This window comes from Temnothorax americanus, unplaced genomic scaffold (assembly GCF_048541705.1).
Source record: "Temnothorax americanus isolate GAGA-0224 unplaced genomic scaffold, ASM4854170v1 Scaffold133, whole genome shotgun sequence".
In the NCBI taxonomy this organism is placed as follows: Eukaryota; Metazoa; Arthropoda; class Insecta; order Hymenoptera; family Formicidae; genus Temnothorax; species Temnothorax americanus.
Window position 1 is genome coordinate 164338 of NW_027509268.1, and position 72089 is coordinate 236426.

Consider the following 72089-nt stretch of genomic DNA (forward strand, 5'->3'; position numbering starts at 1 on the left):
ATATGATGAGAACGAATTCTTTGCTGATGACATTAATGTAGATAATGCCGCGGACGACAATTACGAAATTAATAATTTACATGTTAATAGAAATAGGAACGAAATGATAGATCGAAGAATGCAGATGTTTCGCGAGCTGTTTCCAGAATAGTTAAAAGTTTTGCATATATTATAATTTTTCTGTTTATTTAACTTGAAATAAGACTAAGAAAAAATACAAATTTGTATACTTTGATAAACATGGTATTTTTATTTATTCCTACCACAGCCTTTACAAACATCTCTACATAAAATTAAATATTTTGATATCTGAAAGAACTTTAGATTATGTCTAATGACTTACACTTCTGCAACATTAATTTATTACCTTTATTGTAATAATTGATATGGTAAACTTTCAATATTTATATTAATCAAATTATATAATGTTAATCTATATTAGAATATATTTGGATTGTATCACTTATAAGGTACAATAAAATACAATAAAAGAAAATAAAAAATACACGCGACTATCACTCTTCAGTCTTCATATGAATTCAGTCTTCATCTGTGTCAGTCTTCAATCTCTTATTACGAGTTTTTAATAGCTCTTTAAGCAACCGACATTTCTCTTTTTCAATCTTTAATTTGTCTCGGTGCCATTCTGCTGCTTCCTCCTGCTTACGTTCAGCACTGTTTTGTTTTATATCTAACTGTCTTTCTTTTAATGCTATCAATTTCTTTTTTATCTGTACTTCTTCTGCTTTTCTTTTCTCGTAAGCTTCCTGTTTTTCTTTTTTTATTTTATCTCTATCTGCTACATTGTTTAAATGCTGTAACCACTGTTTTTCCAGTTCCATTTTACTTGCCGCTGTTCTGCTCCCTGAGCCAGAGGGCGTTTGCTCTTTTGTGTGTTGCTTACGGACGTGGGACATACAGTTGTTTCTGTGTTTGACGATGCTACTTTGTTGAGAGCTTGCTTATTTTTATTCAATCCACGTGAATTTGCAGGATCTTCAAAAATTCGTTTCTTAGCACTGTTGGTATTTCCAGTGCTTGATGTGGGACATATAGTTGTTTCTGTGTTTGACGATGCTACTTTTCCGAGAGCTTGCTTATTTTTATTCAATCCACGTGATTTTGATAGATCTTCATAAATTCGTTTTTTAGCACTGTTGATATTTCCAGTGCTTGATGTGTTCGGTGATGAAGAAATTGATGTATCATCTTGCGCCACAAATGTTGATTTCGATTTCGGATTCTTCTTAGCGAAGGTTGATGATATCGTACTTTGACCTTGTACTGTCCTCCGATCACCAAGAATATTTTCCATATGGTCGAAAAATTTAAATGTCATGGCACCAATACCAGTTCTTTTACTGTTATCAACATAGTCTTTATATTTTCGTGTAAGCGTATTAAATTTCCATCTCACTTGTTCTCCGGAAAACTACAATTTCAAAATATAAAATTAACAAAGATACGTATGTATTTAAGATATCCTGTCATTTGCCCAGGGTACATCTTTCATTGCACATGCATATCTGTTTTCTATTTCATATCTCGGTGTATAATATATATTGCCCTGTCTAGACCAGAGAATGATCCTACTTGTGGCCCGGCTCATCTTAGGATGCATTCCGTTTCACGCATAATGCATCATTTATCCATGTTTAACATTCGGTGAACAACAAGGATAAAATGATGCATTATGCACATCGTGCGTGAAACGAAATGTACTCCTAGTGAGTAGTGTACACTACTCACTAGACTAAGCCACGAGTAGGATCATCTTCTGGTCTAGACAGGGCTTAAGCATGCACTTTCAAATGTGAGGCATGAAATAAATAAAACAGATATCGAAAAATATGTGTAATTTAGAGCAATTTACCCTTGGCAAGTGACAAAATCAATGCTTAGAGGTGCATAAGGTAAAATTTATAATATTACATTTCCATACAAATTAAATGCCCAAAGCCATCACATTCATGTGAAGACGACTGGAAAGACATTTTTGCAGCAATGTATATTATATACAATATAGAGGCCGAGGATCTCTAATATTAGTTTTTAATAGTACCTTATAACCGAGCTCTGAAAGTTCATCAGCTATTGATACCCATACTTTTCCTCTCTTAACAGGATGATCAAGATCTTCCTTCTTTGCTTCATAACAGGTAAGTAATGCTAGCGTGCTGCTGTCTGTCCACATAGCAACTGCGCAATGGCAAAACAGTTTATATATATATATATAATAAAAAAGAAAAAAGTTATTACAACTAATTTATTGAGACAAATTCTCGACCTGACATAGGAAATAATTTACTCTTCACAGATTTGCACATATAATCTGATCACTTATATATATATATATATATATATATATATATATATATATATATTCCTTTACAATATGTCACATTATTTGCGCAAAACAACCTTTATTAAGCAAATCTCTGAAGCAGCCAGGAAACGAATCTCATAAATATAATAAATAAAGTGGAAATAATTTACCATTCTTGTTAGGTTTTTTAGGTGGAGTATGTTTCAATTGAGAGGTATACGGTTCTTGTCCCACATTAATATTATCTACGTTCATGTTATAATCAATTTCATTGGAAGTTTCTTCATTATCATCATCATCACTTAAACAATAAATCATCCTGCTGCTGTCTGTCCACATAGCAACTGCAATGGCAAAACAGTTTATATATTGTATAAATATAATAATAAATAGGTTCACAAGATTAAAAATCAAATCGAAGAAACATAGAGCATCGAGCCATAACAAGGTGTTGGTGATCATATATTCTATACTTAAGTACAGAAGTAACGAATTATAATGTACATACTGTACATATACATATATTCCAACTTAATAGACTGCTCGCCGCAAATTTGTCGGACTTAAAACACCGCTATCTTGGAACATTAATACCCTTTCCTCCCCGAAATGAAATCGACACGATTTAATTGTTTAAAAAACTGAAAAGTAAAATATGGGCATGAATTGAGGTAATATTTTTCGCAATAAATTCTTTAGTTTTTTAAACAATTAAATCATGTCGATTTAATTCCGGGGAGGAAAGGGTATTAATGTTCCAAGATAGTTGTGTTTTAAATCCGACAAATATGCGGCGCGCAGTCTATATTATGTCAGAATATATGTATATGAACAGTATGTACATACATTATAATTCGTTACTTTTTTACTTAAGTATAGAATATATGAACATCAACACCTTGTTATGGCTCGATGCTCTATGTTTCTTCGATTGGAGTTTATATATTTTTATATATATATATAATTATATTAACAGATTTTCAAATATTATCTGATCACAGATATATATATATATATATATATATATATATATATATATATATCTGTGATCAGATTATACTTGCAAATCTCTGAAGCAGACAGAAAACGAATCTCATGAGTATAATAAATAAAATAGAAATAATTTACCATTCTTGTTAGGCTTTTTAGGTGGAGACAGTGGAGTATGTTTTAATTGAGAGGTAGACGGGTTTTGTTCCACATTAATATCATTTACGTTCATGCTATAATCATTTTCGTTAGAAGTTTCTTCATTATTATCATCACTTAAACAATAAATCATCCCTTCATTCGAATAAATAGTTTTTCCATCAAAGCATTCATGTTGATACATTTCTTCTCCATTCGGCAAAAGTGAAAAACATGCTGCACACACAAAACTCGTGCAATTAGTCTGTAAACAATTGAAAACAAAATTATTATTAATACACACACACACACACACACACACGCACGCACGCACGCACGCATGTACATACACACGCACGCACGCTAGAACGCACGCACACTCATGCACATATATATGCATTTTAATATTTATTATCAATCAGCAATTATATATATCAGCAATTATATATCAATATATCATTGTAGTATTATATAAATAAAAGTTGAACCAGCAATAATATATCTAACCTGCAAATATTAAAAAAAAAACAGAATATTGAATTTATTTTATAGAATATAATAAAAAAATTTGCAACAAACATTTATTATTGTGAAGTGTCTAGGGATATTGCAATTGGAAAAGTGTCTCGCGCCAAGTACACGCGGAGCGAGACCGACCGTGACTATTTTACGCGACGCGACGGGTTGCGAGTAGTCGAGATGTTGAGATCTCGATAACGAGTGAACGAATCAAGTTCTAAGTAGGCTTGATCGATAGCTTGGGGTCCAATTAGGGGGGGGGGGGTTTCTCTCATAATATTCCGCTACGTGCCCTACGAGCGGAGATATTGCGACGCAAAGTCCAAATGTGAAAATTTATTTCGACGTCTGATATGATGACGTCATAATCAGAAACGTTACTTTCACTTTTTCGACGCTGGCGGCGCAGGTATCGCCAGTTTCGATATCGCGCGCGTATTTCGAAATTAGGTCGATAGACTTATCGGTCAGGAGGAAGATTTCTATTTAGGTAAATTAGGTATATATATAAATAATATATATTGAGTCAACGCGGAAAAGAAGATTCTCTACGCTTGGCAGAAAATGCCGCAAGGGAATTTTTAAGTCGATTCTTATGAATTAAGCTTGAATTCGATGTCTAGGTATCCCAGGTTGCCGATGACGAGGTCCAGATAGTGCGCTTCATAGTTTTCGGTGTCCAGGTGTAATAACACGTTGAATTCGATGTCTACGTGTCCCAGGTTGCCGATGACGAGGTCCTCATAGTGCGCTCCGTAGTTTTCGGTGTCTACGTGTATTAATACCTTGAATTCGATGTCCACGTGTCCCAAGTTGCCGATGACGGGATCCAGATAGTGCGCTTCATAGTTTTTGGTGTCCAGGTGTAATCGTACGTTGAATTCGATGTTTAGGTGTCCTAAGTTGCCGATGACGAAGTCCACATAGTGCGCTCCGTAGTTTTCGGTGTCTACGTGTATTAATACCTAGAAATTTATGTCTAAGTGTCCCAGGTTGCTGATGACGAGGTCCAAATAGCGCGCTCTGTAGTTTTCGGTGTCTAGGTGTAATAATACCTCGAATTTAATGTCTACGTGTTCCAGGTTGCCGATGACAAGGTCCACATAGTGCGCTTCATAGTTTTTGGTGTCTAGGTGTATTAATAACTTTAAATCTAAATGGGTGCGTTCAGCCGATACTCCGCTAGCCTAGCAATCGTGAGCAGTCGCTCGTTTTCGCTCGTTTCCTCTCTTTTGACCTAATGGATTAAAAGGAGAGGAATGTGGGAGTGAATGATATGTGCGTGACGACGCGGACGGCGGATAATGCGGCTTATAATTAAGTATAGAATAAGTTTATTTATTTATTTAAAATTTCGAGGTCTAACAGCGCCAAGTTTTTTTACAAGAAAAATTTATGTATTTTAATAAAATATTTTTATTTTGTACTGTTACCTCTGTAATTCTTTGTGATTAAATCTTTTATTCTATTGAAAAATACATATATAAACTTTATATTTAAATACAAATTGTATTCCCTCGTTGGATTAAATATTTTAATAAAATATTTGTATTTTCTACTGTTACCTCTGTAATTCTTTGTGACCATTAAAAAATACACATGTAAACTTTGTATTTAAATGTCTTGTATTCCCTTGTTAAATTTAAATAAAATTTTTTAATCTTATAAAATTGTTATCATACATTCTTTGCTAATTGACACAATGTAAAAATTTTTTAAAGTAGTGCAACAATTATTTTTTGAAGCAATATACATGTTCTCTCTGTAATTGGCGCTCTAATTTAAAGAGATATCATTTCTTTTTTGTAATTGTAATAAATCACTTGAAGCGCGACTCTTCTTTTTGATAAGGTAACATAATTTTGTGACGTGTATCACTTGGGTTATAATTTTTCGGAAATAAAGTTACTACTGCTTAGATTTTTTCGAGATTTTTCGAGATATAAAGATCTACCACTTGTTACTTAGGTTTTTTCGAGGTATAATACTACCACTTTCTTTTTTTTTAGGTAAAGATCTACCACTTGTTACTTAGGTTTTTTCAAGGTATAATACTACCACTTTCTTTTTTTTTAGGTACGATTAACATCAGGATATTATAACAACAAATATTAATATGTATATTTTAAACGTATATCTTTTTTGAAAATAAAATAATATTTAAGTAAGAAAAACAACACTTTTCTGCAATTATTATCAGAATGTCCTATTAAACGCTGAGTTTAAGTAGACAGAAGAAGAATATTTAACATAATGTACAAATAAAAAAATTAATTTTCATTACTTGTATTTTTTGTAAAGATATTTATATCATAATATTAATAAACAATTTATATCATAAATTACTAACTTTTTTTCGGTAATTATTCAGTTTACACCCCTCACCTCCGATTTTGATGAACTTAGGCTCACGGTCTTACATACAGGTCTGGACACTCGCTCAATTTTCAGTAGTGGGGGTAGGTCGCAGATAGTCGCCAAAAATTGTTTGTCTCTTGGCCGCGAGAGTCGCTGCGGTAAGGTAGTAAACAGAGATAGAAATATAGTCGCTCTCTGTCTCTCTTACATAATGGTACATAACCACATAACGTAGCTTGCCTAACAGTTCATTAGTAAAGTATTTTTTGTAGGTGATATAAGACCGTGGGTGATATGCAAGGATATTGAAGAAAGAAAAATAAGTCCATTTAATTAAAATTTTCGTTGCAAATACTTTATTGATTCGTCAGTTTCGACAATTTTTTTTGTACGACAAATTGCTTTCTCATTTTTAAATTCCCTTGGTGAGCGTTCTGTCGCATCCTTAATCGGATATAATAAATTATCGCGTACGAAAGCACCTCAGAAGCATGATATTTACAAGGGAAGGTAAAGCTGTAGGTCTCGAGGACTTCTTCAAGCGTTTGATCGAACACGTCAATCGAAGATGAATATTTTGCAAATATTTCTTCTACATAGCGGATGAGATGAAAAAAAATGTAAATTCGCGTGAATTAAACCGCCTTGGGATTTCAGTTGAACTAGTTGACTGACAGAAGAGGTGCAACTGGAGTTCAATCTGACCGCTCCTACACAAGTCGCGCACGATTGATATCGCTTAAGTATCTGTTTACACAAATAACCTGAAAGTGTAATGTTATGCAGTTAGTGCGATAATGTTAGTTATGCGATAATCCGACTATTCGAGTCTCGTTTGATCCATTCACGAATTATATCTTCCTCTTTAAAATGTTTGTCGCAAACTACGTGTGTCGGCTTTAGGGTGCCATTACATGGAGCGCGGAAACGCGGAAACGCGGAAGCGCGGAACAGAATAGTAACTAGATTCCGCGTTTCCGCGAGTTGAGTCCCGCACGTTTGAACGGAAAAGCGGAATCCGCTATTATCGTGTATATGGCTGCGTTTCGATATTCACTGCCAGTACTTAACGCAGCCTATGTATGTACCCTGGCTTGCATATAAGATATACTTCATAATAACCATCAACATGATGTTTGGATCTATAATATTATACTGCCACTTTTATTAAATAATAAAGTAATCGAAGAGTATGTGTAAAAGCTTTTTTTTCAATGTGATTAAACAGCTCCGAAATTTGATGGAGTATACTGTATCCGCGTTGACAACGGATTTTGACGCGTTCGTTCCGCGAGTTTGTTTCTCCTTATATTACATGGAACACAATTTGCTCGGAAAAGCGGAACAGTATAGTGACAAATAGACATTTGTATTTATTTCTTAAAATTGTGTTCACTTAATTCATTGCAATTTTTATTAATATGCTTATCTTTTCAGCTTATCTATTGAATACAAGCATTTTAATCAATAAATACCGTTAAAAATTAATATTTTATAATTCTCCGTTCCGCTTTTCCGCTCAAAATATGCTCCATGTAATATTAAGGCATTCAAAACAGACGGAACGGATCGACGGAAATCTAGTAAATTTTGTCTTCCGCGCTTCCGCGTTTCCGCGTTTCCGCGCTCCATGTAATGGCACCCTTAGCTGTTCTACGCTGGCTTTACAGTGAGGTGGAGTGGGGATAAACGCTGGCTTTTCTTCGCTCGCATGAAATTTCAGCTTTAGTGTAACAATGCCCGGAATAGCTGTTACCCATTGTTTGTACCGATTGGCGTCTTTTGGTACGCGAAACACTGAGCGTTTTGAAGTCTCACAGTACATACACAAACTTACAATTCGGCACGACGCACGACTTAGGCATTTTCACATACAACTTTAATATACTGTAGGATATGTTCTCAAAAATGTTTCTGGACGAAACACGTCCGAACACGTTCATGTTTCGATGAGACTTGGTCACTCTTTCAACTCTTTCTATATCTTCGATAGCAAGATACGCTACGTTATGTGGTTATGTACAATTATGTAAGAGAGACAGAGAGCGACTATATTTCTATCTCTGTTTACTACCCTACCGCAGCGACTCTCGCGGCCACGAGACAAACAATTTTTGGCGACTATCTGCGACCTACCCCCACCATAGGAGTGTCCAGACCTGTATGTAAGACCGTGCTTAGGCTCAATCGACGCGTTTTTGCACGAAACGAAAGAATCTGGCAGAAAAAAGTGTCGCTCTGCCCCGCGACGCAAGATATTAATCGTTAAAGTTTACAGGAATCAGGTTATGATTCCTGTCATACCGACGACATGTAGCAACACTGAACTAGAGACCCTATAAAGAGAGACTCGCGACTCGCCAACTCATTCTGGACTCTGATTGGCTGGGGTATTAATCGTATAAAAGTTCAGATGGTGCACTCCATGTTACACCATTTGTACACTGTGTGCACTATGAAGACATATAATATACCTGTCAATCCTGTCATACGATAACCTGCTGTTTTGTATGTTACATTAAAATAATTTCATACGAATAATATATATATATATATTTATGAACATCTATTGTTGGTAAGTTAATTATCATGTCTAAGTAACTTATAAAAAGATTTTGAATTAATAAAATGTAAAGACGATCTATAATTGAATAAATAGGTTAAGTTAGAGAGATACTTATTTTTTCATCAATAATATTCTTATCGTATACTTGCATTTTATAATTTGCAATGCCGCACACTTGCTGCGCACCAAGGTGCTTCAATAAATCCGACGAAGGATATGCATTGGTGCGATTTCCTAAAGAAGAGCAGCATCAAAAAATGTGGTCAGATGCTATTTTCGGCAAAAACGCGTCATAACGTTCTTTGGAAAATCTTAGATTGTGTGAAGTGAGTGTACATCATAAGAATGTTATACAGGATTATTCAAATAAAATTAGTTTTAAAAATGTTTCTTTATTTTCAGGTACACTTTGACCAATCTGATTTATTGGTAATGGGTCGCCGGAAAGAAATAAAAAAAGGTGCAATACCAGCACGGTTTTGTCAATGTTCCTCTGTCGATTTTTGTAACAAATCGCAAACTAGTAAGCGAAAGAAAAAAGGAACTCATGTGCGCAATGTTAAAACAAAATTGGATTCAGAGAATTCAAATCAACAGTATATAGAGCATTCTTATAGTTTTTTGCAATCTAAGACACAGAAGAGAGAAAATACTCCTGTGCATTACGTTAAAACAAGACTTGATAATCACATTTGTCAAGCAGGTAATACATCCGAACATCCCTGTACCTCTATAAGAAATGTAGCTTGTCTAATAATCAATCATACAATAAAAAATACTGCACAGTTATCCAAGAAGCTAGTGCGTATGATAAATCATTACTATAATTGCCCATTTACTACACTTCCGTTATCAATTAATAAAATTAAAAAAAGATGTTCTATAGAGAAAAATGACATGTCAAATTCTGAAAACACACACATTTATTTGTCTTCAGATGTTTCTTCTATTAAAAAAGCTGTGCAAAAATTTAAAAAAGAAAATGAAATGTTAAGGAATGTTAGAAAATGTTATGGAACTAATTCTGCAGAACAAGTTTAAATTTTATTGAATTAAAATCATATTTTTTATAATAAACAGAATAATAAATTTCTTTTGCCAGTATATAGAATAACAATTAAAGTAATTTAAATTGACCGTGACTGGCAATATATAACGTCTTTTCGATATGAACATTGAAAAACCAAGTTGGCTCACAGTTTTTCAATGTTTATATCAAAAAGACGTTATATATTGCCAGTCACGGTCGATTTATATTACTTTAATTGTTTTTTTTTATAATAGTTGTAAAATATTTGTAAGCTATTATTAATCGTTTAATGTATGTTAAGATACTATATCAATAAAGGATAATAAAAAGAAACTTTATCAGAATATATTTATACTTATTACTACTATACCATATAAATAATATACATATAAATAATATAAAACTATACTAATGTATGTTAAGATAAAGGATAATAAAAATAAACTTTGTCACAATATATTTCTTTTTATTTTATTACTATATCACATACTATGTTACATACTATATTATCATATAAATATTATATTATATATGTAACATACTATATCACAAACAAATTATTACATATTCATATTATATCACAAAAAATAACATAATTAAAGATGCCCATTTATTATTACAATACGTAAACAATAAGACTTAAAAAAAAACTTTAAAAGAATATAAACAAACGATGTGTTAACTCTTTGGCATTCATATTTAGCACAATATTTCATTACAATATATATGTAAGTATATATATATATTATATATATATGTATCAGAGAGTATCAAAAATCTATGAAACCTCTAATCAAAACAAAAGATAAAAGTAATATGTAAAAAGTAATTATGAAAAAACAAATATTAAGAAATTTAATCCAATCATTAAAAGTAAAAGTATGAGAAAAATAACTTTTCTTATTAATTTTTTTTGCTAATACTTGGATTAAAATTGTCTGCCAATAATCTGGATCCCATGCTTTTACTTCCAAAAGCAGATGACTTACTTTGATCTGAGCGAATAAGACTTAAATTTGCAGATAATTGGTTTAATCTCATTCCTATAAGTTTTTTTTTAACAGCTGTGGCCGAATATCATGACAAGTAGAAAGACTGAGATGTGATAAAACTGTGTGTATATGATTCTGGATTTGCAATTTAATGGATGATTTTATATTTTTTAACTGAGGTTTTATAGCTTGTAAAATAACTTCAACATTTCTAAACAATTGAAATACTTCATCTGATACTTTTACCAAAGCATCATTTACTAATTCTGACGCTAAAGTGAAGCCCGCTCTTGGATGCGGAACATCTTCTGAATGAAGAAGTTTTAAGAAGCAATCGGCACATTTTATATGCGGCTTCGATTTGTAGACCACGTGTCCACATATCTTATACAAAATTTCTTCTTCTTCTATATTTATTTCTTTACAATTATTTAAATGTGGAAATATTATATTTGACTCAATTAAAGACGGATTTGTACTTTCTTCTTTTTTTATAAATGAACGTATAAGATTCAAAGAGTCATCAAAATTATAACTGGCACTATCTATTTTCTGATGACATTCTGCTACGCACAGCTGCTTTAATCTAAATTTAAAGTCTCGTGCAGATGGCTTTGGTCTTTGAATGCGAATATTTGAAAATTCATTTTCGATACTGTCTTGTAAAAATCTACCCATGCATACAAATTCGAAACCTTCATTTATCAATAAATAAATATGCAATTCTAAAGCAACTTTGCAACACATAACTGCATGAGTTTGAACAACTTTCCAATCTTTTCCAAAATTAGCATGCTTCATAATATAACTAACAAGACGAATAACAGACACAGCCTTATTATAGGATTCTATATTATAAAAACTAAGAGCATAAGTAATATTTCGTGATGTCATAACTTTAAACCATTGCCTCAAGAGAAGTACAAACCATGCTGTAGTTTGCATCGAAGAATCATTTTTCTTTTGACTAAAATGTAATAAAGCTCCAGCAGTATGAGGATTGATAACATTTGTAGCAGAAGAAACTTTCATTTTAGAAAAATGAGATGGTTTCAAAGTTGTTTTTTTTTTAAATGAGGGACAAATTTCAGATTTCAGATCTATATTGAGTTGACGATCTTCCAGCCATTCTAAAATTTATAATATTAGATTCAAATTTTTCGTTATGTACCACATCGTCAGGAAGAAAAATTATCTTATTCTTCATGAACATTCTTTTAAGCTTTTGAAAACATGAATAAAATCAGGCATAGCATACAGCAGCCTATTTGCATTAAAGGGATATGTTCGTGAGTAAATCATAAAGTTTTTCTTGTGAGAAAATCCAAGGCGCGCCAATAATCCTCTATTTCCCATATCGCAAACTAAAGCGAGAACTTTAAATCCAATTTGCTCGCATCTCTCTAATATTTTCATAATAACTTCCACAATGGCCTCATGATATGCTTTACCTGTTGTGAAATGATAGGCAACAACTTGTTTATATCGTTTTCGAATGCCTGCGAAAAAAAAAACTAAAGCTTTTGATGCTAGCTGCTTTGGTACTCCAGGAAGTGATACGTAACCAATATAAGCGCCAGTACTAGGATCAAGATCTATCCTTTGCTCAATACTCATTTCGTCGAAAATAAGAACACAATTTCTGTCATTTTCATTCATATTATGTATCATTTCTTGTAGACGTAAAAAGACGCTATCCAAAAGTCCTGGATTAAATTTAATATGTTCTATACTCCTTTGTAACGTTCGCACAGAGGGAAGCGGCGCCATTATTTGTCGAAGATAATTGTATCCTCTGGTTCCACAAGTAAATCGCAGGCTCAAACCTTTAAGAATGGTATCTTCTGACCATTTCATGCCTCTAGAAGTGCCTGTTCTTAGAACTCGTAATTGATCATTGCCAAAATAAATTTGAGTTTTATGTAAGCAATTATTCAGGATCTTAATTTCTTCTTTTAAATTAAAATTTTCTTTACAGATTTTTCTAAAATTTTGCATCCAGTAATTTGATTGTTTGCCTTCTTTTTGCTCACGTTTATTATTTTCTTTGTATTTTCCTTGTATTTCGTTTTCATCAATTTCAGATTTCTTTTGAGATTTTGACTGATCAATTTTCTCAGTTAAAGATTCCATTATGTTCATGTTTATGTCATGCAGAGAGTTAGCTTTAGAACTTTCCATGTCTATTGTCTTTTTAATTTCATAAATTTGCACTGGAGATACAGTAAATGGACAATTAGTTTCATGTTTTATATTGCACATTTGTTTCTTGGAAAATCTTGTACCAATTTTCGTACAATTTTTATCATATATTCCACAAGCAGTTGAAAGGTTGCTGACTTGTTTGCATGTGTTAATTTAAAGATCTGAAAAAACAAAAAATGATTAAATTGTAATTTTAACATTTTGCATGTAAGTCTGCATATAATATATATATGTTATGATCCTTACCAGAATTTTTATTATAAATATGTTTTTGCTTCAAAATTGGATTATTATAAGAATGTTCTACAATATTTGGCGAAATTTGTTTTAAAGGAACACGATTTTCTGTGAGTACAGAAGAAATAAAGCTGTAAGAATGCTCTATATACTGTTGATTTGAATTCTCTGAATCCAATTTTGTTTTAACATTGCGCACATGAGTTCCTTTTTTCTTTCGCTTACTAGTTTGCGATTTGTTACAAAAATCGACAGAGGAACATTGACAAAACCGTGCTGGTATTGCACCTTTTTTTATTTCTTTCCGGCGACCCATTACCAATAAATCAGATTGGTCAAAGTGTACCTGAAAATAAAGAAACATTTTTAAAACTAATTTTATTTGAATAATCCTGTATAACATTCTTATGATGTACACTCACTTCACACAATCTAAGATTTTCCAAAGAACGTTATGACGCGTTTTTGCCGAAAATAGCATCTGACCACATTTTTTGATGCTGCTCTTCTTTAGGAAATCGCACCAATGCATATCCTTCATCGGATTTATTGAAGCACCTTGGTGCGCAGCAAGTGTGCGGCATTGCAAATTATAAAATGCAAGTATACGATAAGAATATTATTGATGAAAAAATAAGTATCTCTCTAACTTAACCTATTTATTCAATTATAGATCGTCTTTACATTTTATTAATTCAAAATCTTTTTATAAGTTACTTAGACATGATAATTAACTTACCAACAATAGATGTTCATAAATATATATATATTATTCGTATGAAATAATTTCAATGTAACATATAAAACAGCAGGTTATCGTATGACAGGATTGACAGGTATATTATATGTCTTCATAGTGCACACAGTGTACAAATGGTGTAACATGGAGTGCACCATCTGAACTTTTAGACGATTAAGACCCCAGCCAATCAGAGTCCAGAATGAGTTGGCGAGTCTCTCTTTGTAGGGTCTCTACACTGAACGTGCCCTGCGGCCACATGCGCATGCTCAGTGGTCGCACGCGCATGTAAAACTGCGCCAATTTTAAATGAACCAATCGTGCAAAATAACCAAGCATCTCGATTTGAGCAGTTAGGGCTCACACGCTGGGAGTTTCTTTAGTTTAATTATGCGTGGGAAGCACACACACACACACACACACGGGGGGGGGTGCGAGGGGGGCCTTCGCCCCCCCCTCCCCCGCACCTACCCCGCCGGTAGGCAGCGTGGACCTCGCTTTACAACATAAAGTACATGCTAAGTTGTAAAGCGAAATTATAAAGTACATGCATGGGAGGGGGGTGCAGGGGAGAAAAGCCTTCCTGTTCACGTGCGCTCACGCATGTAAGCCCCCTTGCACCCCTCCATGTGTATGCCCTGCTTTAACGAAAATCACAACTTCTATAAAGCAGGACACAAATACACACATGTGTGTGTGCTCATGATCGCTACACCACCCAAAGATATTAGGTGATAGAATTTAAATAACATATTGTCAGGAAAAGTTAGTAGATTTAATAATTCAGTATGATGTTTTGGCAGTTATAATTAAGATGTAGCAATGGTATTAATATCGATAAAGAGATATTAATGTATCGATGTACAAAACGGTACTATGTCAAAAATGTACACAAGAAACGTGTGTTCAAGCAGTGCTGGTACTTGGTTCTTGATCTCTGGATGTCCCTGGCTGGTCCTCAGAGGTGAATGTCAAAAAATATATTTCGGCGATGATCTCAAAGAATTTTTTAATTCGTTCCAGACGGCTATAGGCGCGTTTGAAAAGAAATTCGCACAAATATCCAAGGACGTGATCCTCCCTGGTTCCGTACCTTGGAATATTGCCGCAAACTTTTCTCCAAACACGCTCTATATGCTGCGTATGAGCGCCTGAAATTGGAAAAATTTATTAAATACAAGGAATAATATAATATATAATTAACAACTGTACAATTTCGATTATTTTAATATATATATATTAATTTTAAACATCTCTCACCGCTTTCAAGATCGACGAAGTTAAAGGAATGGTTAACTGTCGCATGTTGGAAGCCCTCATTGTTTAGACAATTATAGGACTTCCAACAATCTGACATGATCGTAGTGCCTGGCAGTATCCATTCCTTGATACATGCCCAGGAGTGTAGTTTCCGTCCGATCCTGAACTGGAACGATGAAAATTTTCTTTGAGCCTCGCTCATATCCTCCGAATATCCAATTACCTCTGACGAGCCGATCACGATTATATTTTCTCTTTCCAATCTTTGCTTCGTCAATTTCGACTATGTGTCCTGTCCCACCAAGTTTCTCACTATGCTGTTTAGCCCAGAACACACAGACCTGTAAAAAGAAATTATATTAATTTTTTATTTCATACATTACTATATATTTTTGAAGAACATATATGCAGTACGTATATTTATGAACATTTTAAAATATAATTACCTCTCGGCAAAAATTGAACCAATCTACAATCGTGGCCGACGACGACACGCCAGTTTTAGCCAGAGTGTCATCTTGACGTGGATGTCGCAACATCAAAAAACATGCAACAATTTTGCATATTGTTGCCACGTCAAGATGACTTTTGCCGAACCAAGTACCTGCTATGGCACTTTTGTCGAAATCGCACTGCATCGAGACACGTTTCTTGTGTATATTTTTTACGTTGTACCGTTTTCTACATCGGAACATCAATGTCTCTTTATTGATATTAATATCACTGCCACATTTACTACACTTAATTGTAGCTGCCAAAACACCATGCTGGATTAAAAAATCTACTAACTTTTCTTGGAAATATGTTATATAACCAAACTCTAGCAAGCCCAACATTGTTGCGTGGCGTCAAGCGTGCGATTACTTGTCGCGTGTCTAACAATAACATTGTTGTGTTTCATTTGTTTAAGTTCGCTAATTTCAAAATTCGTGCATTCAACTGCGTGTGGCTACGGAGCATGCGCGTGTGGCCACTGAGCATGCGCATATGCCCCCGCGGGGCATGTTTATGTCGCTATCAGTCGCTACATCTCGTCGGTATGACAGGAATCATAACCTGATTCCTGTCAACTTTAACGATTAATATCTCGCGTCGCGGGGCAGAGCGACACTTTTTTTTGCCAGATTCTTTTGTTTCGTGCAGAAACGCGTCGATTGAGCCTAAGTTCATCAAAATCGGAGGTGAGGGGTGTAAACTAGAGATCCTATAGTGTAACAGAGATTCGCCAATGATCACGTGATCGTGAGATGACGCTGATTGGTCAGAGTGAATTGTGCTTATGTAGCTGCTGCCATATTGAATTATACATAGCGACAACGCGTGTGACACATGCAACGACACATGTGTTTCACTGTCATCTTATAGAGGTTAGCACATTTTACTTTGACGTCTTTTTATTATTTATAGTCTTTTATTCAACGAATTATTGTTATTGCATTATTAAATGCTTTGCATTAATTATTGCACATTTTTTGTTCAGACTCGCGATGCCAACCTTTTGTGCGGCAAATCGCTGTACCAATAACAATAATAAAGGTTACTCTGTCTTTAATTTTCCATCAAACGAAGAGTTACGACAGAAATGGATAGCAGCGCTTGGGAAGGGCTCGGATTGGTGACCCACATTTCAAAGAATTTGTGAGGTGAGTGATAAAAATTAATTTTCATTAGTTTATTATCAGCTGTAAAAGGAATAGAGCTTTTAATAACTAGTGTTTCTAATTTATATTTGTCCTATTTCTCAGTCCTGTAATATTTTTCTTATATTTCAGGTCCATTTCAATTCAGTGGATATACAGCTCGTTGCTGGACGGAAGCAATTATGTGAAAATGCCATACCATGCCATTTCTGTGTATGCCCGTATGATAAGGAGACTAATAAAAAAAATAAATTAAGGAAGAAGTCCACCAAGCCATTCGAAACTGCAGATCATGCGTATTGTTCAGAAAAGAAGTCTTTACCTCTTCAACTCCGCTCCTCTAATAATACTTTGCCACACACTTATATATCCGAACACAATTATTTTGCTCACACTGGGAAGGAGAATAAGGAGTATTTTATAAAAGAAGTGTTTAATGATGCAAAGAAAAAATTGGGCTTAGTAAATAGTGAAAGAAATAGACATGTTGATCACTGCCCATTATTGAAAAGTCCGATTTCTATAGACCAATTATGGACAGAATCAAATATGGATATAAATCAGAATGAATCAAATTTGGATATGAATCACAATGAATTAGATATAAATTCAAGACAAGCTTTAATTAATAAAAATCTGAAGTTGAAGTTAAATGAAATACGGATGACTCAAACTAGGAAGATAAATGACCAAGATGCAAAACTAAAAGAAGTTACCTCTGATAACAAAGCTTTAAAGAAACAACTAGAGAAACTCAATCAACAGATCATAAGAATCAATTCATCAGTTGATAAATTAACATCAAGACCAAGTCAATATTCTGACAAATCAATTATAAAAGGGCTTAGCCTTTGGACTGCATGTGGTACAAGCGGATACAATCAAGTTAGGAAAGCATTTGATGTTGAGCTCCCTGCACCAAGAACACTTCAGAGAAAAATTCAAAATATTTCATTCAACCCAGGAATCCTGGAGGATATTTTCTTGTGTCTAGAAAGTAGAATCAACAATATGGAGGTGTTTCGAAATTAACGCCGCTTTAACGTCGGTTTGGACGTCGCGAGCGCGATCGAGGAAAGCGTGACGATCAACGAACGCGGCTTCAGAGAATCGATTTTAGCAACGATGAATTTCTCGTGTTGTTGTTTTTTTTTTTTTATCTGTCTGCTTACTTCTCTCTCCGATATCGCGAACTATTTTGAAAAAGAAAATATCGTAACGAAAGATAAAAGGGATAAAGTCGAAAAAGTGTGAGTTCGAAAGAGTGCGAGTTCGAAAGAGTGCGAGTTCGAAAGAGTGGAGTGCGAGATTCGACGGAGACGTACAGAAAGGATATTCGACGGAGAAAGGAGATTCGACGGAGACATTTCGAAGGGAGTTTCGAAAGGAGATTCGATGGAGTCATAGCGGATTGCTCGAATGATGGAGTCATAGCGGATTATTCGAATTCGTCGTCTTTATACGTAAGAAGGTAGATAGAAGTTTAAAGGTAAGAGTAAGCTTTACTACGATTGAGTTAACCGCGGATTCATACGTTCGAGGTCATGACGGGCAACACGATGTTGCGTGATTACCGCGTAGCTTTTTGCGATCAGCTTTATATTATGGTGAAGGACAACGAATGTTCTTGCGTACACCTTTAAAGGTGATCGAGCAGTTCGAGACTGCGATGTAAGATTCAGACCTCTTACGTGATGACGAACAGTTCGAGACTGTAAGGAGATTTCGAATGAATGTTTTTTGATACACCGCTGATGACGAATAGTTCGAAACTGTAAAGAGATTTCGACAGACTGTTTTGATACACTGTTTCTGAGATTACCGCGACATTATTCTGATCTGATAACCACGACTGTTGACTTACGTTACTCTGTTGATACCCGCGACTGTTTGATACACCGCTTCTGAGATTACCGCTATTACCTTGCTAACCACTCAGCTCAACGAGATCAACTGCGCGCTAGACATCCTTGCTCTGCGCGCCATTCATCCTACGTTCTACGTTCCAGATTTCGAATGACGTTTTTGATACATCGCTTTGAGTTTATCATAATGCTGAATTACGTTGATACACCGAATACGCCGAATGACGAATTGATACACCTTTTTTGAGACTTTTAAATTATTTGGATTTGTTATTTACAGATTTAACTCGATCCTGATTTTTCTGCGCGCCATTCATCCTTGCGATCTACGATTCTGTTTTTTCCTGCGTCCTGCGCGATAAACATCATTGATCTGCGCGCCATTCATCCTGCGTTCTACGTTCCTGATTTTTCTACGTCTTTCATATTAAACATCTTTGATCTACGCACCATTCATTCTTGTGATCTATGTTTATGCTGTTCCTAAATTCTTTGTGTTAAACTTTTTTGCTCTTTACGCTTCTTCATCATTCCTGACATTCTTAATCTCATTCGCACAACACCAACCAGATTGTCAACACATAACATTTTTTGGTCCTTCGAGCCGGATATTGTTGTGCTTAACATTATGTCAAGTATTGATACAAGGATTTCGCTGCAACGCAGTCGATACAAATTAATTCAGCAGGCAGCGACGGAAGATGATCATGATGAGGCATCTCTTCAACTTATTAACGCTCGATTGGAATTACTCGACTTAAACTGGTAACACTTTCGCGAGGATCATGTGGATTTATGCCGCTCGGGAGATAGACGGCTAAAAGATCACCGATACATCATAGATAAAATATTTGAACGTTGTCAAAAGTTTTATATTTTGGCTAAGTCAAAACTTCGCTCTCATCGAGATGAATTGGAAAGCTCTCATTCTTCCACGCCATCGGCGGCATCAAATTCTCGTGAGCCGTCTAGATCATGTCGTCCGACATCAAATTCCGGTGAGCCGTCTCGATCGTACAGACGACATCAATCTTTGCCGAAAATCGTCTTGCCGCAATTCTCTGGAAAACTTCAAGAATGGAGGTCTTTCCACGACTTATTCACATCCATTATTCGAAATGACGCAGAAATACCAGAGGTAGAGAAGATGCACTATTTAAAGACGTCCCTGTCAGGAGAAGCCTTAAAATTTGTCACCAATCTGCCGATGTCTGGTGACAGTTTTGAAATAGCGTGGGATACATTGGTAACACGCTATGAAAATAAACGGTTTCTCATTTCCGCGCATTTAGATAGTCTCACCAATCTTAAACCTTTGAAGACAAAGGCAGCTTCTGGACTCAGTTCTCTTCTCGCTTCTGCTACTGAATCAATCGGAGCATTGAGAGCCTTGGGATGCTTCGTAGACTACTGGGATCCGATTCTAGTTCATTTATTAGTAAAGCTGCTCGACGCGGATTCTCGAGAGGCTTGGGAGGTAAAACTTGGATCGACTTCAACTTTCCCGACGTTTAAACAATTCGAGGATTTCGTAATCGGAAGAACTCAAGCGATGCAAAATTTGGCTTTGGAATATCCAAATGCAGTCAGCAGCAAAGAACACTCAAATCGACACAGTTCTTCGACGCGTTTCGGAAACGCCGTTCATGTAGGCTCCTCTGATTCAAACACTAATTATCCTTGTTGTCCATTATGTGATGCATCTCACAATTTGTCTGGCTGTCCAACTTTCCAATCTAAAACCAGTAATCAACGATACGATATTGTTGCTCAAAAACGTAGATGTTTCAATTGTTTGGGAGGCCACGCTCTACGAAATTGTCGAAGTACCAGACGTTGCCTGAAGTGCGGAAAACAACATCATACTTCAATTCACCCCGGTAAAGGAAGTCAAGTGCAGGGTGGAAAAGCAGTTGCTCTCTCTCAAATTAACGAGAAGAAGCCGGAGTCCACGATTGAAGATTCTTTTACATCCAATGCGGAATGACTAGCAATGTTAGGTCGACCTCGAGATCTACCCTCTCTACAACGGAATACGACACTTCTTGCTACTTGTCGAGCCATCGCTATTGGTTTGAATAATGTGCAATATACTGTACGCATTCTTATCGATCAAGGCTCGGAATTATCCTTCATAACAGAGGATCTTACTCAACGTTTACGCTTAAAACGTTGTGCCGCTTCAATCCCTCTTCTCGGCATAGGCGGAACCTATTCAGGGAAAACTAGAGGCTTAGTTACCGTTAGGCTACAGTCCATTCACAATTCTTTTTCAGAATGTATTATTAAAGCCTTTATCTTAACTACTTTGACTATCAAGATTCCTTCATTTTATACCAACAATCTTTCCATGGAATCAAAACATCCCATCATCCTTCCAAGAACATCCCCTCTCACCACACTCATTATTGACGACGCTCATAGCCGCACACTTCACGGGGGAACGCAAGTTACATTGAGCTTTATCCGTCAAACATATTGGATCATTGGAGGCAGGGCTCCTATTCGCTCCTTCATTCTCAAATGTATTCGTTGTGCTCGATATCGTGGAATCCGAGCTCAGCAACTTATGGGTCAACTTCCAATGTCTCGAGTTACTCAAGCAAGACCGTTTCTACATTCTGGGTTAGATTATGCTGGTCCCATCATGCTCAAAACTTGGAGAGGGCGGGCGGCTCGAAACTATAAAGGTTACCTTGCGATTTTTGTGTGTCAAGCTACTTCAGCCATACATATCGAAATAGTAACCGATTATTCGACTGAAGCATTTATTGCGGCATACAAACGCTTCACTGCTCGTCGAGGCATCTGCGCTACCCATCAAAGCGACTGTGGAAAAAATTTTGTTGGCGCTGATATTGCTTTACGACAACGTTTTAGTATAGCATCTAAGGAATTGCGTGAACTCGCTTCTATTCTAGCAAAGGACGGTACTAAATGGATCTTCAATCCGCCATCAGCTCCTCACTTTGGAGGAAAGTGGGAGGCAGCTGTAAAATCAACGAAATTTCATCTAACTCGAGTGATCGGAGATACTTTGTTAACTTATGAAGAATTGAACACTGTGATAATTCAAATCGAAGTATTGAATTCTCGTCCACTTTGCCCTCTGTCAGACGATCCTAGCGACTACACTGCCTTGACCCCGGGACACTTCCTGATAGGGGAATCACTCACGACTATTCCAGAACCGGAATTATCGTCTGAACCTGAGACTCGTCTTAATAGATGGCAGCTGTTAAGAAAGAAGATTGACTGTTTTTGGAAACGATGGTCAGTGGAATGTCTCCAAAGATATCTGGCTGTATCAAAGTGGTATCATCCTTCTAATGATATAAAAGAGGGATCTTTAGTTCTCATGACCGACGAACGTTACCCGCCATCCAAGTGGCCTTTAGGCAGAGTCACGAAACTTCATCCAGGACCTGACGGATTAACAAGAGTAGTAACCCTTCGCACAGCCTCTTCAAGTTTTAAACGACCCATTGCCAAGCTTTGTGTTCTGCCATTCAATCCAGACGAAAATTGTTCGCCAACTCTGTCGTCGAAGGCGGGCGGAAATGTTTCGAAATTAACGCCGCTTTAACGTCGGTTTGGACGTCGCGAGCGCGATCGAGGAAAGCGTGACGATCAACGAACGCGGCTTCAGAGAATCGATTTTAGCAACGATGAATTTCTCGTGTTGTTGTTTTTTTTTCTTGTCTGTCTGCTTACTTCTCTCTCCGATATCGCGAACTATTTTGAAAAAGAAAATATCGTAACGAAAGATAAAAGGGATAAAGACGAAAAAGTGTGAGTTCGAAAGAGTGCGAGTTCGAAAGAGTGCGAGTTCGAAAGAGTGGAGTGCGAGATTCGACGGAGACGTACAGAAAGGATATTCGACGGAGAAAGGAGATTCGACGGAGACATTTCGAAGGGAGTTTCGAAAGGAGATTCGATGGAGTCATAGCGGATTGCTCGAATGATGGAGTCATAGCGGATTATTCGAATTCGTCGTCTTTATACGTAAGAAGGTAGATAGAAGTTTAAAGGTAAGAGTAAGCTTTACTACGATTGAGTTAACCGCGGATTCATACGTTCGAGGTCATGACGGGCAACACGATGTTGCGTGATTACCGCGTAGCTTTTTGCGATCAGCTTTATATTATGGTGAAGGACAACGAATGTTCTTGCGTACACCTTTAAAGGTGATCGAGCAGTTCGAGACTGCGATGTAAGATTCAGACCTCTTACGTGATGACGAACAGTTCGAGACTGTAAGGAGATTTCGAATGAATGTTTTTTGATACACCGCTGATGACGAATAGTTCGAAACTGTAAAGAGATTTCGACAGACTGTTTTGATACACTGTTTCTGAGATTACCGCGACATTATTCTGATCTGATAACCACGACTGTTGACTTACGTTACTCTGTTGATACCCGCGACTGTTTGATACACCGCTTCTGAGATTACCGCTATTACCTTGCTAACCACTCAGCTCAACGAGATCAACTGCGCGCTAGACATCCTTGCTCTGCGCGCCATTCATCCTTGCGTTCTACGTTCCAGATTTCGAATGACGTTTTTGATACATCGCTTTGAGTTTATCATAATGCTGAATTACGTTGATACACCGAATACGCCGAATGACGAATTGATACACCTTTTTTGAGACTTTTAAATTATTTGGATTTGTTATTTACAGATTTAACTCGATCCTGATTTTTCTGCGCGCCATTCATCCTTGCGATCTACGATTCTGTTTTTTCCTGCGTCCTGCGCGATAAACATCATTGATCTGCGCGCCATTCATCCTGCGTTCTACGTTCCTGATTTTTCTACGTCTTTCATATTAAACATCTTTGATCTACGCACCATTCATTCTTGTGATCTATGTTTATGCTGTTCCTAAATTCTTTGTGTTAAACTTTTTTGCTCTTTACGCTTCTTCATCATTCCTGACATTCTTAATCTTATTCGCACAACACCAACCAGATTGTCAACACATAACATTTGAGGAGAGAAGTAAACTTTGTTGCCTTGTCTTCGATGAAATGAGTATAGAGCCTAAAATTGAGTACGATCGAGGTAGTGATTCAAACATGGGATACTGTACTCTTCCAGCCCTTCCAATTGCAGCATCCAAGGCTTTGCTATTTCTTATTGCTGGAGTCTATAAACGATATAAACAAGTTTTAGCGTACCATTTTACATCAACTTCTACAGACAGTGCAACTGTAAAAGACTTTATTTTATCCCTGTTAGAAAAATGTGAAACTTCTGGGCTTCACGTGCTTGTATTAGTTTGTGACATGGGAAACAGAGGTATTTTAAACCAGCTGGGCTTCAGTTGCCGTAAAAATGATATTCAATACAGTATACAGCATCCTTTTAATAAGAAGGAGAAATTATTTGCTTTGCTTGATGTAGTTCATGTGTTTAAAAATCTAAAAGAAATGCTCATGAAAATTGGGATTATTACTCTTCCGGATGAATTGGTTCGTGAATATGGTTTACCAACGGAAACTATAGATATGAATTTGATCGAATGGCTTGATGAACAGCAGTCTGACATGGGCTTGAAATTTGCACCAAAATTGAAGAAGAAAAATATTAAAGCAAATCATTTAAAAAAAATGAAAGTTTATACTACAACCTCAGTATTAAATGAACAGACAGCAAGTGGTCTTTTCCGATATGGTGAATTACTTCAGAATCCTGTCATGATAACGACAGGTTGGTTTATATTGATTTTGCGACACTGGTTTAAAATTGTGACTTCCAGAAACAGACGTTTTGCTCTCAGTTTCCACAACATGGATGTTTATACAACTTCCATTAAAATTATCCAACTAGTGAACAATATATTTAAAAATGCTGACTTGGGAGAGAATTGGAAAGTAACTCGGTCTCACGTAATAATGTACTGTGATTGTATATTGAAATTTAAAACTACCTTTTGCAAGAGAAATCTTTCGAATTTGTATATCTTGGTAATTTGACTCAAGATTCAGTTGAAAATAAATTCTCTCAAGTTCGATCAAATTGTCCTAAGCCTACAGCAAGAGACTTCAAGTACCGCCTAAAAAATTTGAGCATATCTGGGGAAGCCACTCGTATTTCAAATTCCAGTTACGACCATGATGACAGCCCCACATTGATCAGTCTCATGCAGAAAATTGAAAGGCCAAACACAAAACAAACTTCCGAACTTTCTATTAAACTGCCAAAACTGCAAGACTGTCCATCCTTGTCCTTGGAAGAAGAAGAAACCTTATACAAGATGTGTGGATATGTTCTCCGTAAGCTGCAGTCAAGTATAAAATGTAAAGTATGTTACAATAGTTTACTACACCAGGGACCTGTAGATCATCCCAAAGCTGGACTTTTGCTTGTATGTGAATTTGTAGAAGCTGCATTAGTACGAGTGTCTGATGAAGTGTATCAGATTCTTGGTGCAGAATCAATTATAATGGCTTCTGAGAACATAATGAAAGATTTAGGAGGATCACTCAAATGTACTTTGGAAAGTCATATAATGAAGCATTTCCATTGTCTACATGTCATGACCAAAGACAAACATTAATTTCAAGATTTCTTAGCATGCGACTCCGTCAATTACTACCTTGCCCAAAAAGTAACCAGAATACTGCTTTTGCTAGTAAAAGTATGGGTTCAAGATTACTTGCTGACGCTTTTAATCCACGTCCCAGATAAAAACTTAAGAGTTTATATTATTAAGTAAATTCCATTTTGTGCAATTTTTTTATTTTATGTTTTTGTCAATTCTAATATTTCTAGATTTTTAGTTCTTATTCTTGAGAGTGATTTAAATTTAAATTTAAATACATTATTAAATATATTATTATTATTTATAATATTAAGTAAATCCATATTGTGCAATTTTTTTATTTTAAATGGATATATTATTTTTCACACTTTTGTGACATTGTGCCAAAAATTTAGTTCTTATTTTTTACTAATTTAGATTTTAAATTAGGTACATACATATATTATTAAGTATATTATTGTCTAAGTAGATTCCATGTTGTGCAACTTCTTTTTATTTTAAATGGATATATTGTTCCTCACAATTTTGTGATATTTCTCAATTTTTAGTTCCTATTCTTGAGAGTGATTTATAATTAATTTCAAGTTACATATATTATTAAGTATATTATTTTGACTATGTTATTAAATAGATTCCCCATGTTACGCAATTTCTCTGTAAACGTCAAATAGATGTACTATTAATAGAATTTTGTTGAAATATAAAAATAAACATTTTTTTATTAAGTAAATGTGTATTTTATTTCATATCAATTCAAAATTATGTTACAAAATTATATTATTTAATATTAATTCAAAATTAGATATGTCACAAAATCATATTATTTAATATCAATTCAAAATTAGGTATGTCACAAAATCATATTTAATATTAATTCAAAATTATGTTGCAAAATCATATTATTTCATATCAAATCAAATTTATGTTACAAAATCATATTATTTTATATCTATTCTAAATTATGTTACAAAATCATATTATTTCCATATTTGATTCTGTCAATAATTGCTCTAGAGAACTCCTCGGACTCCTCAATAATGGGCAGTGATCAGCATGTGTATTTCTTTTACTATTTACTCAACCCATTTTTTTCTTTGCATCATTAGACACTTCTTTTACAAAATACCCTTTATTCTTTTTTCCAGTGTCAGCAAAATAATTGTGTTTGGATATATAAGTGTGTGGCAAAGTATTATTAGAGGAGCGGAGTTGCAGAGGTAAAGACTTCTTTTCTGAACAATACGCATGGTCTGCAGTTTCGAATGGCTTGGTGGACTTCTTCCTTAATTTATTTTTTTTATTAGTCTCCTTATCATACGGGCATACACAGAAATGGCATGGTATGGCATTTTCACATAATTGCTTCCGTCCAGCAACGAGCTGTATATCCACTGAATTGAAATGGACCTGAAATATAAGAAAAATATTACAGGACTGAGAAATAGGACAAATATAAATTAGAAACACTAGTTATTAAAAGCTCTTTTCCTTTTACAGCTGATAATAAACTAATGAAAATTAATTTTTATCACTCACCTCACAAATTCTTTGAAATGTGGGTCGCCAATTCGAGCCCTTCCCAAGCGCTGCTATCCATTTCTGTCGTAACTCTTCGTTTGATAGAAAATTAAAGACAGAGTAACCTTTATTACTGTTATTGGTACAGCGATTTGCCGCACAAAAGGTTGGCATCGCGAGTCTGAACAAAAAATGTGCAATAATTAATGCAAAGCATTTAATAATGCAATAACAATAATTCGTTGAATAAAAGCCTATAAATAATAAAAAGACGTCAAAGTAAAATGTGCTAACCTCTATAAGATGACAGTGAAACGCATGTGTCGTTGCATGTGTCACACGCGTTGTCGCTATGTATAATTCAATATGGCAGCAGCTAAATAAGCACAATTCACCCTGACCAATCAGCGTCATCTCACGATCACGTGATCATTGGCGAATCTCTGTTACACTATAGGATCTCTAGTGTAAACTGAATAATTACCAAATGCGTAACCAAAATGTTATAATCACAAAGATGACATTTGTGAAACACGCCATTAGAGTTATTGCGAAGTTCTAAACACATAGTCAGAATATAGAATATAAGGTAAATCTGTGAATATATATAATAGAAAGACAATATAATAATTACCATAACCTTTCTCCGTAATGTTCTCCGTAATATACCGTGACTCTGACAAAATATAATTCTCCTGATACCAAAACGGTGTCGCGGCTCCACGTATTTCACTACTATTTCCACAATTCTACTCCTGACTCTTGGTACCACAGCAGCTAGCCCGAGGGATGGAGATATTACGCACGAGACGAGGACGAGACCACACAGTATATACTGTGACGAGACTGCCACAGATGATGGAAACTGCGTGGCGCGTCGGGCACACGTAGAGAGCCTCGTAGGGAGAGAGTGGCAAACTCGTCACGTGACCCCCTTTCCTCTGATTGGTCGCGGGCGTTAAAGCTCCTTGTGACGTAAAGAAGAGGTTAAGGCAGGTTAATGTTTACAAACTGTTACAAACTAAGGTTCCGTCGCGTTACAGCAATCGAGTCTCCGTAAGTGATACATTATTATTAATACTGAAATTAATACTGAATACGAAAAAATTTGCCCTCTTCGATTTTATATACATGAAATAAATTCAGTTTTCAGTGTTTCCTGCATATTAAAATGCCTGGCAGGTGCAGTGCTCCAAGATGCACAAATTCAAATAAAGAAGGATTTTGTTTAACAACATTTACTCAAGATCCTAAATTAAGACAAGAGTGGATCGATGCTGCTGGAATTCCGGATTGGAACCCTCCAAAATCAGCTGTATTATGCGAAGTTAGTACTGAAGTGTATGTATGTATAAATGTATTATGGTATAACAGATATTTTTCTCTAATGTACTTGTACCTCTCATTTTAGGTTCATTTTCGTCCATCAGCGTTATACTGCGTGGGCAACAAGAAATTTATTAAAAAGAATATCATACCAAGTTTCTTTTGCAAGTGTGATGGATCTATAAAGAGAAATCTCTTGCAGAAATTCAGTCGAAAGAACTGCAATGCAATGAATTAGTTGAATCTCTTCCTCATAAAAAAGTATTTTCAAGGAATAATTTCCCAAGCAAGTTTGAGCAAGAAAATAAAAGTTTTGAGGAAGGCCAGTGTGTCAATGAATTTAAAGAGCATAATTATTTTTCTGTTCGCAAAAATACTGAATGTACTACGTTTCAATCTTATAAGAAAAGAAGAACTGAGAGATATGTTCATACCTCAGATTGTATCATAAAGAAGAAACCCATTACTGTAGATACATTGAAGAAGGCATTATCTGAAAAAGAAAATTCTAGATCAGATTCTGATGCAGTCGAAGACATAAATACATCACCAGAAATTATTCGAAATGAAATATTGTCGACGGAGAGTTCGCCTAGTGTAGAGGATTCTACATTGAAAAAGGCATTGTCTGAGAAAGAAAATTCTAGATCAGATTCTGATGCAGTCGAAGACATAAATACATCACCAGAAATTATTCGAAATAAAATATTGTCGACGGAGAGTTTACCTAGTCCAGAAGATTTTAAACTGTTACAAGAAAAATTAAAAATGGCTGAGAAGGAAAAAGATGCCCTGAGAAGTAGAGTTAATTACTTAGAAAAAGAAGTTGAAAAAAGTACTTATATAATTAATAAAGTTCTTAATAAAGACCAACAAGAAGCAATTTTAAAAGGTACTACAAGAGGTTTCAAGTGGTCGAATGAAACAATCAAAAAGGGACTGAAATTACACTTTGCATGTGGATCACACGGTTATAAGCAGATAATTGAGCTTGTTGCTCCATTCCCTGCATCAAAAACTTTAAGAGAAAAGATAGAGCACATCAAATTTCAACCAGGGATACTTGAAGATATCTTTAAATATCTAGAATTGATTGTTCCTCTTATTCCGCCAAGATGGAAGATTTGCGGTCTTGTTTTTGATGAGATGGCGATTAAAACGCAGCTTGAATTTGATACAAGTACAGGAATGTATATTGGAAATGTAACGTTGCCTGGCAATACAGAGAAATTGGCATGTAAATCTTTAGTTTTCCAGTTATTTGGACTTGGTTTTCATTGGAAGCAGTACGTAGCTTACCACTTCACTCCACCTTCTTCAATGAATGATGCAGTTAAAGAGGTTATTATAGAAATACTTCAAAAGTGTCATCATATAGGTCTGAAAGTAATTATTTTAGACTGTGATATGGGAAACAGAGGATTGCTCACAAAAATGGGGTTCAAGACTACAAAGGCAGATATGGTGTACGCTGTGCCACATCCTTGCGATCCGGCGGTTACGTTACAGTTGATTCCAGATCCTGTTCATGTATTTAAGAATTTGAAAGAAATGGCTATGGAAAGTCAATTTATTTATTTGCCACAAGATGTTATAGAACTATACAATTTACCTAGTAATGTTGTTGACATGGGTCATGTTGAATGGTTAGAATCATATCAATCTGAAAATTACAAAGAGATAAAACTTGCGCCGAAGTTAAACAAAGCAGTGTTAAGACCTAGCCATTTCAATGGAATGAAAGTCTCAAATTCTACTAGCGTTATAAATTATTCCACTGCAAATGCATTAACATTTCTAGTCCAAGAAGGTGATGGAATTCTAGAAATGGAAACAACAGTCTGGTTTATCAGGTTGATTAAAAAATGGTTTGACATAATGACCGGAAGAAATCTCTACCATGCTTTAAGTTTTCACAATCCTCAAGAATACAATAATGCAATAGAACATTTAAAACTAGTTTGTCACATTTTCAAGAATATGAAAGTTGGATGTGGTTCATGGAAACCATCCCAGACTCATGTAATACTTACCACAGAATCAATGATTCAACTACAAGATCGTCTTTTAAACGAGGAAGAGTTTGTTTTCTTCTTTCCAGGCCGAGCAAGTCAAGACAGTTTAGAAAGTGGTTTCGCAAATGTACGTAGAGGATGCTCCAAGCCAACTGCTCTTCAATTCAAATCGAGATTAAGACAGATGTGTGTGGCAGGCGGAGATCGAGCAATATCTACTTCTAGTTATACATATGATGAAGCACCTTCCCTTGTAACTGTACTTCTTACAAAATTGAACGAAAATGAAAAAAAAGAAACTATAGAAACACACTGCAATTTCCCTAAATTAAGTGATTGTGAACCTAGGTCAGAGAATGTAAAAAAAATATTTTATAGAATGTGTGGGTATGTTGTTTTCAAGTTGAGAGCCTCAATCAAATGTGAAAACTGTTATCTAAAATTACAAGACAATTCTGATTTTACGTATACACCATCCTCTTTATCTGCTTTTGTAGCTATTTCAGATTATACTCCTGGAGCTCAAATAAAAGTCAGTACAGAAGTATTTAATATTCTTGAAGGGACAGAAAGAATTATATGGAAATCCAAGTCTAGATTATTACTCTTAGGCAAATCTCTGAATAACAAATTTATATCCCATTTTAATACTGCTTTGAAACATCTTCCTTTAAGCACTTGCCATGATATTAAACAAAAATTAATATCCCGATTTGTGTCAATGCGTCTAAAACAACTGTCAGTTCCTTTAAGTATTACAGAAGATTCAGAGAAAATATCATGTAACGAACCGCGAAAAATCTCAAAGCCGCATGTAAACGACACGACATACATATTGCTTGCAACACTGATACTGCTGTAAAATTACGCTTAGAGTAGGTTGCACGTATAGATACTGTATTTTGCGTAGAAATAGGAATTAGTAGATGCACGAATAATAATATTAATATTGTCACCGTTCAATGTTACACATGAATAAATGTATATATAATTTACGACTCATGACAGTATTGATATTATTATAATTCGTAGGTTTAAGTAAATCGCCTGTTAATAATAGTGTTAAGTATTATCAGTATTGTTCTTAAAATTTATTACAGATTATTTAAAGCAACAGTGTAAAATATAACCGCAACAATATAAAGGAACGTGGAAATAATATTCGCATAATTAGATAAATTCGTCATCGATCAATCGATTCGTAGTCTGGACCGACGCGCGACGCTCTCGATCAATAACACGGTGTACAGAGAGTTTCACGTGATAAATTCACGTACTCGCGTGATTACAATATTCCCTTTACCCCGGACGCCACCGACCGGGTAGTATAAATACGGGCCCAACGAGACGGGCCAAGCAGATTCCCTCAGATTCTCTCAGTTTCATTTCGATTTCGAGAGCACCGCGAGTCGAGAAGGGACTTAGTCGCGAGACCGTTATCGTCCGAAAGGACTTAGCCGCGAGAGCGTTGTCGTCCGAAGGGACTTAGCCGCGAGAGCCTTGCGAGCTCGAGGGACATAGCCGCGAGAGTGTACAGATCGTGGTGCCTTCTCACGCGTCGTGCTGCCGGATACTCTGTAATAAACGAAACGCCATCAGCATTAATAAATACTCATTCTACCAGACATAAAGATTTATCCTTCTTTTATCTTACACTGATTTCTACCGGATACCCGTTGATGCGCGCCTCCCTCAGGGCGTTCTCAACCGATCCTTCCGTCAATGCGCGCCTCTCTCAGGGCGTTCGTGACAGCTCCTTAAACAGATGCGCGCCTCTCTCAGGGCGTTCTCTAAATTTCTCTGTTCCTTCTTTGTTCCTATAACATATATTAATCTAAATCAGCGAAAATATATATATATATATATATATATATATATATATATATATATTAATTACGACTGCCTGCACGTTACCGTAAGGGTCCTTACACACACGCGTACTCGCAAGAACACACGCACACACACACGCTTGCATGCGATTGATGGAGGAAGGAAGTTGAACCAGTCACTATATACTTATATAACGTACTCGGAGGTCAGCAAGTTACCAAGGTAGGTACATTTTTTCATCAATGGTGCGATCCAGACGATCGGGACGTGCTCATCAACTGAAAAGGCTACAACGAGCATATTATTCCGGCGGCGATTTCGATCCGCGCGTGCTAAACACCGTTCCGCCACCGACAGTAAAAACTGATCCTCGCGTAGAATCACCGGTCGTTGCAAATCGGGAGCAATCGAGTGCCATGGTCCAAGACCCACAGTTACCTAAGATAACGAAAATCGAGACGTTAACGCAAAAAATCCGCCTGATACTTAGAGAAGTCAGTACCAACCCAGTCAAAAATTAAAGAAGAAATGTATATATATATATAGTAGACTTACCGTCTCTCCTCGTTCATGTGAGACACTCACACAATATCGCGAAGGTTTCAATTCACTCTTTCTCACTGATTAACCCACCCCGACGTCCGAACGATCGTCTGGACGTAACAATCATCAGCTTTTGCAAGTAAGACAATGGGAGCAGGATTATTAGCTGACAGGTTTAAACAAAAAAAATATGCACGAAGATATTAAAATGAAAAGCAAGTTTATTCTTATATAGTGTAAACAAAAGTATTATTCTAGTATTACAGTTGTCTTGTGATATTGTTTAGCTTATTCTAATGTAATATTTAAACGAAAGTATTATAGTTTTGTGATATAATTTTTTATCATATATGATGTTATTTTATGTGATATTATTTTATCATATATGATGTTAAAATTAATATTTAAAATGACAAATGATCTCATTAATATTTTTCTTTGCTAGCAATATCTTTTATTTGTTCTAAGTAGTTATTATATTAAAGGCCATATTATATGTAATTCGTTATTTCAGGATTTTTTTTTTATAGATGTGGCTATATATGTGTTGTCGTTCTAATATATATCTTTATAATACATGTTATATAAAATATGTTGTATAATGTATAAAGAGATATATAATCTAATATGTATTTTTCTATAAAATAAAACGTTACGAATTTATTACAAATATGTATTATAAATAAATGTTTTATACTAAAAAGTAAGTGTAAAAGAAAAATGTTTTATATTTTTCATGACTAATGTTTATAACTAATATTTTATGACTAAAAATGAAACTTTTCATGACTAAAAATAAAATAACATTTCCTTGTTAAAAATCATTTTATTACATATTCTGTTATAACATATTTTATTAACAGTTTAATGTTGAAAATATGATGCATAGATTTAAGGTTTTATTTCTGAAATCTTGATGAAATTAATGATATCGTCGATACTCCATTACTATTAACTTCCAGAACTTTCTAAACTCATTATTTGATTGACTATTATTGTAATCTCTTACATTTAAGCCTAATAACTATAAATATTATATAATAATAATTGTTAATAGATTCTATGTATTTATTATTTGTTCATGGAATGGCAAAAGCAACATAAGAATATTATAATATATAACGTCTTATATTAATTATTAAAATACATATCTCTTACATAAAATTTTGTATGTTCAACATGTAATTTTTGTACAATACAAAATTTATTTTAAGAAAGAGAAGAAAACTTTTCCTTTATAAAGAACAATGTTTTGGTGTAAAAGAAACAAATATTTAAATAATAACTTATTCTTTAATATGTTTTTATAGTACAAATATGCATTTATAGCACAAATATGTATTTATAGTACAAATATTATTATCAGTATTAAAAGTACAAGATCGAATTCTGTTATCTCTTTCAGACGAAACTTATATAATTGAAATATATATACAGAATTAACAAACCAAAAAAGAATAAACCTTTTCTTTGCCAGTGAATAAATCAAAAGGAGAGTAATAATCGACGCTGACTGGCAATATATAAATTTATTATATATCTCACAGAGATATAATAAATTTATATATTGCTATTGCCAGTCAGCGTCGATTATTACTCTCCTTTAGAATTAACAAACATCATCAAAGAGTTAGTGCGTTATATGTGAGATCCAAATGACTTAATATGCATTAAATCATCTTGTAAACAATGAACTCTTCCCCTTAAAACTTCACTTTCCTGTACAACATTTTTTAACTTTACTTGCATTGCCTTATAGATTTGTAAGAAGTTCTCTTCTCTATTTCTTTTTTTTGTAACTTCACATAGTACAGCTGATTTTGAAGGGTTCGAATCCGGAATTCCAGCAGCATCGATCCACTGTTGCCTTAATTTAGGATCTTGAGTAAATGTTGTTAAACAAAATCCTTCTTTATTTGAATTTGTGCATCTTGGAGCATTGCACCTGCCAGGCATTTTATAATATGCAGGAAACACTGAAAACTGAATTTATTTCATGTATATAAAATCGAAGAGGGCAAATTTTTTCGTGTTCAGTATTAATTTCAGTATTAATAATAATGTATCACTTACGGAGACTCGATTGCTGTAACGCGACGGAACCTTAGTTTGTAACAGTTTGTAAACATTAACCTGCCTTAACCTCTTCTTTACGTCACAAGGAGCTTTAACGCCCGCGACCAATCAGAAGAAAGGGGGTCACGTGACGAGTTCGCCACTCTCTCCCTACGAGGCTCTCTAGGCACACGATGTAAAAAACGCGGGAAATGAAAAGACAAAAGAAATCTGTAATATAAAGGTGCCTTTTCATGCTGACGCTCGACGCTCATTTTCAGCGGCAAGAAGGTCGCATGACCACAATTGACGCCGGCGTCAATTGAAATTCATGAAAAGGAAAACAGCGTCAAAATTTCGGCGTCTTCGCGCTGCTTTGGCTTTGACGCTTAAAGCTGAGAAAATCCAGCTTTCTTTGCTTGACGCTAGCGTCAGATCGAAATCACGTGATCTCGCGATACGCTGAAACGAGCGTCCCATGAATTCGCACCTTAAGGGTGCATCCCGATGGAGAAGAAATAGCGGAACGGAACAGTAACGAAAAAGAGATATGGTGGGGGGTTAACCAATCAGAGTAGTTCCGTTTCAATTCCGTTCCGTTATTTAGTGAGTGGGTTCCCCATGGCACGGAGCTGTTACGGGACGGAAAAGAAACGGAAAAATTTCTAACCTATTCTGTCGAAAGTTCGCAAATAAGTGCAGTGGATCGATTGCTTTGCAACATTTTTATTTTTGCAAATAAAGAGCAATATGTCGTCATCGGTAGGTATTACATGTGAAAATAAAATATATATGTTAAAATCCTATGCTAATTAACCGAATGTGATATATTTCATTAATTTCCAGAAATTCAAATGTGGATATTGCCGCTGGATTGTTTGGTTCGATGAAGACGGAAAACTTTCACATCCTTGCTTAGCAAATCATACGAATTTAATAATGGATAAAGATCGAAATCTCTTTATAAATGGTACGTATATTTGTGTACAAGAGAGGCAATATATATTCAATATAACTAATGGTTAAAATATGTAAATGATATATAAATTTGTTGTAAAACTAAATCTGTTATTATTTAGATTCTTTAGAAACACACGTCGAGAGTGAGAATAACAGCAATAACGCCAGAGAGACTGGAGACAGTGACGTAGGATTGTCATTGATGATGGGAATAAGATCATCATCTACGTTGAGGTTGTCACTTGTTGATGTGGAAGGAATTAATGCTGTTGCTCTTTGAACAGGACGCTTTGAACATATCCACATTTGAATTTCTGGAAATTAATGAAATATATCACATTCGGTTAATTAGCATAGGATTTTAACATATATATTTTATTTTCACATGTAATACCTACCGATGACGACATATTGCTCTTTATTTGCAAAAATAAAAATGTTGCAAAGCAATCGATCCACTGCACTTATTTGCGAACTTTCGACAGAATAGGTTAGAAATTTTTCCGTTTCTTTTCCGTTCCGTAACAGCTCCGTGCCATGGGGAACCCACTCACTAAATAACGGAACGGAATTGAAACGGAACTACTCTGATTGGTTAACCCCCCCACCATATCTCTTTTCCGTTACTGTTCCGTTCCGCTATTTCTTCTCCATCGGGATGCACCCTAAGAGTCTGTTTTACAATAGAACAAAACTAAAGGTCTTTTCACATGCTTATTCGTATCCGTGATTGGCTATTATAGCTTTGCGCTTACCATTCAGCGGTCAACTTTGAATATTCTCGGTTCTTGATTCATTTTCCATTTGATAATGTACATGTATAATATTTATACATTTATATATTAAGGCACATACAGGGTGGGCTACTTATTAAAAAACTTTTGAATATCTTTGATATATTTAAACATCCAAAAAAATAACATAATTATTTAAGTTGTTAAGTTCAAAGTTGGGAATTATATAGTAAAAAGATAATTTTTCTTATGGTCACTGTTTTATATTTTTTAAAATGTCATTTATGTTTTTTTACTTCAAACAACTTGAATTTTTTTACTTAAATCAATTTCTCTTTTTAATGTACACGCAAAAAAATTAAGATGAGACTAACAAAAAGTGACAGTAATATTATATTAATAATATTATATATTAAGTAATATATATATTATATAAAATGTAATATTATATAAATATAATATTATAAAATATAATATTACTAACAAACACACATTTTTAATTGTTATATTTTATATAAACAAATACATTTATACATAAAGTTTATATTCAGCAATGATTTAATTTTTTATTATGCTGTAACAACATATGTATCAAAAGTTATGTTCATAATTGTTAATAAATGTTGATAAATCATATAAAACATCTTTTTGAACAAATGTTGCTAATTTTATTCATATATATATATATTTCTTATTTTCTTATTTTGTAACTATATATGTTATGTGTAATATAATTAATATAAAGTGACATAATTAACCCTTTGTCTGTGTACGTGGGTCTACGGCGTCCGAGTGAAAATAATATCTATTCCGTAATTGTAAAATGTGTTATATTTAAATCTCGAAAACTATACGTATTTTTATTGAAAAGCTGTCGTAAACATGTGACAATTTTAATTGTCAACACTTTGTTAGCAACGAGATACAATTAAAAAACTTCATAGCTTGATGACATATACACAATAACGGATGGAAATTATTATATATGTGTTGTTGCCGTCATGTTTGCATCATGATGCTCAAGATGAAATGATGAATCATTCATTGCTGTCATGTTGCTGACATGTTGCAGACAACATAACGTACCAATATTGCGGACCGTTTGCTCTTGAAATTGCGTCAACTGAGTGCATATATGAGCAGTCATGTAGCTGTATTTGTAACGTGTTCTACTTCGATGTCAGCAAATTTACAGCAAATATGTGACAACACATGCAATGCATATTAGTTTGCTCAATATGCTATATCACGCTTGGCTATCTGGGGCTTTGGTCCTTGCGTCCACGCGCTCCGAGCGTGACGCGCTATCACTTCGTGACATCTCACGCTAATATTTCACGTTACTCCAGTTATATATTTTATTTTGCCGATGTTCTACACTTTTCGCCAGCTCTATTAATTCGAAGCATTCGTGAATTTAGTTTCTTTTTGTATTATTTTGCGTAATATTAAATTAGCGTAATTTTCCGTGTTTTTCTGGCGTCCGCGTTATCCTTTCTGTATTATTCAAAAATTGACGCCCACGTTATCAACCATCTACTTGCTTTATTAATGGAAGCCAAATTGGTCTTTATTATTTTCTCTAAATTGATTACACAAAAAATGTTGCTCTTTATTTGTTAGCTGATTGAATTCATAATTTACGTGTTACCCCGCCGGATATCGCGCTGCTCTTCATTAATCCCGCCCTGCTATTAGGCTGAGCTAGCAATTCCCTCGCACACCGACTTAGTTCGTTTTGCGTCTCTCTTTATTGGTTGTTCGCGATTTCGCGGGCGCGAATTTACGCGTCTGGCGCCCAACCTTAAAGTCGTTTCGTGGAGTGTCGGAGGTGCGAGAGAATTACCGGAGAGGCCTATCATCCCGCTCTCCTTCAAGGTGCCTTTTCATGCTGACGCTCGACGCTCATTTTCAGCGGCAAGAAGGTCGCATGACCACACGTGACGTCGGCGTCAATTGAAATTCATGAAAAGGAAAACAGCGTCAAAATTTCGGCGTCTTCGCGCTGCTTTGGTTTTGACGCTAAAGCTGAGAAAATCCAGCTTTCTTTGCTTGACGCTAGCGTCAGCGCGAAATCACGTGATTTTGCGATACGCTGAAACGAGCGTCCCATGAATTCGCATCTTTATCCATTTGATCTAGAGTCCCTTTATAAAGGTGCGAATTCATGGGACGCTCGTTTCAGCGTATCGCAAAATCACGTGATTTCGCGCTGACGCTAGCGTCAAGCAAAGAAAGCTGGATTTTCTCAGCTTTAGCGTCAAAACCAAAGCAGCGCGAAGACGCCGAAATTTTGACGCTGTTTTCCTTTTCATGAATTTCAATTGACGCCGACGTCACGTGTGGTCATGCAACCTTCTTGCCGCTGAAAATGAGCGTCGAGCGTCAGCATGAAAAGGCACCTTAAGAGTCTGGACAAACTTTGGGAGTGCAACAACATGGCGTGAATGTCACGTATATAGGGACTCTATTCTAGACGCCCTAGATGGAAGAAAAACACTATGGCGTCGATGACTACACGTAATCGTTGTATTGTTGTGATATCGTGAGAGAATTCTACAGAGGCTGTGAGAAAGTGTGTTTGTCTATATTTTTATTTTGACTCGATAGAGATAAGATAACCAAAACTTTAAAATACCTGAAAAGAATATTTCAATAAAATAAATTATAATAGTATATACAATTTATTGATAGAGAAAATTACGAGATGTATATATAGATAAATGCATGACATTGTCATTTTCATTTTTTATTAATTTTGTAATTCTTTATTTCAAATTTTAAGACACCTATTCTGTAAATGTTAACGACATCATTTCGTGCTTTGCGCAGGTATGTAACACTACAGTGCTACAGCAAAGCACGTAACAATATTGTTAATGTGTACTGGCACGTAATATGCACGTAACTTTGCGGAATGGATTCCTGTCAAACTTATACTGTTTTCCTTAAAAATACAATAGAAATGTAGGAAATAACAATTCCGATCGGAATCCATTTCGAAAAGTTCCATAATACGCACCTTGAGAGAGGCTCCTAAGGCTCGTTATTTTACCGCTCGTGATTGGTTCCGCCATGGTGTTGCACGTCCAATGAAAATAAGGACCAGTCTGTCCAGACTCTTATAAAGGGACTCTAATTTGATCCGGCACACGCCCCGGACCGCTCCGGGAGTGAAAAAGTCGTGACAGTACATGAGTATAAAATGCATATATTTACGCATATATAGTTACATTCCTCTGTGTATCCCCTTTATCCCTATGACTAGCTGATTACCCGGGCTTCGCCCCAAAGTACATATGTAATAAGACACGCAAATACGTCTCTCTCTCTCTCTCTCTCTCTCTCTCTCTCTCTCTCTCTCTCTCTCTCTCTCTTTCTCTCTCTCGTAAGTATCGCTGGTGTCACGCTATATTGTCACATACACTTTAAAAATGTCATTAATGTACAAAGCAAACAACAGTGGGCCGAGCACGGAACCTTGAGGCACTCCAGATGAAGTAAATAGCCAATTAGAAAAATAGCCTTCATCATCAACAACTGCTTGAGACCGGCCAGTTAAATAAGAGAAAATCCAGTTTATAACAGCATAAGAGAAACAAATCTCTTTTAATTTGATGAGTAATTGTAAACGAGGAACCGTATCAAACGCTTTGCTAAAATCAAAGAGAATCATTATGGTAATGAGTCTATCATCAATCCCCAACTTAATGTCTTTACAGACACGCAGTAGCGCAGATTGAGTATTATAGCCCTGGCGATATGCAGACTGTCTAGGATTCAGTATATCATATTTATCTAAATAGTCAACTATTTGTGAAGCAAAAATTCTCTCACATAGTTTGGACAATTCCGGCAAATTTGTAATTGGTCGCGTGTCCGACGGGGAAAGAGGTGTACGAATTTTCAAAAGAGGACGAATGTACGCTCTCTTCCATTCAGACGGAAACAAAAACGCATTTAACGATCGATTAAGTAAGGAGGTAATCCACGACGAAAAAGTGGGCCACGCAATACGCAAGACAAAAAGTGGGATACCATCCGAGCCAGAAGCGTAAGGGTGCCATTACATGGAGCGCGGAAACGCGGAAACGCGGAAACGCGGAAGCGCGGAAGACAAAATTTACTAGATTTCCGTCGATCCGTTCCGTCTGTTTTGAATGCCTTAATATTACATGGAGCATATTTTGAGCGGAAAAGCGGAACGGAGAATTATAAAATATTAATTTTTAACGGTATTTATTGATTAAAATGCTTGTATTCAATAGATAAGCTGAAAAGATAAGCATATTAATAAAAATTGCAATGAATTAAGTGAACACAATTTTAAGAAATGAATACAAATGTCTATTTGTCACTATACTGTTCCGCTTTTCCGCGCAAATTGTGCTCCATGTAATATAAGGAGAAACAAACTCGCGGAACGAACGCGTCAAAATCCGTTGTCGACGCGGATACAGTATACTCCATCAAATTTCGGAGCTGTTTAATCACATTGAAAAAAAAAGCTTTTACACATACTCTTCGATTACTTTATTATTTAATAAAAGTGGCAGTATAATATTATAGATCCAAACATCATGTTGATGGTTATTATGAAGTATATCTTATATGCAAGCCAGGGTACATACATAGGCTGCGTTAAGTACTGGCAGTGAATATCGAAACGCAGCCATATGTATATACATACACGATAATAGCGGATTCCGCTTTTCCGTTCAAACGTGCGGGACTCAACTCGCGGAAACGCGGAATCTAGTTACTATTCTGTTCCGCGCTTCCGCGTTTCCGCGTTTCCGCGCTCCATGTAATGGCACCCTAAGAGTGTAAAGGTCGTGCAGTGATGAACTCAGAAATTGAACTAGGCAGGATGGAGGAAAACATGAATTCTGGACGATTTGAGGGACTAGTAACTGAAGCAATAGCAGATATAAGGTCAGAATGTATAGGCATGGAGGCTGAGTATTAGAAACAGAGGCGTAATATACATTAAGCTGATCCGAAGTGAAAAAATGTAGCGGAGATGTGAATGTAGATTTCGGAAGTCCCAATCGAGCCAGTTCTCTCCATAACTTTGCTGGATCGGTGATGTTAATAAGTGAATTGTAGTAAAATTCACTCTTCGCACGCTTGATATCAGCATTGAGCTCATTGCGGAAGTGTCTATAAGTAGCATAGCCTAAAAGACTGCTAGAACGTTTAGCTTGTTTATACAGCCGATCACGAGCACGCAGCCGAGCAATCAATTCCGCCGTAAGCCACCGCACAGGGGGCCTTTTAATTCTAAGTACACGAATAAGGGCAAAAGGTCAAGTGTCTCTAACATGGCATCCGACAGGACCCCACAGAATCCATCAACATCAGTATCGTCAGACAATTTATCCAGTTCAATCCGTACAGCGTCGGCAATAGATTCGAGGTACTCAGAGAACTCAGAACCATCAAAGCCTCTGTAACTCCGCCGAGTAATGGTTCGTTCAAATATTAGATTAGAATTGAGTGACATTAACAACTCTAACAGATCATGACCCGCAATGAAAGGACTTAGAGATTTGGTAAATGATAGAACTTGTCAACATCATCCACAACCAGGACATCAAGGCAAGAGTCAGAGAACGCAGTATGATATGTAGGTTCGGAGTTAACAATATGTAAAGATAAGACAAACATGAGTTCACGCAAGTAATTCGCTTCAAAATTAGTCGATGACAGATTGCACATTAAATCACCGCCAATAATTATGTTTGGTAATTATGCAGTATAGGGGAAGCACCTCCGATGACCTTGACCTTGACATATGTTGTCAAGGTCACCCTCCTGAGTGACCTTCAGAAGGTTTTAGCCGTCGCTCGTTTTTTATTAAAAAGTTAAAAACAAAAAAAGTTTCGAAAATATAGCAGTTATTTTAAGTACTGAGAGGCATAAACGACTAATATTACGTTTTTCTTTAAAACAGAAAATAATTTATTTCGCGAGAAAGTCGCTGCTTTACCAAAACACAACATTTAAAGCAGTAAATTGTTGATAAATTGAAATTTTTTTGTTAAAGCAGAGAATACATTATTTTGCGAAAAAATCGCTGCTTTACCAAAACACAACATTTAAAGCAGTAAATCGTACCTATGTAGGTTAGTGACGCGCTTTAAAAGTATTTAAGTGTTTAAAGCGCGTCAACTAACCTATATATGCATCTATATATGCTATACTTTCCAAACTTTTTTTGTTAATAACTTTTTAACGAATAGCGAGCGACGGCTAAAACTTTCTGAAGGTCACTCGTGGTCATGACCTTGACAACATATATCAAGGTCATTGAAATCGGTGAGGTCGCCAAACTTTTTTTTGTTAATAACTTTTTAATAAAAAACGAGCGACGGCTAAAACCTTCTGAAGGTCACTCAGGAGAGTGACCTTGACAACATATGTCAAGGTCAAGGTCATCGGAGGTGCTTCCCCTATACTGCATAATTACCAAACATAATTATTGGCGGTGATTTAATGTGCAATCTGTCATCGACTAATTTTGAAGCGAATTACTTGCGTGAACTCATGTTTGTCTTATCTTTACATATTGTTAACTCCGAACCTACATATCATACTGCGTTCTCTGACTCTTGCCTTGATGTCCTGGTTGTGGATGATGTTGACAAGTTCTATCATTTACCAAATCTCTAAGTCCTTTCATTGCGGGTCATGATCTGTTAGAGTTGTTAATGTCACTCAATTCTAATCTAATATCTGAACGAACCATTACTCGGCGGAGTTACAGAGGCTTTGATGGTTCTGAGTTCTCTGAGTACCTCGAATCTATTGCCGACGCTGTACGGATTGAACTGGATAAATTGTCTGACGATACTGATGTTGATGGATTCTGTGGGGTCCTGTCGGATGCCATGTTAGAGACACTTGACCTTTTGCCCTTATTCGTGTACTTAGAATTAAAAGGCCCCCTGTGCGGTGGCTTACGGCGGAATTGATTGCTCGGCTGCGTGCTCGTGATCGGCTGTATAAACAAGCTAAACGTTCTAGCAGTCTTTTAGGCTATGCTACTTATAGACACTTCCGCAATGAGCTCAATGCTGATATCAAGCGTGCGAAGAGTGAATTTTACTACAATTCACTTATTAACATCACCGATCCAGCAAAGTTATGGAGAGAACTGGCTCGATTGGGACTTCCGAAATCTACATTCACATCTCCGCTACATTTTTTCACTTCGGATCAGTTTAATGTATATTACGCCTCTGTTTCTAATACTCAGCCTCCATGCCTATACATTCTGACCTTATATCTGCTATTGCTTCAGTTACTAGTCCCTCAAATCGTCCAGAATTCATGTTTTCCTCCATCCTGCCTAGTTCAATTTCTGAGTTCATCACTGCACGACCTTTACACTCTTACGCTTCTGGCTCGGATGGTATCCCACTTTTTGTCTTGCGTATTGCGTGGCCCACTTTTTCGTCGTGGATTACCTCCTTACTTAATCGATCGTTAAATGCGTTTTTGTTTCCGTCTGAATGGAAGAGAGCGTACATTCGTCCTCTTTTGAAAATTCGTACACCTCTTTCCCCGTCGGACATGCGACCAATTACAAATTTGCCGGAATTGTCCAAACTATGTGAGAGAATTTTTGCTTCACAAATAGTTGACTATTTAGATAAATATGATATACTGAATCCTAGACAGTCTGCATATCGCCAGGGCTATAATACTCAATCTGCGCTACTGCGTGTCTGTAATGACATTAAGTTGGGGATTGATGATAGACTCATTACCATAATGATTCTCTTTGATTTTAGCAAAGCGTTTGACACGGTTCCTCGTTTACAATTACTCATCAAATTAAAAGAGATTTGTTTCTCTTATGCTGTTATAAACTGGATTTTCTCTTATTTAACTGGCCGGTCTCAAGCAGTTGTTGATGATGAAGGCCATTTTTCTAATTGGCTATTTACTTCATCTGGAGTGCCTCAAGGTTCCGTGCTCGGCCCACTGTTGTTTGCTTTGTACATTAATGACATTTTTAAAGTGTATGTGTTTCATATGATTTTTGCTGATGATATTAAGATATACCGCTCATGTTCACCTGCTAATATTCTTCACGCTTTAGAGTTAATATCTAGAGACGCCAATGCCATTTTTGATTATGCTAACAGGAATGGCCTTAAGCTTAACCCTGCTAAGTCGAAGGTTATTATATTTAGCAGTCAAGCACATGTCAATGCAATTAATCTCAACTGTCTACCACCAATCATAGTGAACAATACTCCATTACCATTTGTAAGTGAGGTGAGAAATTTAGGTGTTATCTTTACATCTAGTCTTTCGTGAAAGAAGCTCATCTCCTTTGTCTCACAAAGAGTTCACTGTGGGCTACATAATTTAAAGTTTAACAAGAACTCTCTCTCTACCGATCTTAGAATTAAGCTTGTTACTACTTTGATTATGCCGCATATAGATTATTGTTGTCTTGTTTACCATGCACTGAGTATGGCATTAAACACTAAATTGCAGAGACTCGTCAACTGCTGCATTCGATTCATCTTCAATCTCAGATATGATGAACACATTACTCCATATAGACGTCAGTTGGGATAGCTCACTGTTGAGAACAGACGGTTATACTTTCTTGGATGCCAGATGTATCGTATTCTTCATATGCGATCGCCTATGTATTTACGTGAACTATTTACCGTCTCTGACTCATCGCTTAGGGCTTAGGAGATCTGACCAGCCTGCTACTTCATCAGCTCAAATCTTCCAGATACCTGCTCATAGAACTGTAACCTATAGAAATTCTTTTCAGCTCTTAGCAATATATTTTTGGCATTCCTTTCCTAGTAACATAACAACAGCACTTTCTCTTGCATCCTTCAAAAATCTTCTCCGCTTGTTTTTATTGTCATCTGAATCTGTTTAATACTTTGGGCTTTCCGTGCGAGTTGCATTAGTGCAATTGTTATTAGTGTCCAGTCGGATAATCCAGTTTATTGCGTTGCTGCGTTATACATATTACTATCTTAGCTAAGTTGCGTTATGTATTTTTAATTTAGTTTTTAAGTTATATTTTAAGTTGCTTTTCGCCTTGCTTTTGCGTTTCTTTTTTGTAGTTAAATATTAGTTTTAAGTAATACAATCACAGCAAACGAAAAAAGATTAAAAATATAAAAATTTTTTAATACCTTTAAATCTCTTTTTTGGCGGAATTAGATGAAATTAGATGGGATTCGAAATGAGATGGTCCAATCCCATGGAATCCAAAAAAGAAATTTTCAATTCCATCCAATCCTATGGAGTCCGTAAAGGTTATGGAATTGCATGGCATTAGATGGTTTAGGAAATTGTTTTAAATTCCTCCCGTAATGACCACACACACACACAATTTTATGAAAATAGGAAAGGATCAATGCTTTTAGATAAACGTTTATTTTTGTAGTCAGACGACTGGCGCCGTGTGGGCTTAGAGCTTGGGAACTCTTGCCCTAGGCGACTAGCGCCTGAAAATATCCAAAAATATTTTATTCGGTCTCGTAGGGAGTCTCCCTATATATCGGTCGATGCGGAATTTTGAACTCGAGAGAATGTGCGGGCGATGCGACGCCAAGCGGCGTTGATGCGAACTACCCATTTTCCGCGCGGGCGTGTATCACAAAAGTCATACTTTATTCAAGAAAATGATTTATTACATGGCTCTTAAGAAATTATTTCATTGGATTTAAATATTTATTTTCTTGGTGTATAGATTTTAAATATTACACTTTTTTTTTAAATGTTATTACATAGAAAAAAAATTATTTTCTTGTTTAATGTTTACTTATAACAAGATATTAAGTGTCAAAGAGCATATAAATTTCAACTAAAAAAATTGTCATTTTAATTCTAGAAAACATTTTCTAAGATGTAATTTTTAAAGTAAAGAAAGTTAGATTTCTCATTTTGAAATAACAGTTTACTTTGTTTAATAAATAATATTCTGTATTTCATGAAATCTTTACTTAAATGTAGAAAATGTATATATATATAATGACTTAAAATAATTTATTTAATACAATACACATATTTACTTGGAATTGGATATTTTTATTTAAATAAAATGAATATTTACTTCAATCAAAAACAATCATTTTAAGTAAATATTTACTTCGTTTAAAAAATTTTTTCTCTCAGTGTGCTTGTTACTCGAAGTATCCAGATAACACAGAGAAAATCGAAAAAGAATTCTTTTGTATATGTCACCAATTCTAAATTCTTTTTTAGATGCAAAAAGAATTCTTCTTAGAAACAGAATTCTTCTTAGAAAAATAATTCTTTTTGCATCTAAAAAAGAATTCAGAATTGGTGACATATACAAAAAAATTCTTTTTCGATTCTTTCTGTGTTATCTGAATACTTCGAGTAACAAAGCACACTGAGAGAAAAATTTTTTTAAACGAAATAAATATTTACTTAAAATGATTGTTTTTGATTAAAGTAAATATTCATTTTATTTAAATAAAAATATCTAATTTTTTCAGAATTAGTGACATATATATATATACATATATAAATTCTTTTTTGATTCTCTGTGCTATCTGGAGAGGATAGATTAGAATACAATTCTCCTTATCGAGCTCACGCTGTACGCTGAAAAACAAAAAATAATATAATTTATTTTATTGTTAACTTAATTGTATATATTTGCAATAAAAATTGTCTAATATAATTTTTGTAAATAAAACGTTTTATTTTAATGTAACAATACCGACTGTTGAATATTTAAAAAATTTAATGTTTTACATTAGTCTGTTTATCCCAAAGTTACCAAAAATTAAACTAATAGAACTTTTAAAATTAATTCATAAAAATGACTTTCAATTTTGTAAGTGATAGGGAATGACATATTCAATATATATTATAGACTCAAATAACGATGGGATAAAACTAGGAATTTAATGTATTGTACTCGTTTTTCAATCTTAATTTGGAATAAAATGGAATTTGTTCTGTTGTAAATATCGCCGGAATTCAATGGAATTCGATATATACATATTGATTTCCAAATTTGGGATTCAATGGTATTTATTTCATTGTCGGAATAGTCGGAATTCAATGGAGTTCAACACGGACACTTTTCAATCCCTATCCTGGCATTCAATGGTAATCATTTTTATTGTCAGAATAGACGGAATTCAATGGAATTCAATACAGAAATTTTTAATTCCTAGTTTGGCATTTAATGGTATTCATTTCGTTAACGGAATCAATGGTATTCAATGGAATTCATCACGAAACTTTCCAATCCTTAACCTGGCATTAAGTGGTATTCATTTCGTTAACGGAATCAATAGTATTCAATGGAATTCATGACGAAACTTTCCAATCCCTAACCTGGCATTCAGTGGTATAATATTTTTGTGTCGGAATTGGATGGGATTCAAAAAAGACAAATTCTTTCCAAAATAAGGAATTCCATGATATTGAAACTATTTCAATCTCTTTTTTGGACACAATGGAATTCGGAAAGTCTTTAATTGAATTCTTAGCAATCCCGTTTTAATTCTTTTCAATCTTTTTTTGTTTGCTGGGATGGGATGCAATATAATTGTCACTAAGTTTTTCTTTCTATTACTATCTTTTTTCTTCTTCGTTTCTTTACTTTTTTCTTAGCTTATATTATATTGCATTCTATGTCTGTGCTATTTTGTATCTTTGCCCTATAGCTTAGGTTCGGGCATAATAAAATCAAATCAATCAATCAATCAATCTCTCTACCCTTCTCTCTCTCTCTCTGGTGAGTACTGCACGTCACGTTGTTTCCTTGCTCTTGCTTTCTTTGATTTCTTTCGCTGCCGTGAACTGCCTTCGGGCTGTCTTGTTGCAGGCTCGAGCAGGTTTTTTGTTGCTTGGCAGAATATATATTCTATTCTTCTGTCATTGCAACTACCGGGCTGGACATCCTTGAGTGAAGTTTTTCCGGTTCTAACCTCACTTTTGCATGATTTCTGGATTGCTGTGGTTTGTGCATGAGCTGCCTTGATTCGCGCGTGTGACGACATCTGTGGGCCTTGTGGCGCACCACCATCCGTTACCCATTGGACCGTTGTTTGGTTCTGCTCTCTGCTGCTGTCAGTTGATCGACCATGCAGCGCGCGTGCATTAGGTGCAAGAAATCGGTTGCGACGGCTGCTGTTGTGTGCGAGTGCACACACTAAACTCTTCCATCCTGGTTGCATTAAGGCGTACGCCAACTACAAATACGCTGAGCAGTGCTGTATAGATCTGGCGGCTTCGCTGCATCCGGTGCCAGATGTCAACGGTGTTGAGTCGATTATGTCATTGGCTGCTTCATCTGCTGCCCCTCTTACACCGGGGGTCGAGTGCACGGAGCTTTTGGACTTTACGGCTCCCGCTATCAGCACTCTGCCGCAATCAGTGACTGGCGACACGACGAATGCGCTCTTACGCCAACTGGTTGAGCAGATGAAGTCGTCTGAAGCGCGATTCTCTGCATTTGCTGAGTCGTCCGAGGCGCGATTCTCTGCATTTGTTGAGTCGTCCGATGCGCGATTCAGTGAACTCAACGATAAACTCAGCCAGTTGAATTCAATAGCTAATAAAAGTAAAGTGTCGACCGCAACACTCAGCGCATAGCTGAGTTGGAGCAGCACTGTGCTGCTCTCACGAATAAAGTGCGCGGTTTAAAAGGCGAATTAAAGAACGAACTTAAGAGCAAATTGAAGAGTGATCTGAGTGGTTCTCGTCCCGCTCCGCGGTCTCCTTCGTCTCGAGTCTCGCGAGCTTCCGACATCATTATCTCCGGGTTTCCTTGTTCTCTGTCCGACACGTCAATGGACCTTGTTACCAGCGTTCTTCGTGCGCTTGATATATCTCAGCTGGCTTCGGACGTTTTTGAGACTCGCGACGTGGGGGGCGGTGGTGCGTCGGCGGTGCGTGGTGTTGCGACTGGCTCAGTTTCGGCCCCTGATCTTCGAGCCGTCACTGCGGACGGGAAGCGATCGGTTATCGTTGTGCTTAAGTCGCGTGAGATTTGCGACTACATCCTCACCGTTATGCGCCGTAAACGTCGACTCACTGTCAGCGAGGTTTTCTCTATAGACATCCCCGGGCATATTTATGTCAACGAGCTCCTACCTACTGATGTCTATAATCTGTTGCGCCGGACTCGGGTCGAAGCCAAGCGGCTATCTTACAAGCATATATGGTGCAGGGACGGCCAGATTTTTGTCCGTAAGGACCGGGGTCATTCTCTCGTTTTGATTGCCGCTGAGACCGATCTTGCGGGGTTTCAGTGACTTGTGACCGACGGGGGCTGTGTTCCTTCTACTTTGCGTGATTGTCTCGCAATTGCTCAGTTCAATGCCCATCTCGAGTCTATTCAGGCCTTCTTATCATTTAAATTTTTTCACATTATTTCTATTTCCGAGACTTGGCTTCACTCGCATATTTCCGACGACCTGGTGCGAATCCCTGGCTACTATTTGTTACGAGTCGACAGGGAGGGCAGGGAGGGTGGTGGTGTGGCTTGCTACGTCCACGAATCCTTGCGGGCGCGTGTTTTGGCGTCGTCGCCTTCTGCCTTCTCGAACGCGCCTGAGTATCTCATCCTGGACATCCGTTATGGCACGTGTGAGCCTCTACTGTTTACCACCATGTACCGTAGGCCGAAGGACAAAAATTTTAACAATTACGTCGATGCCCTTACTACGTTTGCTCATAGCTATAAAAACTTTATCATTGCAGGTGATTTAAATTGCAACCTCCTTGCTTCATCTTATAAATCTAATCACCTCAGGGACACGGTTTCCCAATTGTCGCTCAGTATTGTTGAATCGCGGTCAACTTTCCACACCAATTCTTCAGACTCATGGTTAAACGTTTTCGTAAATCTGACGCTCCTTTTATCAACGGTCATGATCTCATCGAGCTAACATATTTATTTAGGGTTCCGTCCTTTGCGAGTCGCACTTTAATTCGGCGTTGTTATAAGAGATTTGATGAGCGAGCGTTTGTGCAGACTCTTACCTCTAAGCTCTCTTCATCTTTTCCGTGCGATTTTGGTCTGACTAGCCCGGGCGAGTCTGACATTGACGACATCCTGAGCACCATTACAAATGATATTACCGCAGGCTTGGATCTGCACGCTCCTGTTTATTTTTTTCGTGTGACTCGTCCGTCTGCGCCTTGGCTCACTGGCGATTTTTCGCGCCGAATTCGGCATCGTAACAGTCTTTTTAATGCCGCGCGCAGATCTGGCAACATTCTCGATTATCACATTTATAGGCTCTACAGGAATCGTCTCATGTTTGATCTAAGAGGAGCCAGAGAGCAGTTCTATATGAATAGATTGAGCGCAGCTTCTGCTCCGTCCAAGATTTAGCGTGTACTTGCCAATCTTGGTTTAGTTAAATCGCATTTTTCCTCACCACTTATCTTTTTTTCACGCGATTTCTTGAATGCCCATTATTCCTCAGTTTCAAATTGTTATCCTTTCTGTTATCAATCTCAATTCTCCAATATCATTTTATCTATTACGCCTGACGAACCACATTTTAGCTTTACTGAAATATCTTATGATACCCTTCGCTCCTTTATGGTTTTTTCACCTACTGTTTCCTTTGCCTCAGGTTACGATCAATTACCACTGTTTGCTATTGCCTTGGCCTTGCCTCATATTGGTAACCTTTTGACCTCCTTCTTCAATTGCTGTCTCAATCTGGGTTATTTCCCATCTCTCTGGAAACGCGCTATAGTGCGTCCTCTCTCCAAGGTTAAATCTCCTACCTCTCCTTCTGAAACGAGATCCATTGCCAACTTGTGTGAACTCTCTAAGCTATTTGAAAAAATCCTGCACCGCCAAATCGTCGACTTTATAAATTCTCACCATATTCTTGATGACCGTCAATCGGGTTTCGTAAGGGTTTCTTAAATTTAAGAAATCCAAGGTGTGGCGGTCTCCCGACCGCACAATCAAGACGGTACGCGCGCCGCGCGCGCGCCCACCGATCACGCCTCGAGCGCGTGGGCCAGACTACGGCCCGCGAAGCTATACGAAAGCGCCGCCGACAGGTGGCAGACTTTCTCGCGTTTCAGTTCCCGACAGGGAAGAATAAAAAGCCACACGGCGACGGCCTAGACAGCTTTCGACTGCTCTTTGGCTCATAGCCAAGAACAGGAGAAGCACTTTTGATAACCGATCTCGCCGTCACCTTGCCGCCGCCGAAGCTACGGCCACCACCGAGACGAGCTGCGCGACTTCGCCTGCCGCTACCGCCACAACCTCAGCGGCCCCTAAACTACCGCCCAGGCCAACCGTGGAAGCTCGTCCAGCTCCAGCTCTTGCCGGTGCGACTGACTCGTCCTCCACATGCGCTCATCACAACGTGGGACGCACGAGTTCGGCGCTACACGTTTCCACGACTATCGTGGACGGTGCCTCCACTCCTGTCGCCGCTGCCACCGTCACCCTCCGAGCGGGTACACCAGGGGACGCAGACCATCCCGCCTGCGCGTGTACACCGAGGCGTGCAGCACCAGCCATCACGCGGCACTCAGGAAGTGCAGACGGACACGGAGTGGGAGACCACCTCATCTCAGGGGACGCAGACCGAGGAGCCGTCGGCACTCTTATCGGAGTCGACACCGACTGCGGAACCGGAGCAGTTCCTCACACCACCAGGGACACCGCCGGTGTGGCGGAAGTTCAGCTCCTTCCGGAGGACCACGACGCAGCCGAGCATCATCTGGCGCGAGCGACTCCGCGACTAGGAGGAGAAGAAACCAATCGGCCTTTTTCAGGGCCACACAACAAGAAGAACCCAAACGGCCCTTTTCAGGGCCGCCTCCACGGCCCTTCTCAGAGCCTTCTTCAGCACACTGACACACCTACATCTGTACCATAGGACATAGAATAAACGACCTATTTATTGCACACCTCTGTCTCTCAGCTCACTCGGCGATCCCTCTCTCGCTACAACATATCCTCTGCGAAGGGCACGCGACGCCCCAGCGTAAGTGGCTAGCGCCCACACAAGGTACTAATATTCGGCAGCAAGCGGTACGTTGACCAGATTAGCCTCAGCGAATTGCCTCTTATCTTTGTTAATGGTACCTCCATCCCGTTTGTTTCCCAGGCTCGGAATCTGGGTGTCATCATGAGCTCTGATCAATCTTGGGACAGTCACGTCGCTCACATTTCTAAGAGGGTACATTTCACGCTGCACAAAAACTCCTTAACATTTTAACTGCGCGTGAAACTTGTGTCAGCTTTGATTTGGCCTCTGTTGGACTACTGTTCTCTTGTATATAATGATGTTACTGACGAGCTCAATACTAAACTGCAGAGACTCATTAATTGTGCAATTCGGTTCATCTTCAATCTGCGACGCGACGAACACATTACACCCTACCGTCATCGACTCGGGTGGCTGTCGGTTAGATATAGACGTCTTTATTTCCTTGGCATCAAAATGTACAAGATATCTCACGGTATGTCTCCTAGCTACTTCTCCGAGATCTTTGTTAGAGCCGATCTCTCTATCAGACGGTCGTCACGGCTAGCGCTACCTCATACTTTTCAAATTCCTAATCACAGAACTGAGACCTACCATAAGTCCTTTCACTTTGCGGGTATTTACTTATGGAATTCGCTTCCTACCGAGCTAGTGTCGTCTTCGTCTCTTAACAAATTTGAACAAAAGCTCAACGGCTATCTATTCACACTCGAGCTCAGTTCTGTTTGAGGGTCTACCTTGTGGATATCCACTGGTCATGTGGGATGTGGCGTTAGTGCGTGTTAGGTTTAAGCACATTTAGTCTAAGTTGTTCTAGTCACTGTACATAAATTGTTGCACTTTTATCGTTTAAATTAGTCTTAAGTTTCAATGTCAATTTTCTGCGATTATTTTCTTTGTTGTCTGTGGGAGCACGGCCGAATTTCGTTGATTTTTAATCTTTCAGCATTATTTTAGTCACTTATACTTTTTCAACGAAATTTGGTAGTGAAGCGTTGACTGAGATGGAAATAATACTTTTTCCTTTTGCAATTCAGTTCTTATCATCTTCATTATTTCTGCTTTTGCTCGCTGCTTTATTACAGTTACAACTTCTTTCTAGTTCATACTTTTTCCAACTTTTGTTTTTATTTTATTCTTGTTTACTTCATATATATCCTTGTATTATTCATTCTTTGCCTAAAGTCTTGACTATGGCATAATAAATAAACTCAAACTCAAAACTCAAACTCCCTCCCTCCTTTCCTTTCTCCCTCCCACCCTCCCTTTCTTCCTCCTTCCCGCCCTTCTTCTCCCTCTTTTTTCTTTCTCCCCTTTTTCCTCCTCCCATCCCTCCCCCTCTCTCTTCCTCTCCCTCTTTCTCTCTCCACTATCCTTCCCTTTCTTTCCCTCTCTCCCTTCTTCCTTCTCCTTCTCTCTCTCTCTCTCTCTCTCTCTCTCTCTCTCTCTCTCTCTCTCTCTCTCTCTCTCTCTCTCTCTCTGCTTCCTATCATATTCTATCTTTATTATACTTATTAAGTTGCGTTAGTTCTTAATTTTATAATATATATTATTAAATTTGGTTATATTTCATTGCGTCATACTCAACATCCTATCAATTGTTTGTACTGGATCATTGGTTGCTCGTTTTACGAGAGAGAGCATGCACATGCTTTGTAATTACAGTACTGTACTTCTATCAAACTCACATAAACTTCTGTCTTTAATATTTCGCTCTTATCTACATCATGTGTATCTTTGCATTATGCATTGAAATTACAGTACTGTACTTCTATCTTGTAACATCTTGTACTGCTATATTGTACTTGCCTTTATAATTATTGATTGTATTCTTATCTTTGCCTTTTAGCCATTGCTTGGGCATAATAAAATTATCTATCTATCTATCTATCTCTCTCTCTCTCTCTCTCTCTGCCACAGGAATCTGCCAGCACCTTGGCTGACTAATGAAATAAAAAACTATATGTGTGAGAGAAACAGACTTAGAAGAGTATGGCGTAAAAATAGGAATGGTGCAAGTTATGAAATTTTTTAAGGCAATGAGAAACCATGTGCAGAGTTTGGTACGGGAAGCAAAGAAGACTTATTATAGACCATTTTTAGTCAAGAGTATAACGCAGCTGTCATATGAAGCAGATTAAGACATTTTGGTTTGATTCAGGCAAGGGAAGCCGATAGATGTCTTGCTTGCTCTATAAATGAGCTTAATAAATGGTTTGTGAATGATGCGGTTCAAGGTGGCACAGGATGAGGACAGCGAGACCAGTCAACCGGATAGGATCTTTGATGATGGTAAACTATATTTTACATACGCAACGCCGAGAAATATAGCTAAAACTTTGGCTAGGATTAAGTCAAATGCAGTCGGTTCTAATGAAATATCATTGAAATTAATAAAAATGGTTTTACCTAGCTTAATGCCTGTAGTTGAGCATATTTTCAACTTCTTTCTTATGCATGGAGTTGTACCGAAGATTTGGAAGACCGCACTAATAACACCGATACCTAAGGTAAGGCATCCGACGTGTTGGCACAGCACTACAGGCCTATATCTATCCTGCCAACAATTTCAAAGGCTCTTGAAAGGATTGTATTGGAGCAGATAATACAATATTTGGAAGACAATGACTTGCTAAATCCATGTCAATTTGCATATCAAAAAAACTCGTCAACGCAGACATGTATTATTAGGATGTTGGATGAAGTGAGGCAGGCGGCGGATTCTAGGAAGGTCACTGTCTCTATTTTCTTTGACTTTTCTAAAGCATTTGACAGGGTTCAGCGTCACATCCTTATTAATAAATTTAGAAACATGGGTTTCTCCGAATCTGTACTCTGTTGGATTAATTCTTATTTGACTGATAGATCCCAAGCTGTCTGATAGGTTCGAGGATGTTACCTTTCTCTTAGCGCATGTTAGAGTTGGAATACCTCAGGGTTCTGTTCTGGGACCGCTTTTGTTTACCCTCTATATTTCCGATCTGAAAAACATCTTGCGGCATTGTAAATACAACTTCTATGCGGACGATCTTCAAATTTACTTACATTTTGAGCCGCGATACTTGTGTAATGGTATCCTGGAGGTAAATGAAGTCATCAAATCAATTGTACGGTGGACAGAATGTAATGGGCTCCTGCTTAACTCGAGTAAGACACAGGCTATTATTTTTGGTACAGCTCGATACATTAATACCATTGAGCTTGACAGTTTACCGAATGTCATAGTAAATAAGGCGGTGGTTCAGTTCACACGTGACGTTAAATATCTTGGAGTACGTGTTACCAGTACTCTGGCCTGGGAAAAGCAGGTGACTGAAACTGTTGGAAAAATAAGTTCCATCTATACCAGCTTAAGATATCAAAACATGTTTGTTGCCTAATGCGTTAAAAATAAAATTGATTATCTCATTGATCTTCCCGCAGTTGGATTATTGCTGTGCGGCATATACAGATATGACAGAGGAACAAAATTTACGATTATATAGAGCTATGAATGCCTGCAGTATAAGATTTGTGTTTGGAGCTAGACGAGATGAGCATATTACGCCATATTACCAAAAGCTGGGCTGGCTCAAGGTGGCTGCGAGACGAAGCTATTTTGTAGGATGTCAGCTATACAGCATCATATTTTCACATTAACCTGGTATTCTTTATAATGGTCTAACATTCAGATCAGCGGTGTCTAGTAGGACCACTAGAGCGGCTGATGATCTTCTTTCTCTGCCTCCATGTAGAACTGAGCTTTACAGGCGCTCCTTTAAATTTAGTGCGGCTAAGCTGTGGAATGACTTGCCATCTGACATCCGAGGAGCAGAAACCATTACTGAATTTAAATGCAGATTATATAAATATTTACTTCTCAGGTCACTATAACATAAATTAATTACCACATGATTGCTCTGGTTTGTTGTCGAGCGCACGCGTACGTGCGTTTTTGTGGCAGTTTGCTATCTTTCTTGTAATGCCGGCATGCTAGCTTTGGGATTCTTAGTATTTTCTTTGTAGATTCTAATTGAGCTATACTAAAACCTCCTTTGCTTGATTTTACTGCGTGATCTTGTACTCTCTGTTATGCTTTGTATATTGACTTTGGTAATCTCTGCGTTTTTTTACTCTGGCTGAATTATATTGCGAATGTCTCTGCCTGATAATATGCTGAATTTTTTGCTGTGCTATTGTATAACACACACACTCACTCACACACACACACACACGCGCACACATACGTGCTTACCCATACTCCTATGCAAACAGAGCGCATAGTATTAATTATTATTATGAAGGGTATTTTCTGATGTGTCAATTTGTGCGCCTGAGGGGATACAATCCCAGGGCGCGTTAATAAATGCTTTCTCTCTTTCTCTCTCTCTCTCTCTCTCTTTTTCTCTCCCTCCCTCTCTCCTTCTCTCTCTCCCTCCCTCCCTCTCCCTCTCCCTCTTTTTCTCCCTTCCCTTCTCTCTCTTTTCTCCCCTCCCTCCCTCCCTCCCACCCCCTTCTCTCTCCCTCTCTCTCGGTGAGTAAGTATCGCATGTTGCTGTTTTCTCGCTCTGGTATTCGGCGAACTCTATTTCTGCCGTAAGCTGCCTTTGGGCTGTTTTGTTGCAGGATTAAGCAGGTTTTTTGTTGCTTGTTAAGATTGATATTTTATCTTTCTTTCCTTGCAACTGCTGTGCCGGATATCTTGGCGTAAAATATCACTTCCGATTCTAACCTCACTTTCGCCTCATCTTGGAATTGACGTGAACTCTTGCTGCGCATGCTCCTACTTTTCTCTTTTCTTCACTACCATCTCTTGTGCCTAGATTTACGCATGTGTTACCATCCAACTCTCGCATGTGGATACATCTGCCTGCACACTTGATGTACTACCATCTGTTACCTACTGAACTACTGTACTGCGTTTCTTTGGTTCTACTCCCTGACTAGCTCAACGGGTTACTTATGCAGCGCGCGTGCATTAAGTGTAAAAAGTTGATTGCGACTACTACAGTCGAGTGCGAGTGCAAAAAACTCTTTCATTCTGGTTGTATCAAGCCGTATTCCGTGACCAAATACGCGGACCACTGCTGTAGAGCTCTTGCAACGTCATTAGACATTTCGCTTACGCCGCAAATCGAAAAGAGTGTGCAATCATTTGATTTCACGGATATGGCTTCTTCTTCTGGTGCACAATCGCAGTCTACTGATGCACTGCTACTGTCGATTCTGTCTAAGATCGAGGAATCTGACAAAAAATTTGCTACCAGATTAGATAAATTGGATAAGAAGTTCACTGCTGTACTTGAAAAGTCGGATAAAAAGTTTACGGCTTTTATTAGTCGTCAGGAGGCTGTAAACGCCGATTTCGCGCGTAATCAAATACCGTAACTTAATCAAATACCTCACGTCTTGAAAGTTATCGCGAGTCATGGTGAGAGAATCGCCGCGTTGGAGGCTCGGAGCTCGAGGCTCCTGGGCTCTCTGAGTGTTGACGGTGAGTCGTCTGCTGCGTCGTGGGTCCCCAGAACGTCGGACATCATTATTTCTGGCATTCCTTGTTCTCTCGTTAAAACATTTGGGGAACTAGCTGGAAGTGTTTTTTGCGTGCTCGGAGTGCCTCATTTGGTTTCTGACGTTCTGGAGATCCGTGACGATGCGTCAGTGGCGCGTAATGCTGCGTCAGGATCTGTTTCACCCATCGATCAGGCCAACACATCTGGTCGCATGAGATCAATAATAGTATCACTTAAATCATGTGAGATTTGTGACCACATTCTAAAAGTAAAGCGCGGCAAGCCCCGACTTATGACAAACGATGTTTTTTCGACGAGTACCCTCGGCAACATTTATGTCAACGAATTGCTTCCGTCCCTTACTTACAAGTTGTTGCGTCAAACGAGAGTCAGGGCAAGACAGTTGTCGTTTAAGCACGTGTGGTGCAGGGACGGACGGATTTTCGTCCGCAAGGATCAAGGTCTGCCTCCAATCTCGATAGCCACCGAGGCTGATCTAGCGGAGCTTCGATGACCTGCCGTTCCAAAACTTGGCTTCACTCACTTATCTCGGACGACTTGACACGAATTGCTGGATATTAATTATTGCGGGCGGATTGAGAGAGCACTGTATATATTTAGTTGTTGACTTTAAAAAAGTTCAGTCTTAAGTTCTTATACTATAATTCTTGCGATTTGTTTCCTGTTTGCGAATTTATTAATTGGTTTATATCCATTTCTTCTTTGTGGCATCCTTTGAGAAGGACGAGTAGCTTGCTTTAATCTTGTATTTTGTTCATTTCTATGCCTGGTTCGTCCTTCGCCGGGGGTGTATTACCCGTTTTCTATTAATTTTTACTAGTAATCGGTATTGATCTTTGCCATATATGTAGCATCTTTTGCGGAGACGTGAGCTGTATCCGTTAATCTTTTCTCTGTATTTTCTTATTATTTATTTTCCTCTATGCTTTTATGCTTACGCTCTTATGCTTACGCCGCGTTTTGCGCCAGGGGTGTGTTACCTGCTCGCCTTATTTCTATTTTTATTTACTGCTGAATGCATGTTGACAGCAGCTACATAGTACTTTATATTTTTGTTTATATTTTGTTTGTAAATTTATTTGTTAATTCATGATTTGATTTGCCTAAAGTCCTTCGACTATGGCATAATAAAAATCAATCAATCCATCTCTCCCTTTCTTTCTCCCTCTTTCTCTTCCCCTCTCTCTCTCCCTCCCTCTCTAAATCCCAGAGAGTTCATCATGCGTTGTATAAATTGAAATTCAGCAAGAGTTCTCTTTCCACCAAACTTAGAATCAAGCTGGTAACATTTCTGGTACTACCCCACTTGGACTACTGCTGCCTTGTCTATCATGGCTTGAGCAAGGAACTTAATCTGAAGTTACAGAGACTTGTAAACTGCTGTATCAGATTTATCTTTGATTTGCGGAAAGACGAGCATATAACGCAATATCGACGACGCCTAGGGTGGCTGTCCGTAGAAAATAGAAGATTGTATTTTCTTGGCTGTCTGATGTATCGTATCATCTACATGGGCTCGCCAGCATATCTGAGTGAACTTTTTACCCCACTTAGCCCTTCGCTCAGAAGATCGACTCAAATTGCAAATTCTTCTTCGCAAACTTTCCATATCCCAGCTTTCCGAACGGAAATATATAGAAATTCCTTTTAGATAGCAGCCATCTATTTTTGGCACTCTCTCCCGGACAATATTACATTAGCTACTACTATTGCAGCTTTTAAGAATCTTCTCCGATCCTACCTGCTGTCATCCGAATTCTCAGACTAAGTTTTTTAGATATTTTAGCGTGTAGTGTGTATAGAGTACTCGTAGTATTCTCTTCACCTAGTATTACCTGCGTTCGATTTAGTTGTGCTATTCTAGTATTAAGTTGCGTTTAAGTTAAGTTGCGTGTCACTGTATCTTTATCTTGTATATTACTATATTTTGCTATCTTTGCCCTGTAGCTATATGCTTGGGCATAAATATACTTATCAATCAATCAATCAATCTCTCTCTATTGTGTATTGTATTGTGTGGGTTATAGCACGCAGTCTGCGCTTCTGCGTGTTTGCAACGACATTAGGCAGGGAATTGACGTTGGACTTTTGACCATTATGATACTGTTTGACTTCAGCAAAGCGTTCGATACTGTCCCTCATTTGCAGCTGCTTATTAAACTCAAGAAGATTGGTTTCTCAGATGCAGTTCTAAACTGGATTTTCTCCTATTTGACCGGACGCTCTCAAGCTGTTATTGACGATACTGGCAATCTTTCTGATTGGATTTTCACTTCTTGTGGTGTTCCTCAAGGCTCCGTGCTTGGCCCATTGTTGTTTTCTCTGTTTATTAATGATATATGTTATATACTTTCTTATGTGTTTCATATGATTTTTGCAGATGATGTTCAAATTTACCGTCAGTGTTCACCTGCTGATATCCCCCTTGCTTTGAAGCTAATGTCGAGAGATGCCAATGCAATTTTTGAGTATGTTAATAGGAATGGCTCAAGCTCAACCCAGCCAAGTCTAAGGTCATTATATTTGGTAGTCAAGCTTATGTCAATGGTATCGATCTTGGCTGTATATCTCCCATTATCATGAATAACATTCCTCTACCATTTGTAAGTGAGGTGAGAAACTTAGGTGTGGTATTTACGTCCAATCTCTCTTGGACTAAACACATCTCGTTAGTCTCGCAAAAAGTCCACTTTGCATTGCATAATCTAAAATTTAATAAAAATTCTTTTTCCACCAACCTTAGGATTAAGCTAGTCGTCATTCTCATCGTGCCTCATATTGACTACTGTTGTCTTGTTTATCATGGTTTTAGTAAAGAGTTAAACACCAAATTACAACGTCTTGTCAATTGCTGTATTCGCTTCATTTTTAATTTAAAGTTTGATGAACATATTACTCCTCACAGACGTCAACTGAGGTGGCTCACTGTTGAGAATAAGCGGCTGTACTTTCTTGGATGTCAGATATATTGTATTCTTTATATGAGTTCGCCTGTGTATCTCCGTGAGCTGTTTATTGCTTCTGATCCGTCACTGAAGCGATCTGACCGACTAGCTTCATTGGCTGCTCAAACTTTCCACATTCCGGCTCATAGAACTACTGCCTACAGAAATTCTTTTCTGCTTTCGTCGATATATTTTTGGCACTCTCTTCCTGGCACTATAAAATCAGCATCTTCCCTTCCTGCTTTCAAGAGTCTTCTTAGTGACTACTTATATGCGTCTGAATCTAAGTGACTGGTTTATTCCTTTTGCTTCTTTCCGTGCTTGTCCTTTGTTTTGCCTGTGAGGAGCTATTCGGCTGGTTGTGAGTTGCGTCAGTCTTAGTTGCGTTAGTCTTAGCTGCGTTGCGATTAGGTTTAAGTTGCGTTAGTCTTAGTTGCGGTAATTATAAGTAACTTTTAAGTTTTTAAGCTTTTTTGTCTTGCGTTAGTACCTTGTTATTAGTTTGTAGATTGTGATGCGCCTTAATTCTTAATTCCATATACACTGTTCAGTTCGCTTAGTATTACTTGCTTCCTATCACATTCTATTTTTATTATACATATTAAATTGCATTAGTTCTTAATTTTATAGTATATATTATTGAATTTGGTTATATTTCATCGCGTCATACTTAACATCCTATCAATTGTTTGTATACTGGATCATTGGTTGCTCGCTTTACGAGAGAGTGCATGCACATGCTTTGTAATTACAGTACTGTACTTCTATCAAACTCACATAAACTTCTGTTTTTAATATTTCGCTCTTATCCACATCATGTGTATCTGTGCATTATGCTTTGTAATTACAGTACTGTACTTCTATCTTGTAATATCTTGTACTGCTATATTGTGCTTGGCTTTATAATTATTGATTGTATTCTTATCTTTGCCTTTTAGCCATTGCTTGGGCATAATAAATTATCTATTATTTCTCTCTCTCTCTCTCTCTCTCTGGCTTTGCATATTATTGATTCTGGGCCTACCTATCACACGGCGACTTCTGATTCTTGGCCTTGATGTGTTCGTGATTGATGATGTCGAAAAAATTAAGTCCTTCTCTAAATCTCAGTGTCCTTTCATTGCCGGTCATGATCTCCTTGTGCTGTCTGTGGCTCTTAATTCCAAACTCTGCCTATCATCTACTATTTCTCGACGGAATTATAGGGGCATCGATGGTTCTAAGTTTTGTGATTACCTTCGTTCCATTGCTGACTCTGTACGTGCCAAATTGGACTCGTTACCCTGTCATGCCGGCGTGGACAGTTTGTGCAAAGTGCTGTCTGTCAGCTTATTGGGTGCACTTGACGTCTTTGCCCCTATTCGTGTCCTTGAAATTAAAAAGCCTCCTGTAAAGTGGCTTACCTCGGAACTGATGGCAAAGTTACGTATTCGTGATCAGTTGTATAAGCGTGCCAAACGTGCTAATAGCCTCCTAGGTTATGTCACTTACAGACTTTTCCGTAACAAGCTCAATGCTGACATCAGGCGAGCTAAGAGCGAATATTACTTTAATTCCTTTATGTGCGTCAATAATCCTGCTAAACTCTGGAAAGAGCTTGCTCGGCTTGGACTCGCCAAATCCACTTTTGCTTCTCCTTTGCAATTCTTCTCGCCTGACAAGTTAAACACATACTATGTATCTGTTACGAACGCTCAGCCGATCTGTACTTACTCTAACTTTATTTCAGCCATTGCTTCAATCAGTGGTCCCTCTGATCGCCTTGAATTCGTCTTCTCTACCATCTCGTCGAATTCAGTATCCAAGGTTTTATCCGAAAAACCTCTTCACTCGTTTGCATCGGGTGTTGACGGAATTCCCTTGTTCATTTTACGTCTTGCATTGCCTTTCATCTTGCCTTTAATAACATCCATGATGAATCGATCTCCGGACACTTCTGTGTTTCCGTCTGAATGGAAAAAAGCCTACATTCATCCACTCTCAAAAATTCGAACACCTCTATCACCGTCTGACACGAGACCGATTGCAAACCCGTCTGAACTTTCTAAATTATGTGAAAAGATTGTAGCTTCTCAAATTCTTGATTACTTACATGATCATGACATCTTAAATCCCAGACAATCTGCATATCGTGTGGGCTATAACACACAGTCAGCACTGCTACGTGTGAGTAATGATATTAAACAGGGAATTGATGATGGATTAATCACCATCATGATACTCTTCGACTTTAGTAAAGCGTTTGATACAGTTCCCCATTTGCTGTTGCTCATCAAGCTTAAAGAACTTGGATTCTCAGATGCTGTCCTCAATTGGATTTTTTCGTACTTAACAGGTCGTTCTCAAGCGGTTATTGATGACAGTGGTAATCTTTCGGAATGGCTGTTTACCTCATCAGGAGTCCCACAGGGCTCTGTACTTGGTCCTCTCTTGTTTTTACTTTTCATCAATGATATATATAAAATATTACGTTATGTGATGCATATGATCTTTGCTGATGACATTCAAATTTATTATTCGTGCTTACCTTCCAACATCTTACGTGCATTGGAATTAATTTCGTTGGATGCTATTGCTATTTTTGACTATGCTACGTCTAATGGTCTCATGCTTAACCCTGCAAAATCCAAGGTTATTATATTTGGCAGTCAAGCGCACATAAGTAGTATTGATATCAGTCGTCTTCCACCCATTGTTGTAAACAGCACGCCTTTACCATTCGTTTGTGAGGTAAGAAATTTAGGTGTTATTTTTACATCTAATCTATCATGGACGAGACACATCTCGCTTATCTCACAGAAAGTTCATCATGCGTTGAACAAATTGAAGTTCAACAAGAACTCTCTTTTCAAACAACTTAGAATCAAACTTGTTACAACATTAATTTTACCTCACATTGATTACTGCTGTCTCGTATATCATGGCCTGACCAAAGAATTAAACATCAAATTGCAAAGACTAGTTAACTGTTGTATTCGATATATTTTCGATATTAGGCGTGATGACCATATCACACCGTATAGACGACAACTGGGATGGCTTTCTGTTGAGAATAGACGGCATTATTTTCTCGGTTGCCAGATGTATCGTATTCTACACATGCGTTCGCCCACCTATTTGTCTGAGCTTTTCACCTTTCCTGATCCATCACTCAAGCGATCTAATCGTCTTCCTGAATTATCTGTTCAAACTTTCCATATTCCTGCTCATAGAACAGTGGCTTACAGAAATTCATTCCATCTTTCCGCTGTTTATTTTTGGCATTCACTTCCTAATACAGTCACATCGGCAGCATCTATAGCATCTTTTAAAAATCTTCTTCGCGAGTTTTTGCTTTTGTCAGAGTCTGAGTGATCGGTCTCCTCCCTTTCTATTGTGTTCAAGCGGTACTATTTTGTTAGTTTTAAGTTTCGTTAGAATTAGTATAATATGTTACGTTATATTTTGTTGAAAGCTTATAATTATGTTTATAACTACATTTATACACTTTTGCCCCTTAGCCATTGCTCGGGCATAATAAATCAATCAATCAATCAAAAAGTCTAATCAGAGGGAGTGTGGGGTAGAGAGAACAAAGAGAGAGAAAGAGGGAGAGAGAGTAACGAAACCGAAAGAGGCGATATCTATATCAGAAGAGAGAGATAGAGAGAGAGAGAGAAAGAGGAGCGAAGACAAAAAGAAAACGAATAAGAAAGCTTATATTGCTCATAACCCCACACAAAACCTCTCTCTCTCTCTCTCTCTCTCTCTCTCTCTCCCTCTGTCTCTCCCCCCTCTCTCTCTCTATCTCTGTCTCTTTCTCTCTCCCCCCTCTCTCTCTTCCTCCCTCTCTCTCTCTCTCTCTCTCTCTCTCTCTCTCTATAAGTCTATCATAGCGCGTTACTTTGAATATTGCGCAACGATGTTAATAGGCATGGGTGAGACGCAACTAAATCGACTGCAAGTGGCACAAAACCGTGCCATGAGAGTCATATACTGCAATGCTCGCGATACACAAAGGTAGAATTGATGCTGCAAACCCTTAAGTTTATGAATGTAAGACAGAGGCTAATGTACAATGTATGTATTTTTATTTTTAAGATAGTAAGAGGCATAATGCCAAAACATTTAAGTAATAGGATAGAATTAGTAGGAGATGTGAGTGGACGGCAAACGAGGCAGGCTGAGAATATTAGAATTCAATATCGCAGGACGAGAAGCGCACAGAAAAGTATATTTTATGAAAGTTTGAACATGTATAACGCCCTGCCGATAAAAATTAAGCAATTTGAAAGAATTGAACCTTTCGAACGTAGGTTAAGAGAATATATTGTACCTCATGTAGAGGAATTAATTTAAAGATATTTTATGTAAAAAATAGCCGAGAAGGCTAATAAAGCTCAATCAATCAATCAATCAATCTACTACCGGCTTCCAAAAAGATCAGTAACAAAGAATTATACACTTTGATTTGAAGATGATAATTTAATTTTTCCGCATAAATAACACATTCTAAATGCTTATTAAACTGTTTTGCTTGACAATAATCACATATTGCATCCATTTGCCCAATTACTACTCTCGTATGAAATTGATATTCGTAATTTAAATCATAACTAAATGCCTCTAATTTCAAATCGGATCGCATAAATGTTTTCATGGATTAAATATATCGTAACCAGCCTTTTTCTACTCGAGTTTCACACTATTGAATCATTTCCGTTTTTCCGATATTTCACTTACCGATCAGCGACATCATCCCTTGGTTTATCCGGGTTTTTTTCGGGAATTTTGAAATTACTCGCTCGCGATGTACACAGAACCTCAATATTTCACTTACCGATTACCGATTTTATCCCTTAGTTTTTTAAGTAAAAAAGCGAGGTTATGTGTATTTCTGATACCGGTTTCCAAAAAAATCGGTAACAAAAAATTATACATTTTATGGCACTCCCCGGAAAATTCTACCCGTTTTATATACAATTCTTTAAGATTCGGTCAATTATTTCTCGTAAGAATTAAAAAAATTAGAAAATCCGGTTTCCAGAAGATTGGTAACGAAAAACTATACACTCTATAGCACTCCCCGAAAAATTTTACCTTTATTTTATATGGTTTTAATACAAATTTGGTCCTCTAACAAATAAGTAGTTCGCGGACAAAAAAAATTTTGGCACCGGTTTCAAGAAAATCGATCCATTAATAAAAAATTATCTATTAATAAAAAATTAAATTTACTCTTCAAAAATTAAAAAAATTTTGGCACTGAATTAAAAAAATTCGGTCAATTAATACTTATTATTTCTCAAAATTTTAATAATTTCACTAGGTAAGCTAGGCCGGTTCTACCCCCGGGGTAGAGGAATCTGAGGAGGGGTGAGGGGCGGGGGGTACGTGGGCGGGGGGTACCCCGCAGGGGAGTTCCGTGTTTTCGGCCGTCGCGGGGGAGGGGTGGTACCGCGTTTCCGGGCGCCACAGGGTAAAGGAAGGGGGTACCGCGTTTTTGGACATCGCAGAGGAGGGGGAGTACGGCGTTTTCGGGCGCAGCAGGGGAAGGGAAGGATGGTACCGTGTTTTCGGACGTCGCGACGCGTCGCGGGGAAGGCAAAAGAGCAAAAGCTGGCTTGATCTCGATGTTCAGTACGCATAGAGACTGCGAAAGCACGGCCTATCGATCCTTTTGGCTTGAAGAGTTTTCAGTATGAGGTGTCAGAAAAGTTACCACAGGGATAACTGGCTTGTGGCGGCCAAGCGTTCATAGCGACGTCGCTTTTTGATCCTTCGATGTCGGCTCTTCCTATCATTGCGAAGCAGAATTCGCCAAACGTCGGATTGTTCACCCGCCAACAGGGAACGTGAACTGGGATTAGACCGTCGTGAAACAGGTTGGTTTTACCCTACTGATGACCAGTCATTGCGATAGTAATCGTAATGTTGGCGAGGCGTTCCGATTAGAGATACACCACGGCGCCATTTTGCAATTATTTTACAACATAAAAATTTTTTTTACCTTTTCAAATAAGCAGTTAAATATTGTAAAAGATTTAGAAACTTCAATTGCCTTATTGTCATTTAAAAAAAATCATAAAAATCTTTTTGCACGGGGGGGTATTAGGCGCTCCCCGGATTTGCGATTGGTCAACTAAATTTCTCGAAGGACCAGAGGGCCCGTGCCCTCGCGAAAGCGAATAAAGCGAAGCAAGCAAGCGAATATAAAAAATGCGAGGCGACTCACCGTGTCGTTGCCCGGCGCCTCCTGGGTGTCGACGTCGTCCTCCCGTTGGCGAGATCTCTGGCGTGCAAGGCGAAAGCGTGCAACCGTCCGGTATAGCAAGCGGACACGGACAGGCAGGTATAGCAAGCAGGCACAGATAGGCAGGATAGTAAGCAGTCACAGATAGGCAGGATATCAAGCGATTAGGCCTTCGTGGTCTGCGATAGGCGACCGAGCACTCCGAGTTTGCACATGCAAAAACGGTAACGTGTGAGCTTCACGACGTTCGACTGGTGAGTGCCTCTCTTCGGCGTTCTCCGGCTCGCGCACCTGCGAAGTACGGCGCGAGCGAGTACCGAATTCTTCTCATAATTGGAGATGCCACCCGTGGGCGGGCAGCACGAGTCGGGTGAGTCGCGCGAATATCGACAAGTGTACTAATCGCGATCCACCGACGTTTCGCTAATAGGCGCGATAATTCAACCGGTATAATTAGTCAATACGAAAACCGTACCATTAACAATGTGAAACGACAACACGAAATCAATCTTATAATTAACTATTATTTACACTATGATACATGGCGGCGCGCCAAACATTACCGCCCACCAAAATACACCGTATTTTCTATGTTTGAGCGGGTCCCTCCGGTGAGCCGTCCATCGGCAGAGGGCACAGCTTCACCAGAGGGCGACTAAGGAGGCCATCCGCCGTCCTCACCGTAGCGACCCGGGCGACCCCGTCACGACCCGGATGTAATTCCTCGACGCGCCCTCGTCTCCACGCCAGAGGAGGGGCGTTTTCGGTTTTTAGAAGGACCAACGTGCCCTTTGATATCGCGTCAGCCGGCTTTAACCACTTTGGTCGTTGCTGGAAGGTGTAGATATTCTTCATGCCACCGTTTCCAGAACTGTTGGTGCATGTGCTGCACCAGCTGCCATCGATCGAGTCTGCCTATTGGCACCGGGTCTAGGTCGGGATAGGGAACCGCTACGAGCGGCTCTAATGTAATAAAGTGCCCCGGGGAGAGCACCCCGAGGTCGTGGGGATCCGAGCTGGTGGGGCACAAAGGTCGGGAATTCAGGATGGATTCAACCTGTGCTAGGAGGGTACTGAATTCCTCCACCGTGAGGATCTGCGCTCCCACCACGCGTTTCAAGTGGGTCTTTGTCGCCTTAACCCCCGCTTCCCAGAGGCCACCAAAGTGTGGCGCGGAAGGAGGGTTAAAGGAGGGTTAACCACTGGATTTGTTCTTGCCCTGAGGCCGCCTCCATGCAGCTGACGAGCTCGCGCTGAGCCCCCACGAAATTGGTGCCGCAGTCGCTGTAGATCCGCGAGCAGCGACCGCGCCTAGCGATGAAACGCCTCAGAGCCGACAAAAACGAGTCTGTGGATAAGGAAAAGGCAAGTTCCAAATGAACCGCCTTTGTGGTAAAGCAAACGAAAATACACACGTACGCCTTGAACGGCGTTGCCCCGCGAGAACGACGATTATATACGAAGAAGGGGCCCGCGTAGTCGACCCCGGCGATTGAGAAGGGTTTGGCCTGACGTACCCGGTCGAGCGGTAGGTCCGCCATGGGTGGTTGTAAAGTACGCGGGTTCGCCCGGAAACATTGGTAACAACGCGACAAACAACGTTTGATGGCCTGATGGGCCCCCAGAATCCAAAAATGCTGCAGTAGTAGGTAATGCAACGCTCGACGCCCCGGATGCAAGTGTAGGCGGTGGGTGCGCTCTACTATAAGTTCCGTGAGCCGGTGCTTACCGGGCAATAACGCGGGATGCTTGGCCTCATGAGATATTGCGGAGTGCGTGAGTCTACCGCCCACCCTGAGGACTCCGCGCGCGTCCACGAAAGGGGCGAGTTGTCGCAGAGGTTTGGAGCAATTCTGATTGCGTTTCAATCTATCGAGATCCTCTGCAAAGCGACAAGATTGAACAACTTTAACGAGGTATAGCAGGGTCGAATGGAATTCGACTTGGTCTACAACAAGAGTTCTGTGAGGTGAATTCGACTTGAGTCGATTAACAAAACGAAGACAATAAGAAAATATTCTAACGAGTTTATCCAATGACGAAAAACGATCGAGAAGCGAATCAACAACAGAAGCAGCGTTTACGACATCAGCAGGATTTACAACAACAAAAGCATGAGATTTTTCTTCCTCCGGAAAATCGTCATTTTCCAATATCGTTTTTGGAGTGGGTTCGAATTCGGCGAGCCACGCAGGGCCAGTCCACCAAAGCTGATGATTCACTAATTCTTGAGGAAACAAGCCCCTTGAGCAACAATCCGCGGGGTTAGACTTGGTGTCGACATGCCTCCAGCAAGAGATATTTGTGTTGGACTGGATGCGGGCCACACGATTACGCACGAACGTCTTCCAACGGTGGGGGGCCGAACGTATCCATGCGAGCGCGACCTCGGAATCAGACCACGCGTACGTGCCGTCGATAGTAATCTTAGGCCGGAGAATGTTCCCGATATACTCCGCTAAGTCCGACAGTAAAACGGCTGCGCAAAGCTCGAGTCTCGGCAAGGTGATGGCCTTAAGCGGGGCCACCTTTGACTTGGCGCTAAGCATTTGAATCAGTACCCCGTCCTCGGCGACGATTCTAATATATACAACGGCTCCGTAGCCCTGTTCGCTCGCGTCACAAAATCCGTGTATCTCCCGTCGGATTACGTTGGCCATGGCGATAGTACGAGGTATGCGAATGGAAGCTAGCGCGGGGAGTTCCGATTTGTATCGTCCCCATCGAGAACATATTTCCGAAGGAGGCCTATCGTCCCACTCTAATTTGAGCACCCAGAGTTGCTGTATCAGTCTTTTAGCTGCAAACGTAAGGGGAGTCAGAAAGCCTAACCAGTCGAACATACGAGCCAGTACCGAAAGAATGAAAAGTTTGGTACAAACTCTGTCCAACGAGTGGACCTGAAAGCCGAAGTTGTCCGTTTGAGAATACCAACGAAGTCCGAGAACCTTGAGAAACTGAACTTCCGTGGATTCAAACGATAGCAATGATTGACTGCAAAGCTCTGGATCGAGATCTGCTAAGACTGACGGATGGCTGCTGGCCCATTTCCTGAGCTCGAAACCCGCGGTTTTGAGCAAAGCTTGTAGCTGCCGCTGAAGCTCACGGGCTTCCCCCTCAGACTCGGCGCTCGCCACCACGTCGTCGACATAGACGCTCTCCTCCAAGACCGCCGCGGCCAGAGGGTAGCTCACTTTGCCTTCCGTTGCCAATTTCAACAAGCAGGCGATTGCCAGGAACGGAGAACACGTCAATCCAAAAGTGACAGTCAACATCAAGTAGTCTAATATCGGATCATTTTCCGAGAAACGCCAGACTATTCTCTGGTAGTCACATTGACCGCGCTCGACCAAGATCCGAAGGAACATTTGTTTGACGTCCGCAGTGAGCGCCACGCGGCCTACCCGGAACCTCAACAATATCACGACTATATCCGTCTGTAACTTAGGCCCGGATCGCAATACGTCGTTCAACGAAACGCTGTTCAAATCCTTCGCCGAGGCGTCAAATACGACCCGCAATTTTGTGGTAGTGCTATCCGATTTAACTACCCCATGATGGGGCAAATAGAATACAGGTCCGTCCACCGGGAACGGCCGTTCAATCAGTTTCATATAACCGTTATTCAAATAATCCTGCATGAATTTGTTATAGTTCAATTTAAACTCTGCATCTAATTTAAAGCGACGCTCAAGTGCGCGAAATCTATTTAGGACTACTTGACGCGTGCCGACAAAACAATGTTTATCCCTTTTGAAAGGATACGATACAACAAAACGACCGGACGCGTCCCGACGCGTGGTCTGAGCGAATAATTCCTCGCAACGTTTATCCTCCTGCGAATACAGTGGGACCGATGGAATCTCGTCTAGTTGCCAAAATCGACTAAGAGATGCGTCCAACGAATCGAGAGTCATAAACGAATGTGTGGATCCCGGCGCCTGCATCGATACCGAACCGACGAGAACCCAGCCGAAGACGGAATTGAAGGCGTCTGGTTCGCTCTTCTTTCCCACGCGACGGCTATCCCGAAGTAACGACGCGAAGATTTCTGCGCCGATCAGGATGTTGATGGGACCGGGTCGGTGATACTGCGGATCAGCTAGCCGCAATCCGTTCAAATGTTTCCACGCTCTTCGCTCGACCTAACTGCTCGGTAACGGGGCGGAGATGCGCGGAACAATCGTAGCCTCTACTGGGGTGCGCGTGCTTTCCCTGCCCTGTGCTTGTATTACGAGTGAGGTGCGGCCTCGAGTTGCAGCCGCCTTTGTATCATTTACCGCGAGAACTACCGTATGGCACTTGGTTCGTCCGAAACCACCCCTCTGCATGCAACTTTCGGAGATAAAGTTTAGCTGGCTCGCGCTATCTAACAGAATACGAACGAGGAAGGGATTTCCGTGTGCGTCGAGCGCTTCGGCTTGTACCGTCGACAACAATACGATCGGGTTCGACCGCGCGACACTAGTCATGCTAACGAGGGGTTCGCTTCCCTGCGATGACGTTGTCCCCGATTCGGAGGGTGGTTCGGCGTCTGTGGGTGCATTCGCCGAGCCCGAGTTCTGCTCAAAATGCAGGAGCGTGTGATGTTTGGCCTTACACGACCGACACGTCCACGACGATGGACAGTCATTAACGCTGTGGCCCGCGCGGAGGCAGTTATAGCACAAGTTCGAAGCTTTAGCCGTCGAATGCCTCTCTCGGGGTGCCAACTTTAAGAACCGAGAACATTTTGCAACGAGGTGTTGTTCTTTACATACCGGACACTCTGCGGTTCGAGTTGCGAGCGACGAAGCCGACGCGGAATTCTTTGACGAAGTCGACTGAGACTTTTGCGACGTATTTTGTGAGCCCGATACCGACGCGAGAACCCGGCAGTGATCAGAGAGGAACTTTGTGAGTTGCGTGAATTTCGGTATTTCCTCCGCCCGGTGTTCAGATTCGAACTTCTCGCGGAGCGAACGAGGAAGCTTCTCCAGCAAGAATTTG

At 38.4% G+C, this 72089-nt stretch overlaps 1 protein-coding gene, 5 long non-coding RNA genes and 3 pseudogenes across 15 annotated transcripts; 4 read left to right on the forward strand and 5 right to left on the reverse strand.

The window, feature by feature from the left end:
- Positions 1-492: 492 nt before the first annotated feature.
- LOC143894235 (uncharacterized) lies at positions 493-8338 on the reverse strand. 4 transcript variants are annotated; one of them, XM_077400380.1, is made up of 5 exons: positions 8169-8338; positions 3455-3719; positions 2497-2670; positions 2063-2199; positions 493-1432 (listed from the first exon to the last, which is right to left on the reverse strand). In XM_077400380.1, exons 2-5 carry the CDS (start codon positions 3657-3659, stop codon positions 809-811), a joined length of 1140 nt encoding a protein of 379 aa, XP_077256506.1. In that variant the 5' UTR covers positions 3660-3719; positions 8169-8338; the 3' UTR covers positions 493-808. The 4 variants fall into 4 exon arrangements, with proteins under 4 accessions (XP_077256506.1, XP_077256505.1, XP_077256507.1 ...); XM_077400379.1 differs by having other exon boundaries at positions 6324-8338; XM_077400381.1 differs by lacking the exon at positions 8169-8338 and adding an exon at positions 4759-5622.
- Positions 8339-8477: 139 nt separating this feature from the next.
- On the forward strand, positions 8478-10273 carry LOC143894239 (uncharacterized). Its single transcript, XR_013256026.1, has 4 exons — positions 8478-8492; positions 8610-8906; positions 9088-9223; positions 9300-10273. It is a non-coding gene; the product is annotated as an uncharacterized LOC143894239 (long non-coding RNA).
- Positions 10274-11416: 1143 nt separating this feature from the next.
- On the reverse strand, positions 11417-16319 carry LOC143894236 (uncharacterized; annotated as a pseudogene). The gene is made up of 6 exons (XR_013256023.1): positions 15807-16319; positions 15361-15701; positions 14101-15251; positions 13784-13919; positions 13371-13707; positions 11417-13285 (listed from the first exon to the last, which is right to left on the reverse strand). The product of XR_013256023.1 is annotated as an uncharacterized LOC143894236 (transcript).
- Positions 16320-16373: 54 nt separating this feature from the next.
- On the forward strand, positions 16374-25683 carry LOC143894238 (uncharacterized; annotated as a pseudogene). The gene is made up of 4 exons (XR_013256025.1): positions 16374-16727; positions 16841-17003; positions 17133-17223; positions 25040-25683. The product of XR_013256025.1 is annotated as an uncharacterized LOC143894238 (transcript).
- A 1888-nt stretch (positions 25684-27571) lies between these two features.
- On the forward strand, positions 27572-30388 carry LOC143894257 (uncharacterized; annotated as a pseudogene). Its single transcript, XR_013256035.1, has 4 exons — positions 27572-27993; positions 28084-28264; positions 28349-30285; positions 30365-30388. The product of XR_013256035.1 is annotated as an uncharacterized LOC143894257 (transcript).
- A 490-nt stretch (positions 30389-30878) lies between these two features.
- LOC143894242 (uncharacterized) lies at positions 30879-32911 on the reverse strand. 3 transcript variants are annotated; one of them, XR_013256029.1, is made up of 3 exons: positions 32193-32911; positions 31933-32095; positions 30879-31853 (listed from the first exon to the last, which is right to left on the reverse strand). It is a non-coding gene; the product is annotated as an uncharacterized LOC143894242 (long non-coding RNA). The 3 variants fall into 3 exon arrangements; XR_013256030.1 differs by having other exon boundaries at positions 32339-32909; XR_013256028.1 differs by having other exon boundaries at positions 32308-32908.
- Positions 32912-35326: 2415 nt separating this feature from the next.
- On the forward strand, positions 35327-36116 carry LOC143894237 (uncharacterized). The gene is made up of 3 exons (XR_013256024.1): positions 35327-35468; positions 35553-35676; positions 35786-36116. It is a non-coding gene; the product is annotated as an uncharacterized LOC143894237 (long non-coding RNA).
- On the reverse strand, positions 35839-36550 carry LOC143894241 (uncharacterized). Its single transcript, XR_013256027.1, has 2 exons — positions 36065-36550; positions 35839-35980 (listed from the first exon to the last, which is right to left on the reverse strand). It is a non-coding gene; the product is annotated as an uncharacterized LOC143894241 (long non-coding RNA).
- A 26114-nt stretch (positions 36551-62664) lies between these two features.
- LOC143894251 (uncharacterized) lies at positions 62665-64266 on the reverse strand. Of its 2 annotated transcripts, XR_013256033.1 has the most exons (4): positions 63982-64266; positions 63759-63911; positions 63396-63485; positions 62665-63307 (listed from the first exon to the last, which is right to left on the reverse strand). It is a non-coding gene; the product is annotated as an uncharacterized LOC143894251 (long non-coding RNA). The 2 variants fall into 2 exon arrangements; XR_013256032.1 differs by having other exon boundaries at positions 63759-64266.
- Between the last annotated feature and the right edge of the window lie 7823 nt (positions 64267-72089).

Excerpts from the sequence above, each read along its gene's own strand:
- LOC143894235 (XM_077400378.1), bottom strand. The coding sequence starts at position 3,854 with ATGCATATATATGTGCATGAGTGTGCGTGCGTTCTAGCGTGCGTGCGT. Across the intron at positions 2,671-3,454 it reads TAAAAAGCCTAACAAGAATG|TTGCTATGTGGACAGACAGC; the intron begins GTAAATTATTTC and ends TTGCCATTGCAG. Across the intron at positions 2,200-2,496 it reads TAAAAAACCTAACAAGAATG|TTGCTATGTGGACAGACAGC; the intron begins GTAAATTATTTC and ends GCCATTGCGCAG.